General features: G+C 40.9%; 1 protein-coding gene across 14 annotated transcripts; it reads left to right on the top strand.

Moving 5' to 3' along the window:
- Positions 1-565: 565 nt before the first annotated feature.
- Positions 566-34,627, top strand: LOC115793915 (target of Nesh-SH3-like). Of its 14 annotated transcripts, none has more exons than XM_030749118.1 (24): positions 566-880; positions 10,617-10,796; positions 15,033-15,101; positions 15,184-15,316; positions 16,981-17,162; positions 17,286-17,341; positions 17,981-18,008; positions 18,421-18,498; positions 18,873-18,962; positions 20,515-20,712; positions 21,891-21,968; positions 22,432-22,614; positions 23,633-23,698; positions 25,659-25,736; positions 27,276-27,344; positions 27,478-27,594; positions 28,108-28,197; positions 28,374-28,583; positions 28,741-28,846; positions 29,824-29,903; positions 30,555-30,581; positions 30,666-30,824; positions 30,911-31,033; positions 31,482-34,627. In XM_030749118.1, exons 1-24 carry the CDS (start codon positions 793-795, stop codon positions 31,595-31,597), a joined length of 2,604 nt encoding a protein of 867 aa, XP_030604978.1. In that variant the 5' UTR covers positions 566-792; the 3' UTR covers positions 31,598-34,627. The 14 variants fall into 14 exon arrangements, with proteins under 14 accessions (XP_030604978.1, XP_030604968.1, XP_030605003.1 ...); XM_030749108.1 differs by having other exon boundaries at positions 569-880; positions 30,552-30,581; XM_030749143.1 differs by lacking the exon at positions 18,873-18,962 and having other exon boundaries at positions 569-880; positions 30,552-30,581.
- The last annotated feature ends 23,289 nt before the right edge of the window (positions 34,628-57,916 follow it).

Raw genomic sequence — 57,916 nt, 5'->3', positions numbered from 1 at the left:
AGAGATAAAAACACACAAAAAATGCAAAAAGGGCTAAAAATAAAAACAACAGCAACAACAACAAAAGGACTGCAAAGAGAAACAAAATAACAAAAAAGATCCACTGTAATTAAAAAGAGGCACAAAGACACAGAATCACAGGAATGTAGCACACTTTTTGTTGCCACTCATATGATTTTCTCTCTTTCACATTAACAGTTCTTGGAATGATGAACACTGAATTGAGAGTAAATGGATGATTTCACTTTGACGCTGATTCTGATAAATGTTTGTGGCTCTCTGTGATCACAGCCTGCTGGTAATCTCCTGTGTTGACGACAGTGTGAAGTGTGCAACAGCCAAACCCTGGAAAACAACACATTAAGGAGAGGGAGGAGTGAGGAAGGAGGAGGAGGAAGAGGTGTGCATGATGACAAAAGCAGAGAGGGGGCAAAAAAATCATGTTTGAGGTCCAGAGAAAAGGGAGGGGAGCAGGCTGCAGAGGGGAGGGTGAGTACAGTAAGAGAGGACTGTATGTGGGGCTTGGTGATGACTTCCAGACCACGCCCACCTGCAGAAGCTATAGATGTTGGTGTTTCAGTGGTCCCCCTCTTCACAGCGAGGACGTCCGACAGCTGAACAAGTCCTAAGTCCGACCGGCCAACTGCAGGGAGAGACGCTTAGTGAAGTTGTCCAGCTCCTGGTCGCTCCTCATTCTTTAAACCTGCACAACATCTTCATCGCCAGGCTAATCCCAGAGGCTCCATCCTCACCTTCATCCTCGTCTCCTGTAAGCTGAAGCTTTGAGAGGTCATGGCGGGCATCGCTCTCCTCCTCCGAGTCCTCCTGCTGCTGGGAGGCACGATTCTCCTCAGCGGCATCCCTGCACAGAGGATCAGAGGCAAGTGCACAAAACCACATGCAGATAAAAGCTGCAGAGCAATACGTTGAAGCTGATGGGATAATGCGGGAAAAGAAAGGGGCATGAACCAGCTGCAAGAAGGGAAAGAAAGAAAGATGCAAAATGCAAAAGTTAACAGGGTAAAAGGATAGAAGTAAATGGTTAATTTTACATAAAAATGCAATTAAAGAGATTGGCATAAAGTTGTGAGAGAAAACTTGGTGACATGCTTGAAAAAAGAGAGTACTAGGCAGAAGCTGGTCAATAAGGAAAGCGTGGAGAAATTAATGTTTAAAGGATGGAGGTAAATGGGTGAAATGCAAAATTCCTTTGGGGATAGGGACAGATCTGAAACAAAGCAGCAGCAGTAACAGTGCAAATGCAATTTAATCTTTGCAGAAACTAAATGTGTAACTATGTCAGACAGGATGGATGTAAATATGTGAACATGTGAGCAAAGACGGGGAAAGAAATGAGCCGAAAAACAAAAAAATCAGGTATGAGTCATGAAAATGAGGAAAAATGCAAAGATGAAAGTAAATGCATGCAACAAAACTATGATAGCAGTTTCACAGAAGTGGAGTAACAATGCAGGAATCTATAGGTGAACATATGACTGCACATATAAGGTTAAATGACAGCATGAGTCAGGAGAAAGGAAGGGCAACAAACCTGAGAGAAAAATGCAGAAACAGGCAAACATGAAGTTATGAAGGCAACATTAAAAGTGCAAAAGTGAACGGATGGAAATGAATGATTACAACTACCTGAAAGTTTGTTATTAAGTTAACAGGGTATAAAGTGCAGTTAAATATCTAAAACATGTGCAAATGAGTTCAGTATGTTGAGTTTATTAGTTCTGCTGTACGCTCCGGCACGTGACTCAAACCTGAGGAAATTGAGTATTTAAGAGCTGAAAGGCTTTTTTCCCTTCTTGGAGCGCCTGCTCGTTGTTCAGGTCTCCTGCAGGTAAAAGGACTCGTTTGTGCATATATTTTAGTTTTTGTCTCGATCTGCAGAGAGTGCCGGTAATGACCTGTGCAGCTCTTCGCCTGCAGGTGTTTGTCTGATTCTGTCATCAGTGCCTTCTCTGCTTTCTGCTGAGTCGGCATCTTTGGCTAAAATAATGGTTTGCAGCTGCACGCAAGTGACAGAATACTCTTTCAGAACGCTTTTTTTATTCATGCATTTTGGCCTTTTCTTGATTGCCTTTTGGCTGCATGCTGAAGTGGACTCGGTTTGGTGTCTTTGTCGGTTCCTGCAGCCAGGTTTTCTGCAGGCAGGTGTGCTGCTCTGGCTGGATGGGAGGAGGGACAACATCATGATATAACCTGTGATTTTTCTGCCTCATTGAGCGTTTTAAGTTATGTAAGATGATAAAATCCCCTCATTGAGACAGACACGGTGGTCTGATGCGACGGCTCGGAGAAGATTACCTCAGTGGGTGAGAGACGGCCAAGAACAACAGAGAGGGATAGAGAGAGTGATGTGTTTAGAGGAGCTCCATGTTTAGTTTATGCTGCTAGTCTTTTTTTTGCATGTGTTCTCAGGGTTTCTTCCTTTATAGGGAAGTTTATTGGTGACAAAACTACTGAGTGAGCAAAAATGTAATTAATGTGGTAAAGAATAAAAAGCACACAGGGACACATTTGAAAATACGGAACAAGTTTCGTGCTAAATCCTGGTCTGGTTTTGTTTGTTTCAGCTGTTTTTTTTTTTTATTTATCAGATTCAGGGGAACCTTAACAACAGTTTTATCAGGCCACGCCCACATGCAGCTGTTAGACTCATCACTGTTTTATACTGAAGGTCTTAAAGGAAAAGTTTACTAGCCAAACAGGGGATTAGGCGGCTCTCAGAGTTTGTAAAGGGCTTAAATCACTGAGGGATTCCAGCTCAGACCAGCTGCAGGGTTTTTGTCAGTTTTAAACTTCCATACGTGTCCTGTTTAGTGTCCTGAGAGGCGGCTGCAAAAACAGCTGTTTTCTATTAATTTCTTTGTATGCATGTAGGTACAAATGGGCTTTGAGAGTTATAATTTTGCACGTGTAACCATTTCATCATATTTTCCTCTGTGCTAAAGTACAGAATGAATGTAAAGCTTATCCTCTGCAGGAAACACAATATTACAAAAAAAGTAAGATTTCCCTTCTGATTTATTATGTGAAACAGCCAGCTGATAAATGGCCTGCAGGGGGCACTGATTCTTTTCTCTGCTTTCACTTTTATTAAAGACGTTTCAAAGTTTTCTTTCTCTCTTTTTCTTTATTCTTATAACATAATGTAGCATATGACCTGAAGGGGGCGCATTTATAACAGTGAGTGTGAACTGCCAGGAATAAAAAGGTCTGCCAAAACCTGCAGTTCCTCTAGTGGCCACTTGAGGCTCCTGCAGTGAGTCAGTTATAGCCATAGACTTTCATGATAAAAGGTTCAACTTTACTGCTGACATAAACGCACTATAGACATAAATTCAGTTACAGGTGACCTGCAGGGGGCACTACAAAACATTTTATGGCTTTGTTGATTAATTTCTGTGAATCTTGTCTTTTGTTTTATTTTTTCCCTTGTCAGTGACACAGGGATGTGAATGTGTTTTTGCTGCAGTTTTGGGGGTAACCTATAGGGGGCAGTGACACCCCCCCTGATAATTATTTTCTGTCGATTAAAATTCAGTTACTCTCGAGCCATTTGAAGGAAGCGCTGGATCGTGCTTCGTGATCGTTTTCTCATTCTGAAATAAGAACCTTTGAACAGTATTTCAGGATCAGTTTCAGGCTCACAGCTGAGCATCAACATGTTTTGGGTTTTGAGGTGTTTTCTTTCAGGGTGGATTTTCCCTCCAGATGATAACAAACCCCAGTGAAACCAGCAGCAGCAGAGATGGGGGGGGGGGGGGGGGGGGGGGGGGGGGGGGCTGTGCTATATCAGAGGACTGTTTGGCTTCCATCATGCTGTTTAACCACTGCAGCTAATGAGCTGGCTCTCTCTGCTGTCTGGTGACATTTCTTCCCTTAGAAGGAGGCGCTGCACACTGAGCACGTGCAGAAACAGGAAGCAGAGTGAGGCAGGTGATTCCTGCTGGTAACACCAGAGCTGGAAGACATTATGGAGCCCCCTTTGATGGCTGATAAGGCAGCAAAATCAGTAAGCCAAGCCAACTTTAAAAACAGCAAGTGCTGACCAAAGTGCTTAACATTAAAACACAATAAAGTACACAAACAATAAAAACTAACATAATTAAAATTTATAAATAAAACAAATGAGTAAGTCAATAAAAGTCCACTCTAAAACAGTTGCCAGTGAAAAAAGGTGGGTTTTAAGCAGTGACTTACAGACAGTGAAGAAGTCTGTCTAATATGCAGTGGGAGTGGATCCCTCAGCCTGGTCCTGCCACAGCTAAAGCTCTGTCCCCTCTGAGCTTTCGTTGTGTCCTCGGCACATCCAGGAGCAGCTGATCAGCGGAGCTGAGTGACCGGGAGGGCGAGTGCCTATGTAGGAGCTCAGAGAGGTAAGGGTGGGGGGGCAAGACCATTTAATGACTTTAAAGCAAATAAAATAATTTTAAAATGAACAGGGAGCCAGTGCAGTGAGGCCAAAACAGAAGTATGATCTCTCTTCAGTGTAGCAGTTAAAAGACGAGCAGCTGCATTTCGCACCAGCTGAAGACGGGACAGGAATGACTGGGAAACCCCATAATAGAGAGAGTTACAGTAATCCAGTTGTGATGTTGTAATGAGAGCATGGATTATGATTTCAGAGTCCTGTTTTGAGAGGATCTGTTTGACCTTAGCTAACTGTCTGAGTTTAAAAAAGCTGGACTTCACCACCGCACTGATCTGCTTATCTAGGTTAAAAACACCCAGGTTATTAACACAATACCACATATATTAGTACTTTGTTTCACCTTTTACTGCTCTTTGTGGTGCTCTAAATATGTTTGAAGATTATTGGAGAACCTTTTCTGTACATTTTGTGCTCTGGCTGAAGTTTTAGTACTTATCAGTACTATGGAGATTTGTAGTACCTTGGATTTTTTTGTACTACTTCAATGCAGCTGTTTTTTTTTTTAAATATTAGTCTTTTTTAGTACTTAGTTCTCCTTTTTGGTGCTTTATTTTTCCCATCCTTTGCAGTATTTGATTAAAGTTTACTGTTGCTTTATGTTTACTTCGATGTACTTGGCTACTTACTATGTTATATGTGGTACCCACAGTTACTGTACAGATTGCAGTTCTTTGTACTACATGGCAGCACTTTATTCTTTGGTTTTCATACTTTGGATACTTTGCTTTCTGTACTTTGAACTCTTTGTAATCCCATCTTCTTGTGGTTAGATGAAGTAAAAGGCTTGTTGTGGTGCTCTTGTTGGTACTTGTTGAGCCCTTATGGTTGGTTTTGGTGCTTCTGAGTGTTTGGCTGTTAGTGTTACAGTACATTGTAGTACATTGTATACTTTGTTGATTCTTTGTTGTAATTTGAGGCACTCTGTTGTGAACATTGTGGTGATTTTGTGGACGACACTGTTTGCAGGTTGACTTTGAGGTTCGTTGGTTGGTTTGGTTACCTGCTGGAGTACTTTTGCTTTTGTGTAAAACTCATGTTGCAGGTACTTGTAGTATTTTGCTGTATTTGATGTTTTTGCCTTAGAGTCCATTTGTTTCTGAGGACAAATGAGAGTAATTACGGTGATATTAGAGTTTGACACACAGAGAAAACTGCTGCAGCTGGGAGATGTTGTTGGGAGGGAGGACTCTCGTCTATATTAAGCACTGGTTTTTTTTTTTCTTTAGGGGGGGGGTGTCTTTCATGATGTCGAGGTTTATCCCTTTGCCTTCGACAGGGCGAGCAGCGCTGCCAGGAATGAGCTACATGATTCCACACGTCCAGCATGTTGGCCTCTCTGCAGGCTTTTCCCATACAGATCTGCACGAACAAACAGCCCAAAGAAAACCTCCACAAGATGATGAACTGGATGTACTCGAACACAATGACGTGCACGGAAAAATCCGAACCTTCCAAAAAAATAAAAAAAGAAAGGAGTTGTCTAATGATTGGGCACATGCTGTTCCTCGCAGGAGGCTTTAATACCTAATTAGACCTGATTGCTCCACTGAGCTGCAGCATAGAGAGTTAATCAGCTAAAACAACAGAGTTCAGGAGCAGAAAAATGTTCCTCTGCTGGAATTTATCACTTTAAACTGCTCGATTTGGCTCCACATTAACCTGCAATCACTTCTCTAATGGGACACATCTTCCAGCAGCAGCTAATTTATCCTTCCACTATTTAATGCTCAATAAATTCTCATGTGAACATCAGAGGCTCGGGTAACAGCTTCAGCTGCAGGAGACATTACATTTAGGAGCATAATTTGCAGATTTTATTGTCCCTTTGTGCAGAATAAATTTATGATTCAAAGTGTTTTTCATGAAAGGCTTTAGACAATAAATTCTGCTCAGAGACCTCCAAAGTCCTGAAACTTGATATTTTCCATCAATATAATATAATATCAATATTTCAATACCCTCTACATGATTATTGCAACACCTTTAGTACCTCAAGTCAAAACAGTCCCATTTAGCTGCAGGAATCTGAGTAAAAACTGGAAAAAAGTAAATGCAGCTTGATGAAAAATCAAAATCTTGTAAGATTAGATGAGCAAATGTTTTAAGAAATCAATCAAATGGACAAAAAAGTCCTTAAAATGCTCTGAGAGATTTAATCGCCAAAGCAGTGACAGCTGAACAAAGTCGACCTGATGAGGAAGATCATCAGTGACATGGCTGAAAGCAACCAAGGCAACTGTGTGGTGACTTCCTGTGGACACTGACAGCAGAAACCAGCCAAAGCCAGAGGAGCTTTGGAATTACATGTGGGAAACATCACACAACCATCCAGCTAACAGGTTGTTTCTGCTGGGACCAGTTTGCAGTTCTTCAGAAGCCCCTCTTCATGCCTTCATGCAGCTCAGGAAGCCACATGAAGGCACTGAGAGCAACACGAAGCGTCAGATGTGTGATTGCCCCGTCATTGAGTTTTCATGGTGTGGACTCGAGAAAACCAACTGCAGATGAGCTCTTAACAGCTTCATCATGTCTGAGCGAGGTGATGGTCTTTAAATGGTGGGAAAGTGTTGGAAAAACAAGCAACTCCTCGCTGATGCGGAAAACTTAAAGAGGCTGCGAGTTCTGCTGAATCAGATGTTTTAGTTTGAGGATTTTCCAGATCAAAGTTTGAATTTTTCTGGGGTGTAAACATGAAGCTGCCTTGATTTTGATGCATCTGGGGCTTTTTAGCCTCTCTCTGTTCATGGCTAGTCAAAGTGTCTGATCCTTCTGTTTAGGCAGCTTAGGTTATTATGATGCTGAAGGAAGCCTATAAACAGACAGATTCTCAGGCAGCTTCTCAATGCGTTTTCTCCAGTTTGTGAGCGGGTTATCAGAGATAAGGAGCCACAGGAAGTGGAAGCTTCGTTAAATCTTTTCATGTCTGCAAGTTCGAACTCTGAAGGACACAAAGTTTTGATGCTGGCATAGGTTAAAGCAGATTCATTGAGTAACATCCTGAATTGGGCCTCCTCATGCTCCTGTGTGAGTACATGGTCAGAGCTCTGGGGCCTGGAAAATCAAAGCTTTATAAAGAAAATGCTGCAGGACTGAAACATTTTGTCCTTGTTAAAGTTTTAAGTGTGGGTCATGATGCAACAATTGAACCCTGCAGACAGAGATCAGGTTGATCTGCCACCGGACACCAATCACGCTCATGAACTGCTCGAGCAGAGGCTCTCAGGGAAATCATAAATGATAAACAAGGATACACAGAGTGTGGATTCGAGATGAGATATCAATCTCAGCGTGAAATGTAATCAAACCGTGACTCGCCCTACAGAACAGACCGTACCTTCAGACTGAAACGCTCAGTCCTCCCATCAGAAACTAAAAACTGGACAGAGCTCAGAGCAGAGCCACCGCTCATCCAGCTGAGGTAGTTTGGGCATCTGATCCAGATGCCTTCTGGACACCAGCCCAGGTTTTCTGGGCATGCCAAGCTCTGAGGAGACCATAAGGTAGACCAGGATCATGAACTCAGTTATACATCTCATATGGATCTCCCTCAGGATCCCTCGGGCGGAATTGGAAAACCTTGCTGGGGAAAAGTTCATCTTGCTACCATTTCAGCATAACTTCGAATAAAAAAAAGAAAATTGACTATAAACACTGAGTTTTCACATAATTTTGGACATTTTCATTTTGTCTACCCTTTTTTAATGTCATCTGTGACAGATAAAATTTTTGTCTGTTTGAAGGATATTCTGGCCGCGTCCTTCTTGCAATAAAGGTGTCAGAAAACTCTACAAAGTCTTTCCATCATCGGGAATTTAATCCAGCATTTATTCCATAAATGATGTTCCCAAACAAATAAGCCATATTCTCAGTTACCTCTCAAAGAAAGTACATTTTCAGTCCAACAAACTATGGTGGGATTAAATAAAACAACATGTGAAGGTTGGTGAGCCAACACTATCTTATCCTGGAACATACCATGTCATATTTTTTTGTTTTTTGCCAGACGCCTCCTGTATGGCACCAATATGGTGCAGCTCTCCTTTATCATTGGTGCTTTGGTTACAGGAGACCATGGTTTGTATCCTTTTTGGATGGTTTTTTTGCTTAGGTTCTTGGTCAGGTTTATGCACAGAAAAACTCTTTGATTTGGCTTTTGTATATGAAGGTATACGCCATTAAGACTTTCACCATGGTGCAAAAGTTTGATTGTTTTTTCTGCCTTTGATTTCTAAAAAGCTGACCGTTACTTTTTTCCAGTTGCAGTTAGGCTTTCTTGGTTTGACTCAGTAAAAGATCCTGTTTTGTGTTAAAATAGAGCCCTTAAGAACATAAACCACATGTTAGAAAGAAAACTTCTGTCATCTGCAACATGTTTCTCCTCCGTTTTCATCCTGTGACATTTGCCGCAGCAGCAGAGAACATGTGGCCACAGTCCCATGGTTTCTATTTTAGACACCATGGAAAAAGACACTAAAGAGGTACCCGCTGCATTTAAACGTGACTCTGAGTGGGCTGGACAAAGCTTCAGTGATTAGTGTGAATACCCTGATTAACCGTGTTACTTTAACCTCAGGTAACTCCTGCAGTGAGTCAAAACCCATGTTTGAACTCTTGAAGAAATAAAAAAAAAACATATCATGTGCTGTCATTGTCTTCACATATCAGACTTTTACCCCAACTTTTTTCAAACTTAATCCCCCCCCCCCCAAAATAGTCTCATATTCAGACCCAAACTTCTTTCTGTCCAGTTTCAGGTGCATCTTACTAGAAAATCTTGACATGAAGCTGGCACAAGACAACGTGCAATCACTTTTTAAATTAAAAAATTGTCTTTGTTTCATAAAAGCAACTTAATTTCTACTTAACATGGACTGTGACTGAGAAACTGTTGATTTTTACTGAATATCTGAGATCCTTTTAAATTTTTCTTTAAAACCAAAATGAATGAGCCAAGCTGCCAAACCTGTGACACTTTGTCTCAAACAGGAAGCAAAACACAAACTAACCTCTCCTGTTTCAACATCTGGTTTCCTTCCAGCTGTTTGAAATCAAGTCTTAAAGTGTTTCTCCTGTAATTATCATCACTTTGTTCAAATGTTAGCTGTATGGGTTTGTACGGAAAACAAAAACACTGATATGATAACATGTCAGAAAAGGAAACATTATTCCAATTAATATCCTCGTTTTGTGGCCTCAATCAATATTTTGTATTCACTTTTGTTGGGAAATTAAAATTTAATGCAAGTTCAGCAAGCATAAATAAGAAACGCTACTTAAAAAAGAAACACCTTTAAAACAAATAAAATAGCCTCAAAAATGAGCTAAGATGTCTTTAGTTTTATATTAAAACATGTTCTATAGAAGACCATTCAAGCCAACATTTGCCAGAAGATGGCAGTAACTTTTTATTAGTTTATAAAGTTTGTAGAAAACCTAAAACTTGTGATGTAAAGTTTCTTATTAATTTATTTTATACCTTCCAAATTGTGATTAAGAGTATATTAACTTAACTTATAGTTTATATTCAAATACTTAAAATTATAAATGTAAGAATCTTAAATATTCATGATGTAAGTTTCTTCACATGTATATCCTAAAATATGTTCATTTTACTTTTATGATGCATTATTTTGACTGAAGTATATCCATTTTAAATTCAGAGAACTTCACTTTGGCCTCAGTCACACAGATCCAGACACTAGTTGGCGGCTATGAGCTGCTAGGGAATAATGTATATTCCCCAACCAGTTGGTGAATGGTTGCTGGGAGGTTGGTTGCTGGGTAGTTAGTTGCTGGGTGGTTGGTTGGTTGCTGGGAGGTTGGTTGCTGGGTGGTTGGTTGGTTGCTGGGTAGTTAGTTGCTCGGTGGTTGGTTGGTTGCTGGGAGGTTGGTTGCTGGGTGGTTGGTTGGTTGCTGGGTAGTTGGTTGCTGGGAGGTTGGTTGCTGCGGTTGCCAGCAGTTTTCTTGGATGACACTGACTTGTTTGTAAGCAATCATCAACTGTTTGCTAAGCGGTTGTGAAACTATGAAAAATGTGATGCAAACCATAAACTGTTCACCTTCAAAGTAAAAGCTGTGCCTTTTGGTTTCATTATTTATTTGAACTTGGATGATTTATTCTTGTTGTTCCTAATAGCGGACTAACAGTGTTCCTTGTTCTCCTCCTCAGTGCGTCGTCAGAACATGAAGGTTCGAATCAACGCCACTGGTGACACCATCGTGATGAAGTTTGTGCGTCCAAGTCCAGATGTGAAGTTGGAGGGTTATATTCTGGGTTATGGCAGCAGCATGTTCTCCAAACAGTTCATCCAGCTGCCTGAAAACGGGCAGCCCTACGAAACTGAGTTGGGTAAGATCCATAAATATATCTTTATATTTACAATATGTTTAAGATCGTTTTCATTTCCATTTTCCATTTGCTTTTAATCAGTACCAACATGTTGATCTTTATAAAATTCCTCAAAAGATTCCTGGAAATGGAAAGTTAAACCTACATCCTTTTCCAAATATTTAGCCTTTATAGAAGTCTCAGAGCCTGAACTTATTAGTGTCTGTCATTCAAATATTAAGAACAGCTTCATGAGGAGTTGGTTAAATGTGTGCCAAACCCAGACTTTGTGTTGTTTTGATTCTGGAGCTTTTGTTTCTGCATGTGTGTGACCACCAAACCTCCATGTCTAAACCTTTACACTCGTGGGAAACCGAGAGTTTCTGCAGGAATACTTTTGGGAAAAGCAGAACGTGAGAAGCTTTGAGAAGCAGAGGAGTCTCACAGCGACAGCAGCAGGTGGCTCTGATCCTTTTTCTGAAGCTCGGCCAAGAATTTTTATCCCATCACGCCAAGAAGCTCTAAAAGTTGTGATGATGCAGTGCATATAATCGTCCACAGTGAGAGGGTTAACCGAAAACCTGCTGAAAGTCATCCTTCAACACATGCAGGATGAGTTTGTTTGCAATCCTGTGGATTTTGGACTAAATGGTTGCAGCAGTTTTTGGCATTTAGACCATAATGATGAGGACTTTTCCCCTCAAGCAGGAAAGCCCATTCATCATCTGATGAGAAATATTGGCTTTGCAGTATGTTCACAAAAATGCACCAAATTTGGCTGAAGCTGGTGATGATCTTGGATGCTTTTGCTTTACTGAGAGATGTGGACTGAAGAAACATAAGTCCTGGACCCAAACTGTGATGCATATTGGCACTATCAAACATTAAAATACTACTGACTTTGGCTGAGGTTTGGTGGTGATGTTTTCTGTGAAATGTTGCTCAAGTGTCTCCCTGTATGTTGGTACCATTCAACGTGAAAATTCTCCAACACTTTGGTTGATGGACAACTGACAACATGCTCAAATCTTTGGCCTTTGCTGTTTTAAATTAAGGCTCTTTCAGCTTTGAGAGCTTCACGTTGTTGTGATGAGAGTGAAGAGATTTAGCTCTGAAATCAACCAGATTGAGCTGTTCATAAATGACCTTATTGTTTTTGGATGCAGTTCAAGTCTTATCAGCTTTGAGCTTCATTTCATGTTGCTGGAAGTGGATGGAAATTGTTTTGCGCTGTGTTTAACATTACAGAGAGCTTGGATGAAGTTTGGTGGCAGTGTTTTGAATGCTTTCTTCGTGCTGTAAGCCTTTAGAGCCTCACTACTTTTCTGATTAATGTACAGTACAGTGATATTCACTTTGCCCCAGCCTCTCTGTGTATATCATTAAGATAACACTTCAATACGCCTTCACATATGGATGAAGGGTGGTGGACAGCCCCCATTTGTCCACAGGATGATAAAGTTTTATCTTTTAATTTCTTAAAGTCTTGTATGGTAAAAACAGACAAATTTGGTTTTCTGGACAGTTCTGGTGAGAAATGTATTGGTTTAGCCTCAGATGATTGATGGAACTGCCTGAAAAGTTGGCAGCAGTTTTGGTGGAGAGATCAGCAACAAGAACCCAAACATTTAAAGAGCATTTTCTCATCATCTGTGAGAACCTGACTGGCTTTGATGAAAACTTTGGCGGAAGATTGGAGATATTACTTTACCTCATGTTAAGAATTAGTAGAATCAGAATCAGTAGTTTCCTGATAAATGCAGGTAAATGTAAACATTAGCTGTCCTCCAGCTTCTCTCATTAAGATGCTTAGTCCATAAATTACTTAAGTTTGGTCTTTTCTCGTCTTTTGGGTGCTTTGTTTTTTTATCTTACAGACTGTGAGAGCTTTGCTTCTATCTTAATTAGTGAGAAAATGTGTTACCTTTTAACTGTTTTAGAAGTGGCCAGAATCTGCATGGAGTCTGTCTTTGGTCTTCTTGGTGTATTTCTGAAAACTTGGCTTAGGTTTGGTGAACATCATCAACCGTGAGCATCATTTCTTTACTTATTGGCTTTGTTTTTTGTTCAAACTGTGCAGGATTTGTCAGGTTTGGTGGACAGCTCACCGCAGCTGCAAACATCTTCAGATTATTTAATTTTAATAATTCCGATCTTTCTTGGCATTATGAGACATGCTGAGTTCATGTGCTGCTGGGAAAATCAGACATCCCATTCTTCCATGTCATGTTTACTTTCCTCTCTGTGGGCAAATTAAACCCAGAAGACAGATGATAAACACTATAAACAGTTAGATTCAGGAGGGACTTGGAGCTGTTTTGGGACAATTTTAATTTAATCTCCTTCATTTTCACTACTCGTCCCTCACCACTGCCGCTTCTGCCTCAAGGTCATGTCAATTAGGTGGTGTGGGTGGGACTGTGGTATCAGAGCTGCTCTTTAACATTTCATGCGGTGTTTGCCTTCCTCTTTAAAAGGCCTCAGTGGAGGATCATCCATCAGCAGCTCCAGGAGGACTGCAACCGCAGTGTTGACGCTTTAAATCCAACACTGCCAGTGGTTTCTAGGTTTTGGTTTGTTTCACCACATGAGACACAAACGTGGCTTCAGGGCAACTCGGGGATACTGCCGTATTTCCTCTGCAGGGAAACTGTTGCCTTTTAATTTAACTTTGCTGGATGAGAGGGGAGAAATAGCAGTATGTATGGTGTTAAAAACACCTACATTTCTGTTGAGGTTTGGTGGACATTTTGGAATTCTGATGAAACCAATAAATCAAACCTTTCAAACTGCAGTAAAAACAAACAACAACAAAAAAAAACCAACAACAACAACAACAAAAAGAAAACACACCCCTGCTAAGACAAATACAGACAAACCTCAATGTGTTTGATGCTACAGGTGATTGATGGGGGTGGGGCATGTTTACACCTGCAGTGTTTTATAGACAGCAGCTCAAGGACATTTGGAAAATTGAACAGCACTCAGTCCAGAGAACTGTCAAAAAAATCCTATAATTTTAAATGAAGTGTGGTGGGGGAGGAGAATGTCATAAACAACCTTTTCATCAGCTGACAGCACCTTTGTTAGACGCTACAAAACATCATCACACAGGAACAAGTTATCAGATGGCTAAATTATGATGAGCCGAGTTCTTGATCAAAAGATCCGGTGATGTTTGCAGATAAAATGTGTTCAAGTTGACAATGAGGAGTTCCTCCTCTGCGTCCGCTCATAAATAACGAGCCCAGTGGTGTCCAGGCTGAAGGCGCGGAGAAACAGCAGCTGCTTTAACAGTCATTCATCATTCAGAAAGGCCTCCAGAGAGGTTTAATAAGTGAAAGTGGAACTTTTATTCACAGTGAGTGGAGCTCAGAGCTCACGCTGTCACCAGGAGGGGTTCAAAGGTCACTGAGAACGGAAACAAAGATTTTCAATGAGCTCACAAATGATTTTGACCTTACATATCACTTAACTGCTAACAGAGAGCACAGCAAACTTTTTTGTAAATCATGTGAAGACAGGTTGAAAGTACTAACAAGGAGCTTGCACATAAGACCTCAGTTATGGCTGCTGAACATAAAAAGATTTGTGTATTTATATTCGTGTCTGGGCCAATTTTCTCGTATTTAAGGTACAGTTTGTACTGTTAGCTAAAGGAAGTGAGACTTAGAGATGAGTTTGTGCTGGAAAAGGAAACTGTGCATGTGGGTGAGAACAGAGAGCATTACAGATAAATGCAAATACAGTTCAGTCTGGACTGTGGAGTTTAAACACAAAGAAGAGAAGCAGAAACAGTTTGACTTGGATAGAAATCAGATTATTATTAAAGAAGCTGTGAGTGTTTTCACATGTGGATGTTTAAACTGTCATCCTTGTGTTTCAGCAGAGAAACTCTCTCCTTATCTGTAATTGTTCACATCTGTGCGTCTACGCTCTGTCTGCTGGGGGAGGAAGGGGGCAACAATACCCGCCATGACATAATCACCATAACAGAGTCCAGAATTCCTCACATGTTTGAGCCTCTACGAACTCCCCCAGGAGATGTTCATGTTTCTGTAGGAGAGGTTGTAAAGTACTTGCAGTGGTAGTTACAGCAGTACAGGTCGTCACTGCACCACTCTTAGAAAACAGTACAGTCTACGGTTGTGTGTGTTGTGGTTTAACGTAACTTTACGGTTGTTTGGTTTTATTTCGTTTGTTCTGTTTTGTGTGCATGAAGGAACAAAACTGACCTGCTTTAACATTTTCTTTCAGATGCAGAACCAAAGTACCTGGTGGCTGTCCAACCAATCCCAGTTAATGATGTGAAGAAACACTGCACAGGTATGCTGGCAGCTACATGTGAGCTCCAAACTGCCAAACAGACCAACACGTAGCCTCACTCTGTTCACACCTGTCCCAACAGGTAAAGTGAACCTGGAGAAGCCGCTTCACCTGGTGATCGGTTCCGTCAGCCCAACAGCAGTGCTGCTGTCCTGGGGCAACTACCTGAAGACACCCTATGAAGGGAATATCATGAACGAGTGCCTGGAAAATGGGTGATTAACTTTGCATGTTGTCCTAATGCTGTTTTCCATGCTTTGTAATAGCTATAAACTTTTTTTTTAGTGTGGTAAAATATACAATAGAGCTGATTAAGTTTTGGGATCACCTTTATGATGAGTAACCTCAAATATGTCATCATAAAACCAGTCTTTGGATTAGTAAACATGAAGGTTTTCTGCCTCCTCCCATTACTCAGAGACAAATCACCTTTGACCAGTCAAAAGGATGAATTACAACCCTGAAAACTCGTCTGAGTTGAAATCGCCCTGTGCTGAGTGATATTACACTGCCTGAGAGTCACCAGTGCTCTTTTCCATCACCCCTTGATCTCTCCTGCCTCTAATAATCCATATTTTTCCTTCCCTGTCAAACAAGTTGGACGAGCCATCGGAAAGCCTGACCCAGGCGTCCTCTGCCACTCTCAGTGTCTTATTAAAAGCTAATGTCAGCTCCATCTGTGGAGGGTTTGGCTGCTGCCGCAGATTTTTGGATCCCTGCTCTGAAAAACACAACTTGAAGGAGTGAAAGTGGAGATTGGCTCTGTGGCCGCCAGAATTAACAACACCTAATGGACAAAGTTGTTTCCATGCTGAGGTCACGGCGGATCCAGGCAGCCAGAGAGAAACCGCACGGCCCGAAGACGCTGGTGCTGGGTTGTGTATGTCATCCGTGTGTCGCACCACTGGCCCACTTCAACGTTTTCTGAGACTTTCAGTCTTGTGATCAGGGAAACTTTGACAAGATGCAGGCGAACACGTTCTGCAGTCTATGACGCAGACCTGCAACCATAGTCTTCAGTAATTTAGTTTTTTGTGACTACCTTCGAAACTCCGACGTTATGGCTCCTTATATAGTTTGTAACCTCTCAAAAGGCAAGTAGACACATTTCTAGTGAATTTAAAGTGGGCAAACATCTATTTAATGTAAAAGCTGCCCTTTGAAGGCAAATTCTGTTGATCTCCTCAGCTCAGAGTTTCTTTAAGCCCCTTTCTGCTCTTAGCTTGTTTTTTTTCAATGCATTATTTCCCTCCACAGCAACATCTAATAATTGTTTGGTATTAGCACAAGTCCAAACTGCCTTTAAAACAGTGACCATAGTTCCGGATGACAATTATTTTATAGAGCCGCACAAGTTCTGATAATGCCGGCCTCTTTAACCAGGAGCAACATAAGCAGAGACTTAGAGGTGTGTTTGTTCCGATAAATCAAATAAATAAATAAAAGCTCATATTGTGGCTCTCTGATTTCAGTGTTAGTCAGCCAAAGATTTATTTAGTTAATCACAGTATACTTTCAATATACAAATATATATATTTTTATGTGGCTGTAGATGTAGGTGGTTTTTTTTTCCCTATTGACCAAACATTATTTTTTCCAATCTCATTGTACTTCCTGTATTATGACAATAAAGGCATTCTATTCTATTCTATTCTATTCTATTCTATTCTATTCTATTCTATTCTTACGGCTTTCTGGATTTGCTCGTAGGCAGCTGATTGATTTTTTTTTCAGAAGAAATACATTTAAATTTCATATAGGCATATGAACTTAAAATTCAAAGGACCAAAAACAGAACCCTGAGGAACCTCAAAAGCACATTTGAGGCAGTCTATGCACCATCCTGCTGGTAAAGACATTTCTCCCTTTTCTCCTTCAGGTTCTACACTATCCGCTACAGAGAGAGAAACAGGAAGTGGATCTACCAGACATGCCCGACAAGCGACACAGTCATTGATAACCTGAAACCCAACACGCCCTATGAATTTGGCGTCCGCTCTAATAAGGATGACCGCAGCGGCATGTGGAGCAAACCGGTTATCCACAACACCAGCATGGGCAGTAAGCCTTCTGATATTGCTTCTCTTGCAAAGATACGGGGGATTATTTTTTTTAATGTTCAGAAAATGATGATGATGTTAACAAATTGACTTTGCTGCTTTTTTCTCTGCACTTATTTTACAGATAAAAATGTACAGAAGCCGTACAAGACGCGTAACAATCCTCTGAGCAAGCCGGTGGTAAGTAACCTGCTGTATGTAACTGACAGCTGTTTTATCTGCAAATGCAAATGTGATAACATTTAAATTTCTAAATCCTTGGACACATACAGGGCACACCCTGACCTCATGCTAAAAATGTTATATTTACTTAAATACCTCAAAATGACTGTAACACTTTAAGCATGAAGAAAATATGCTGCATTTATAATATATAAAAACTGTTTTCATAATAACATTTTTTACTCATTGCTTTAAATTTTTCCCTTTAAATTTTCTTTATTTTCGTCTTTTCCCTGTTACGACAGGTTTTGGTTAAGATTACTTTATATGAAATTTAGTATATTATAGGAGTGAATACGAATATGCAACAAAGCATTTCTTAATTAAATAAAGGAATCTAGAACATACAAAACTGTTACTAAGCAAATTAAAGATGAAAATAATATGTCATAATGTTGTGAAACTATAACTATGCAAAATTTAAAACCTTCTGTTTTTATGGTAAATAAATTTAAAGCAATGCATCATGGATTTAGTAGTTCCTAGTTTTATGTATATTTCTTTTCAGCAAGATTCTTGTGTTTAAAGTGGATATTCTTTCTTTCTTTCTTTCTTTCTTTCTTTCTTTCTTTCTTTCTTTCTTTCTTTCTTTCTCAGAAACCCTCCCTCTTCGTGCCTCGTTTTGGTAAGATTTATGAGTTTGTCTTTTATTAACATACAGTCTGCCTAGTCATTATTGCTCCCTGACATGATTTGTGGAATCTGTTTGATTTCAGTTCAGGTATGTACAGTCAGTAATGTGTTCTCAGAGGCTACCACAACAAAACAGGTTCAGGCTGGTTAGAAACACTCACACTCTGCAGTAGGAAAAAAAATATGACAAAAAACAACTCACAATAGTCCTGAAGTTCCCACAAAATGCTTGAGGCCCTAAATATAATAATATTAATTAACCCCTCCCCCCCCCGGCACATATTAACTCCAAATTTCACACATCTGTAGCTGTAGTTGGATTCTGCACTTTGACACCGTCTGCTGAGCTGCTCATTCGAAACCATTACAGTGTTTTTCTTTAATCTCTGTTGACTTGTTTGCAGCTGTGCTCAACGGGACGAGGCCTCAATTCCCTAATGGCCTCAAAAACTCAGGTTTCCCTGGAGCTCCACGCACCTTTGGTGATTATGTCTCTTTCTTTCTTTTCTCCTTGCCTGCACACTTTCACTTTTCATTCCACTCAGGGCTACAGAGAAATTTTGTTGCTCGCTGAGCACTTCAAAAGCTTCCTGAAAGGGTTTTGCTGATGGGAAACAGGCTCCAAAGTGCAGTTCCAATCCTCACATTGCAGATGTGAGAAAGTGAGAGAGCAAATAAAAATAACACTCTTTAAGTGTTCTAAAGTAAGAAAATTACACGACAAAAGGAGTTTTAATATTTGTTTAAAAAGCCTCATCAGTCCAACCCAATGGTTGCTTTTCCCAAACTTGGAATTTATTGTTTTTCCAACCCTGTCCTCTTTAATTTTTACACGTTTCCTCTTATGAACCCACAGCGTTATACCCCACAGCACCTCCTAAAAGCCGGCAGGAAACTGTCCCTCTGCCCAGCTCTTCTGAGCTCCAATTTCCTCACGTGTCCCCCGGTAACGAGACAGCCTCTCTGTTATTCTTCAGTCATTAGCTTCATTCACAGTCCACCTTTACCTGCTTGGCCTGAGCCTGTGATGCACCCGGGAGGGGTGGCGTCTGTGCAGCTATTGTGATTGGCTGCATGTCAGCATGCCTTAAGCCCAGTTAGAAAGTCGAACCAAGGCGAGAGAATGATGTCACTGGAGGTCATGAGTAAGTTGCTCTGCCCACCTCAACAGCAGCTGTGGCTCGTTTTTCAAACCATGCTGCTGAAATTCACACGACAGCCATCATGCTTCAGCGTTCATCATCCGCTTTCTGTTCTCCTTTACCTGCTTTCTTTGGCCTATAAGATTTCTCTTTTTGGACTTTTCAATTTAAAGTTCAGACTTAACCATTAATACCTGATATTTGGACATTTGTACATTTGAGAACTGTTTGGTGCTGACACCCTGTAAAGATAATAGTCACTTTACTGTGACTGCAGATTATCTGTAATTCATCAGCTATGCTAAATTGTATTTAATTCCATTAAGATTAAAAAAGTAATTATTTCTGCCATAAGTGATTGCAGTTGGTGAAAACAGCAATGATCAGTTGGTAAATTATTGGGCCTCCTTTGTAGAATATTTTACATATACAGTGGTATGGCACTAAAATCTTTCATGTCTAGAATAAAGACAAATCTTCGTTCTGTAAATTCCCCAATTATCATTTCTCTAAAGTATCTTTTGAAAGTGTGTGTTCACCACGACTGTTTAATTCAGATTTAATGAACTTACCCTACTGAAAAAAAAGGTGCCACCGGTTGGTCCAAAAATTGGTAAAACTGAGGTTTTTGCACTTTAAGCCACCCAGATTTGGACGTCAGATATGAATTCTAGGCAAATAAAGCAGTTTTATTCAGGCCTCTTCCTTTCTTCCGTCCTCCATCTTTTCATTCATGTGTCTATCTGTCCAGCTGTCTCCATTCTATTGTTGCAAGTCACTGCTCTGTTCAGTCAGTCTGCATGACAGGACTGCATGTCAGCCAGTTCAGACGCAGACGTGGTTGGACTTTCTCACCCACAAGTCGTTCTGCAAAATCCTCCTGAAGTACAATGTCTTTCAGACTTTTCTGTAGTTCTCTGAGGTACGAGATTATAGGGACCAGGATCAATTCTTTAAGCATCTGTTTGCAAACTGGAGAATCTTGTTGAAATTGGGGCTGAGTATCTGGTATGATCAGAGTTTTGTTATTAGCTCTGACAGAAATGTTAGATCTTGGTCTGAAAATGGAAAATGCAGTCTAAATATGTGACAACCTAATAAGCCAATCAGATCACAGATCTCAGACCCTTCATTATGAACATGATTTATTTAGCATCTGTACCCAGAAAGAAAAGCTGAATGGCTTTCCAACTTTATAAGACATGCATCTGTTGACTTTCATTTCTCCATAGTTGTTGGATGAGATGAGTCAAAATGCACGTCTGTTTCTTTTTAAATCACAGTTTATACATCAACTGAAAACAAAAACTGATCAGATTCCTATGACCTCAGTACCTCTCTTCTATTTCGTCCCAGAGAAAGGAAACACGGCTAGAAACGACACCCGGCCAGCGGATACTCCCACTTCTGCCCTCCCCAAACTCTTGCTCACCAAAGCCCCTCACACCAGCACCGCATCCTCCCCTCTTACTAAATTACCCTCCAGTGGTGACTTCATTCATGTGCAAGCCACTAAGGCACCCACTAGACCTGAGAAGCCTCATAACCCCACTGGTAATTTCTCCCTACAACTTTCTTTTGATTTTATACTTTTTTGTCTGTGACACAATCATTGTGTTTTAGATAACGTGCATATTATCATAGTTTGTTGTTGAAAAACATCTATTTTGAATGCATCTGAGCACCTTGGTACTTAAAATGGTGTTCTAGACTCAGTGTACAATCTTTGTAAATATATGAACATTATCTGCAAAGAGTTTCACTGCATTTACCATATTCTGTCCCCAAAATACTAAATATTCCTTTTAAAAGTTAAAAGCAACTTTTTCTGAAAGTCTCTTTTTGCTCCTTGCTGAGTGATATGTAAAATCTCTACATATCTGAGGTTTCAAGGCTTTTTTTGGGTGTAAGTAAAACAATGTTCGTGTTTGAAAGTGCGTTCAAAAAAGAGAGTGTCATCTGTGAACAGCTGAACTTCACAAAGAAATGTAGCACACACTCCTGTCAGCTGAGAGTTTGCTGAGCATTTATGGATCTTAACAAAAAATCCTAACATTTTTACAGTAGACTATCATCTGCAAAGTATTTAATCCTGCTTACATTTGGTTAAAATGTATTTTGGTGGACAGCTGAGACATCACTGGCTAAGTGCTTATATTCAGAGTTAATTTCTGCCTACATAAATTGCTCCTGTAAGGTCAAAGAGCCCTGGGCACTGTAATTACATGACCCTGTCACACAAGTGTCAGATATATTTTGCACTATGTGAGTAAAAAAAATGCTCAAAGATCTGACGTACATGTGCAGCCTGCCACCCACGTGTCAGTGGACTCTTGGCAATGACCAGCACATCGTGCATTGATCACATAGTTTTTGGGGGATTATAAGGACACATTAGCTACAAACGATATGCACTCAAATTATTTCTAGCCCATCTTTGCAAAATCTTTGAGGGAAGAACTCATGATTAGTCTTCATGGTTCTTAACACTTGTAGCACTGTTCACGTTTAATCCCACTGCACAAAATGCACTTTGAATCCAAATGTAACCACGGTCTTAGAAATACTGCTTTTTGGTATGTGTCTTACCTTCTCAAGGATTACTTCTATTTGGCAAACTTTGAGAAGGGAATCATTTTTTTTTTAGGTTTTAATTCAACAGGATGCAGACCATCTCTCAAACTGAAAAATGTCTGCATGTTTTAGTGTTCAACCTTCTTTTTTTTATACAGCTGTCGGCAAATCACAGGGCGGCTCATCACTACTGAGATCAGCACTGGCCAATGAGAAGGCCAAAACTAACACCTGGGGTAATAACAACCTCATGAACAGCTTTCTGTGTCTTGCAATCAAAAGCAGCCTTGCTATTTCTGTCTGCTGTTAATCTGCAATCATCTCTTTCCCTTGAGCTTCCAGGCAGCTTCCAGTGAAATTCGCACTAAAGTTTTTTCCACAGGAATGGCTGCTCAATCCAGGAGTTTCACCTCTAAACACATTTCATCTGGTGTCTGCATGCAGCACACAATCTTCCAGTTATCAAAATTTATCAACAGCTTCGATGACTGGTTTCTTAAGATTGTGAGCGCTTAAAGAATCATCTTGGTCCCATCATGCTCACTTGTTGATTTATTCCATAAATTAAATGACATCAAATTTAATGGTCCATCACTAACGATGCTGCTCAGGGCTGCTGCAAGCTCACTTGTCTGCCAACACAGATAAAGGCCAGATCAGACTGTAACACAGGCCTCGCAATTGTTTTTGATCTTTTAGGTCAAGGCAACAAAAGAAATATCTCCCCGGCACTGCCTTTGCAGCCCTACAACCCAACAGCTACCGGATCCCTGAGGCCTGCATCAAGAAACCCCCTCTTTCCCCTCTCTAATGGCTTCAGACAGCCCCACTCTCCTTCTTCTAGATCCAGTAACTCGTCCCCAACCTCAGGGAAACTTGGGGGTAATCCTCCTTGTACCTGTTTCTCTTGTTTTCACTTTGTTCCTTTGTTCTCTTTTACTGTCCAAGGGGAAATGTTTTGATAGGTTAATTAGGTTAACAGTGAAATATATTTGAGTACAAGTACTCAAGTTTAAATCTGGATTTTCTTTTTAAGTCAGACTCTAGTTCCAATCCAATTCATATTAGATGGAAATGTGCCTAAAAGCTTTTTGAAAATATTGCTTTTTTGTGGATTAACTACCCAAAAAGTCTATTCAATCTACTGGTCAACTGATAAGTTGATTATTTACATTCTAATATAAAAGTGAGTTTCCTGTTCAAGCTTCTAAAATCTAGAAAATGACAAACAAATGATAACAGTAATCACTGATTTATAAAATATCCACTCTATTTTGTAGTAGTACTTTGAGCATGTGAGAGATGAACACTGATTGGTTTTGCTTCTAGTGGACTCATTATTTGGTTACCGTGTGAGACATTCTAGGTTTTCTGCTCCATTAATCCTTTAATTTTAAAGCCATCCAATGAAATATCTTATGTGTCTCAACACTGGTTCACATCTAATCAACCCACAACACAATTTTACTTTTGCCTTTTTTCCATTTTTTTTTCATGCTGTCAAGCTTCCTTTAGTTTAACTGTTGGCTGCTAAATGAACCTTTCAGGTAAACAACCAAACAAGTCCATTAAAAGCTTTGTCTAAAAAGTTAATACATCCACTGGTGTGATTTCATAGTGTGTCCAGAATAAATAATCCAGCTTAGGTTTAAAGTTTCCACAAGGAAAAATGTTTTTGTCTTTGGTTCACACCTAATCCATGCCCAGAATTATGGAATTCTGGAGAGTTATGGAAATAGACAAATGGACAAAAACAAACAGGAAGAGTTGGTGTTGTTTTCAAATACTCAACACAAGTAAAGCTAAATAATTTTTTGGACTTGGTTGATTGTCCTTGTTTCAGGTTCAGTTTTCAGAGACAGTTTCTTTCCCTTCATAACACTCAGCTTTCTTCCAACAGTAAATGGACAACCACACCGGGGCATTTCCCCACCTAAACCGGCCATATGGTCCCGACCTCGACTGGGTAAAAAAAAGACCTTGTTTGTCTCTGTGTGTTTCATCATTAACCCTTCAGTCGCTTTTGCAGCATCTTCACCTTCACTGCAGCTCTTGTTGGTGTTTTTGTTTCCATCCATTTTTTAAATTAATACTTTTATGTCCATCCACTCATCCATCCATCTATTCATCCACCCATTAGTCTGTCCATCTATGTTGTCTTTTTGTCCCACGTTTGCTGCCTCAAGCCAGCTTTGAGCAAAGCTTCTGGCAGAGACTCTCAAATAATCATGTCGGTGCAGAAACTTGATTATTTGAGTTGGTTACATAAGTCCAGCAGCAGATTGTGTCCCTCTGTGTTTCACATGTTGGTGGTGGGGAGTGTTTAACCATCTGGTTTAAGGTTGGAGTTGGGGGAAACTGGAGATTTTCACTGAGACCTGTTGGACTCTTTGGGTACTGAGCTAAAGGACATTTTCTATTTCACTGCTTTGCTCTAATAATCATGTAGAATATTTCAGAAAATTTTTGTTTTCCCAAAGTACTGAAAGTACAGAATGAAATGAAAGTAATAAAATGATCTGTTGTCCACAGTGCTTACAATTGATTTTTTAAAAATATATATATTTTTAAATTTTGACCCCTTACTTTGGTTACGCAATCACATGCAATTTCCACAAAATTGTCTTCAGAAACAATAGGAATATGAAGCTTTAAAAGAAAACTTTGGTTAGTTTCAAAACTGTTTCTCTTAAGAAAAGATTGTATATCTTCATGAAATTGTAAACATCTGACAAAACATAGATTGTTTATTAGTTTAGATGTTAGATTCAACTCATTGTGCGCACAAGGCACACAACGAAATTATTGTTCCAGATCACTCACCCAGAGACGAGCATCTCCGGTCACGCAGCCAGAGACCGGCGCTACCCTTAGACAATGTGGTTTAAGTGTCTTGCCCAAAGACACAACCCAGCGCAGGGTTTAGCTAAAGCTAATTAGCATAGTTGGACTTTAACGTTTATAGAGAAATAGCCAAAAATATACATATAAAATAACAATCCATAAATTGGAATTAAATTACTTTTTAGCCACACTAATGCTGTTGATACACAAGTAAGTTAATCAGAACTGGTGGAGAGGAATATTATTGCTGGCTGAAGGTCGACTACCTTTGTTGATCTTGTTTTTGGATATTGTGGTTTGTACTCACTTTTCCATATTAATACTGCTGTTTAAGCTCTCTCAAACTTAATAATAGTAGTATATTTGTAGTGTTTTCTTTACCTTCTGATGATCTGAAATACTTTCCAAGACCAACTAGAAAAGAAAATATTCCTTACTGCAACAAGTGCTTTAATAGGTTTAACAAGTTGGCCCAAGCTGGCTGCAATATTTATTTGGAATAGGGACCAAAATACCATCTGTCCAACACTTATCAACATGTTTATAAGTGTTTAGAAGTTTGAGAGTTCTGTTAAACTCTGCAGTGACCTTCAAACATCAGAACACTGAATAGCTTCTGAGGGTAAAATGCAAGAATAACAAACTAGAGCTTTCACAAGCCGCTACAGACAGAATGCAACCTAGAGTTAAGAGATCGTTCAACTTGTTGTTGAAACTTCAGATTCAATTGTATTTCAATGCAGACCAGCTTCAGATCCCATCTGGACGATGCAAACCTGATCAGGTCACAATTTAGGCAAGTTTATAGTGATCCAGAATTATTCAGTTAATGATTTACATTGTGCATGGTGTCATGGTGGGCATGGTCTTCCTGTGCAGTATGCATGAGCTTATTTGATGTCATTAGTTTTCTAGTTTTAATGTGTTGTCTTTTGTGTGGAAACATCCAGAAATCAGTGATCTAGGACTTTTTGATAGAAACTTAAAAATACAAAACTGAGAAAGGGTCAAGGCATTTCAGAGCTTTAACTGAGTGTTAAAGACAGACTCCAGTTTTAATCGCGGTGCCTCTCCTGCTGCAGTGAACAACTCATTGGTGGAAGAAAAGCACCCTGAAGTGTTCAGTCATTCGGGTCCAACCACAGAAGAGCGGGTTTATGGTTGGTAACGGCATGAATTTCATTTGTCTGCACCCACAACTTGCCCATGCAGTATGCTGACTGCCACTCCAGTTGCTCTGCACTGCCAAGACTGCATGGTGTGGTGGTGTTACATGTCCAGAGACAAATCTTTAGAAGGACCACAAAGGAAAATACTGGCCGTCAGTTTGAAAGCTTTGGCCAAAGGCTTTGGAAAGAATGTGCTTCCATGATCGTTAGCTTACTTTTACAGAACCTCACTTTGCAGAGCTTTGCGCTTTTCCTCGCCTCAAAAATTAAAGGAAGAGACTGTTTCTAATTAGCTTGTGATGAACCTGGCGTCTGGACTGGACCTTTGGTGTTATTTTCAGATTTTTTGTCCAGGGTCCAAATGCTTCAGCTTGTGCTTCTTGCCTGATTGCAAGTGCAATGAGCTTCAGACATCTTACTGCAGAGATGGCGTGTTTAGAAAAGCCTCACGCAAACCAGGACAGCATGGCGTGCATCGGGCAGTTTTCATCGAATGTGGAAAACTCTGTTTGCTTTTTAATGCAGGATTATTTGTGTGTGAAAAGCAAAAAAAAAAAAAAAACACCAATATTTATTTCATTTAGTCCTCTACTATAATCATGAGGCATTTCTGAACATAGGCTATAATTACAGCACAGTTTCCACTCTGACCTTCCAATATAAAGATCCTTTGAGAACTTTGTACATCTAGTGGTTCCATGTTTTGTTGACAGGACTCCTAATTTATGTCCAAGAATAATACAAGTCTTACCCAAGTAAACAAAAGATCTCTGTGAAGCCTAAATAATTTCAACCAAACTTCATGTCAAACAGCAGCAAATATTCATGGCAATATTCAAGACAGCCCATCATACATATTTACATGCAACTGATTGAAAGGAATGCATCTGTATTGTTTCATGTTACGAGCTAAAATGTTTCAGGACTCCATCATCTTTCATGGTCCTGGCTTTGCATTTATTCCATTTAGTTTTGGAATCGGGTCAATTCCTTGATTGTGAAGAATTTTGGCTTCTGCTTAAATAAGGGGAAAGGGGGCGAAGGGGGTTGGGGTGTAATTGGCTGCAGGTTCTGGACTTCAGTCAGAAAAACACAAAAGATCTTGTGGGATTACATGGAATTGTTCATGTTTTAAGGTTCATTTGGCATTTGGAAATGGGTAGGGAGTTCTACCTTTGCTGAAAAAATAGATTTTCCAGCAGATTAGACAGCACCTGGCTAGAAAATCGATCCAAAGAGGCTGTTAAAGCTTTATTTTTGCCTTATTTAGACTGATGCTGTCCCCAGACTAAACAATAAGCCTGAATGTGATTTAAAACAGAGACATTCCTGTTGTGTAACACTTCAAAAAGTTATTGTGGCATATTATATTAATAGTGGTAAAGAACTGCTGCAACAAGAAGTGCTCGTTACATTAAAGAGGCCTTTCAATGCATAATTTAAAAAAGTCACAAAAGCAGGGAAGGTCCTTAAAGATAGAAAAATATAAGCTGATGAGAGGTTACAAAAAGATGCTTTTGTTTGTTTCAGGATCTCCTGCTCGTCCATCCATACAGATCAACAAGAAGCCAAACATGGTTGGAAAACCTGATAAAATGGGTAGGAACTGAATAAGACAAAGAATGAACTTTATCTGCTCCCTTGCTAGGGTACCTCTTTCCAAAACATGTTTAACTACCACAGTTATATTTTTTGAAGGCTGAATTGTTTTTGTTTACATGTTTTCCATCAGACAAAGTTGACAACTATAAACAGAGTGAAAACCTTAGACCCAAAGTACCAGCAGTGACCGCCAAGCCGATCAAACAGGAACGGAAACAGACCACAACTGCTACACCAACAACTACTGGTACAAAGATTTCCACTTGGCAACCAAGCAGCAATCATCAGCCCAGTTTTGTCCAGTTTACCGCATGCATGCTGTGATTTGAGACCATTTTCTCTTGCTTATTTTGAAATGTTTTGCTAATTTAACCAAATGGCATGTGTGTGACCAGTGATTGAACATGAAGTGTATTTACAATCTGCTGCCAAATGGGGCCCTGCTGGGCAGTTTAAGACTTTTTGCTCTGGATAAGAAAGTTTTCATGCCAATCACTGCCTCCTTTGAATAAATCTTTGGGAAACTGCAGTATTTATAACTCCCCCCCCCCCCAAAAAAAAAAAAATAAATAAATAAAAATGCTATGAACATCAGGGAAAATATCTCAAACCATTTCACAAGAATTATACTTACCCTCTTGTATTTTTTTTTTTTTTTGTTGTTGTCTAAAAACAATTTTTCCCATGGGAGGACAATGATTTGTTGTCCAAAATGTTTACTCTTCAAATTCAGCATTTTGTGTTGTGTTTCTTCTTTTAGTACCTCGACAGGAATCATGGGAGGAGTCTGAACTTTTTAAATCACAGCCATCCTCTGACATTGATGCCATGGGAAAGAAACGTTATGTTGGTAAGCTAGAATTGTCACTTTGGCAGTAAATTAAGCATCAAACTAAGCATTTGCTAAAGTACCAATTCTTCTCCAATTACGGACACAAAGTGAACCCCAAACCTTGTTGATGATGGCGTCCAGCTGTATCCCGTCAAATGATTTACGGACTAATCATTCGCTTGCTCATTTTACAGCGCCTCATGTCATCTACAAAACTGGCAAGAAGCCGGATGAGCCTTGCTCCATTACCTCTTCCCTCAACTACTTCCCTGAAGATGAACCCGGTGAGACAAATGTGACATCTCCACCAAAGACTCCACCCTCCAACCTCACTGTGGTGACAGTGGAGGGATGCCCGTCTTTCATCATCCTGGACTGGGAGAAGACTGACAATGAAACCACTGGTACTTGCTGGCTGAATTTTTATTGCGGCAGCCCAACAACAAACTGAATGAAATTGAAGCTCTTTGGGGACTAACTAATAACACTCATACTGTGGTTTTAGCTGTGTTATCTCATGATTCTGTTGGTTGTGGCCTCATTCTGTCATCCTCTCCTCAGAGTATGAAGTCATCTCCACTACTAAAGGACCGGATGGTGAACAGGTTTCCATCCTGACTACAAACCAGACTCACACTGCTGTAGAGAACCTCAAACCTGAGAGCAGGTAAGCTTTACCTGGATTGGGTTTATACCTTCTCTTGCCTCGACTTCATTCTTCATCAAGTTGAAGTCAAAGTCATTTTCTAAACTGTAGAATTTTAGATTGGAAAGTGACCAGCTTTTACTTTGTGCATCATGCACAAAATTTCACTGCCTGGCATCAGGGGTTATCTACAGATTAATTTACAGTTACTTCATATCATGAGGTGATTTGTTGTAAAGCCAAGAGAAGCAGTTTATTTTTAGTCTACACAAAGGGAAGATAAGGCATGAAAAATGCGAAAACAGTCCAAATAAAACCAGTTCATTACACTGAAGCAGGTTTTTACAAATGAATCTTGGGATGTTAAGTGTTTCTACACCTCAGATCTGACTGAGCATCTGCTGGTTGGCGCTACAGTCATTGCATTCAGCTGTAAAAACAGCCAGAGTCAGTCGAGCCCAGTAAAATAAGCAGAGCGTCCGTTACGCTTGCTGACGCTTTAACGAGCCGCTATGTCGGAAAGCTATTTGGTGTGAAGGAAGGTGGCTAGAAATGAAGTCTGGCCCATGGTAAGGCTAGACTCCAGTATCACCATATGAAAGTAAGGAGCTGTGAGCAGAGGTGAAAAGTTTCATTGTCATGCACGGGTTGCGTGATGTTCGTGATTGTTCAAGTTTATGAAACCTGTTTAAACACTAAGTTCCGTAATTTGACACAGTATAAAAGAACAGAAAACAGTATCTGTTGTATTTTTTACTGACCTGAAGAAGAAATCTTTTCTTACAGTACAAGTATTATTATGAAAGAATAGCTTAAAAGTTTGTATAATCAAGAAAAATAAATGTTTAAGAGCCACAACAAAGTGCTAACATTTCTTGGTGCTTTGTGGCCACAGAATTCATTGTGGCGCCTTTGAAAAAGGGATGATCATATTCCTGAGGTTTTTTTTTTTATCATTTCTTATTGTAATTCTATCCTTTTCCTCCATTTTTTTTTAGTTATGAGTTCAAGGTGAAGCCAAAGAATGAGCTCGGTGCAGGTCCTCCCAGTGAGCCAGTGTCCTTCAGCACAGAATCAGGTACATTATTGCTCAACCCCAACTATTCTTGTCCTCAGAGCATGCACAAGCCAAAACAGCTGCAGTCAGACTGAAACTCCAAGATCTCACCATGATTTCAAGTGTTTTAACCAGCAAGTTACAAACTTTCCATTCATCAGTTTAGACTGATGTTCATTCTTGTTGGCAGTTACTGTTTCTGCCCATTTCAAATCCACTTAGCAGGAAATGAATCTTCTCGCAGATGTATAATTAATTACCACTGTTGTGTAGAAGCAGTTTGCTGCCAGAAATTCATCATAAATCTGAGACTCAAGAATTCCATCCAGAACGCCAATAAAATATAATTCATCAAGCCTGAAATCATCCTTAAGTGGATTTCACTGATAGACTTACTAACAATTCACTGTAACATTTGTAACAATTCATTGATGTAATGGGCTTTCAAATACTGACTTCCAGCTTATTTGTCAAATACTGCATGACTGATTTGATATCCTAAATTTCAAACACAGAGAAATGGATGTTCTGGATAATAAGGTGTTCTACTCTGATGATCAAGATGATGATGAAGGTTGCTGCTCACAGTATGAGCAGACATGAATGTGCTGTATCACTTATGCTCTCTGTATACAAGCTGTTAAGACCCTGTTGCTATTCTTTCTTTAGCAGACCCCAGAGTGAGCGAGAACGTTTCAGGTAAATTAACATCCACTTGCCGTCCACATGGATATCCCAAAGGATTTGTTAAAAGGCAGAAAGTTAATTGCTTTTTCTCTACAGGAAAAGATGCTATCTGGACTCAGTTCCCCTTCAAGACGGACTCATACTCCGACTGCCATGGCAAACAGTACGTGAAGAGGACCTGGTACCGCAAGTTTGTTGGTGTACAGCTGTGCAACTCGCTCAGGTACAAGATCTACCTGAGTGATACGCTCAATGGTAAGTACAGATGCTGGATTTCTCACCCAATTACATATTGAAACTGATCCCAGATCTGAGTAGTTTCTTTTCATTTCTGTCTGTAGGTAAATTCCACAATATTGGAGATCAGACGGGCTTTGGTGAGGATCACTGCCAGTTTGTTGACTCGTTCCTGGATGGGCGAACGGGTAGACAGCTCAGAGCTGACCAGCTTCCGTCCAGACATGGTAAAATCTTTATTTGAATTTTCCTGAACTTTCCTGAGCTCCTCAGTGTGCATGCAGCTCTTTTGCATTAAGACACTTTAAATACTCCATGATTTGGCTTATGATATAAATCAGTTACATCTGAGCTTACACACATAAAACAGATATTTTTGTATGCAGTGTGATGTCGACTGCCATGTTATAGTATGTGATTGCCTTTGATGTCCACCTAGAATAAGAGCTCAGAAATGAACTTAGAAATCAGGGAAGACATTTCAGAATCTGTCAGTTTTTAAATGTCCTTCAGAATCACAGTCACCCAGTGACAGCTGCCTGTACATCTTTAATTCCGATTAACAGGAATTTTTGCCACTCTTAATGGGACAGTTTGATAAAGTTAGAATGAATGGGGTTCACCAAATCAGACATAAAACATTTTCCTCATCACATCTTGTTCTTTCTGGTCCAGGTTTCTACAGAGCATTGCGTCAAGAACCTGTCCACTTTGGGGAAATAGGAGGACATTCCCATGTCAACTATGTCTCATGGTATGAGTGTGGAACACCCATCCCCGGCAAATGGTAGACAGACTCTGGCCCACAGTAGAGAAGCCCATGAGGGGATTTGTTACCCAGGCTGGGACGGCTAAGCCATCCATGACCCTGAATTCTCTCAACCATGTTACCCAGTGCTGTAAAAACATGTACAGGACATACTTGTCAGGGACTTTGTAAGGAGAGAGCATTTTTAAAAATATATATATATAGCAAACATGCCTCACTTTTTTAATCTAGCAACAAGGCTAAAGTGATGTTAGAACAGGAAGATACATGGAGGTATCATTCCTCAGACTCATGCTAGATATATTTTATTTTGTGTTAAAATAATGGGAAGCTGGCTCCCTGGAGTACTATTTTCATAACTTGTGAGATGTTATTTATCAAAAGGTCTTTGAATACATTTCTTCACGAGGGCCACAGATAGGAATTTACAGGATATTTCAGTGTCATCGTGTGATTGTCTTCAGTTTAGTTCCTTTTTAATAATTGAACTTAAAAAGTCAAATGAAAAGTTTTAAAAGATACCATCCTGCTTCACATTCATCCACATCAGCAACTGGCAGTCACCCATATAACCTGTCTTTAACTAGTGCTTCACTGGTAATTGTGTGAAATCTGGATATTGACAGAGATAAACCTGGTCTAAACATTAAAGATAAATACTGTACTTACAAAATAAATACCAAATAATATAGTTTATCCTTTGAAATGTGTCCAGAAGGTACAGTAATATAGTTTTTTTTTCTTCAGGAATTAAGTTAGCACTGTAGGCTAACTAATCCAGCTTTATGATTCTCTGCTGTTCTGTAACAAATTTTCATTATTGATTAATCTGCCAGTTATTTTTTGATTAGCCTAATTAAATAAATTTTTAAAGTAAAAAATTTAAAAAGTTAAAAAAAAAAATGGCCCAGCCAACTTTCTGAAACATATATTAAGCTTACTGTTGTGTAATTCTTAGATTTAAGAAGCAGCAAATATTTTACTTGAAAATAGACAATTAATTGACCATCCATTGACCGATCTATTAATGGAGAAATGGTTACAGCTTTAGTCATTGTCCTTGAAAATAAATGTCAAACAGGCCTGAGTTCTGGTGCTTTAAACTATGTTTTTGGGTGAAATGCCTGAAAGTCATCCATTACATGTCAATACATTGGATGTGTTGACCAAACGCTGAGCTTCGGTGAGAGGCTTCTATACTTGCATTTTGCACAGCAGAAATGTATTTATATGTATATGGAGAGAATGTATTTTTTCAGTACATTTTTGCAGATGCATTTCTCTCACCATGGCCTTTTTTAAAAAACAAAGAAACTAAACTGTACTATAGTACGTTCTTCTTCTTTTCCTCCCTCATGCTAGAGCAGGGTGGAAACCTAATGATACCACCTGACTGCAAGTCAGGAACAGCCTCCTCTATTTTAATAAAATAGTATTTGGTGAAGCACATAGAGCTTCCAAATTTTACCTCTAGCTAGCCCAAAGTTATTGCAATCAGAAATTATTTTGTTAACTGGCCCCAAAAAGGAAACTGCCATCTGATGGCCGGTTAATCAAAAAAAAAAAAAATCCCTAAATGCAGTCTCTTTATGTATTCTATCAAGTTAATTAATGTGAGTAATAGTTGCCCTGGTGGCTTTTCAAGCTCAATTAATGCTCCATTCATGCAGGCCCAGAGGCCTGTCAGTGACCACCTGCCAACCACCAGTTGCTAGGGAGAAATATGTGTACTCCAACCAGTTAGCGAGTAGCTACCAGTTAAAATCAAAGTGGGTGGTGCACCAAAAAACGAGCCATCTGGCTCAGAATTTATATATATACATCCTGTTGTATGGTTTGTGAAATGTTTAGCAACATTTAAGAAAGCCATTAATAACTCAACAGAAAGGTAGTCTGCCATTTTTAACAATTTCCTCACAACAAATTTAATGACCCACTGAATGGCTAAAATGTCTGAGCCAAGTCTGATTTCTGTATGAGGAAATATCACAACAGCTACGTTAGTAAGATTGATAGTAATGTCAAACTGTTATGTGACTGAAATATCTGACAGTGATGGCTAGGAAATCCAGGAATAGCTGCATATAACCGAAATGCTGTTTACTTAACCAGCAACTAGAGATGGCAGCTGATTTAGCAACAGTAATGGAGCGCCATGATCTGCCTTTCTGCCATTATCTGACGTCACTTGGGCACTTGTCAAAGGGAACCTAGTCTGCTTTTTCTCGTGGACAAGTTTCAAATGGTGAGGTTAAATAATCCATCTGAGCCAAAAGCTCAGCTTTCAAACTGCTCTGATTATTCAGTACAACCGTCCGCTTCAGGCACAGCATCCTCAACAGGCTTCCATCAGAAGAAAGAATGGAGGGCGGGGTTTTTAAGAAAGCCCAACAACTCGCTTAATGAACTGAGAGGCCACATAAAGGGCTAGTATAAGATAAATAAGGATTTCTATTTGAACTGTGAATCACGCAAAGCTACTCCAGTGGAGTCCCAGAAAAGAATTAGAGAGATGGAAATAAGCAGACTAGGTCTCCTTTCAGTTTGCTGCAGGATCTGTTGAAATACCTATTTTCTCACAGGCAGCATGACTGACTGTAGATGACTGTAGTATCTAAGAAGTACAGTAATGAAAGTCCCAGATTAGGGCTACATGCTAGCTTGCTAATCTAGCTTCATGATACTCATGGGTGGTGTTAACTTCCTGTCCTGCCACCAGCCTTCAGCTTACCTACTATCACACTAGTATATATATGGAGGCAGGGACAGTAGAGAGCAGTGAAATAATACAGCATTAGCGTTCTACACCACGTAGCATAGTCCTGCTTAGATGCTGTTGACTGATAATAAAGCAGTGCACTGTGCCTTTACCTTCCAGCTGCAGCCCCGACCGTCTTAATGAGGTCCATTATTAAAGCCCATTCCTATAAGGCAGGGATCATTTAAAACAGAGGAGTGCTTTGTAAGGAAAATGAGAATGTATTGCTGTTGATTTTTTTTCTACATATGTTTGTTTCTATATTGATTTTCAACAATAAAGAAGTTTTGATTCCTTTTTTTAAAAAATGTGTCTTTATTACCCCCAGCACACATGATGCCTCAGAGACTTTATCAGCTATAACAGCATCTTATTATATCCCTCCATTTTCTCAACCACTTATTCAGGGTTGTGGGGGTATGGAGCTTATCCCAGCTGTCACAGGGCAATAGGCAGAATACACCCTGGACAGATCACTATTTTGTTACATTAAAATAATAATTTTAACCCATATTTCCTAACTCAGGAAACAGGAAATATGTTTTGTTGAAGATCAAATTATATCAAGAACAGTCGCATCTATTGTGTTAAATTGGGATACGCTAATCAAAGAGCTGAACATAAAGTATAAGAAGTCTTCATCTTCAGCTGTGTTCGATTTCTCAGCTCCAGCCTCTTCACAGCTGGAAATCAGAAGTTGGGGAGTATCAAAGTGAACAGCAGTGATTGTAAAGGTGGAGTATAAGCAGAAACATCCTATTTCCTGTAGTGGGAGTGAACTCCACTTACCGATAACTCAACTAAAAATCAGCTCATAAAACGTTAAAGTCACGCATGCACTGAAATCCACCATTAGTCACGGATGAGACTGAATCTAATTTTGGCCTTTTGAAGATGATCAAAGAACTTTAGAGAATCTTACACATTAATTTTCTGCTCAAGCAAGTTGTTGAAATGAGCCAATGAGCCTGTAGAGCTTCGGTCTGCTGATGAAGTTAATTCAATTGACCAACAGGATGCTGATTTTATGACCGCAATTTATTATTTATTCTGCGCACATCTGTGTTTTTATTTTACTTAAGTCCAGATATTTGGTTTTCAGACTTACACAATGAATAAGAGCAGCAAATATTTGGTTTTCCTTATTTTCTGTCACTATAGAGCTACAGAGGGCGATGTCCATGTGAAACATGAACAAAATTTGAAATAAGGAGATAAATAAATAAATAAAAAACTCGCAGGCTTTTCTGAATGCTCATTTTTATCTCCTTACTTTCCGAAGTCAGCTTGTCATAGGTGTCTGATCCAGGTACGTGTCCCTCGGAGCTAAGTAGCAGGTATCTGTGTCTGTGAGTCTGTGGATGCAACTTGATGATCAAGCTTGCTGGCATTAGCTGATAACAATCTCATCCAAATATGGTCAGTTATGTTCTGAACAAACAAACAAACAAACAAACAAGTGGTCAATATTCTAATGTTGAGTCTACAGACCAATGGAAGATGGGTCACAGTGGCTACATTATCTTTTACAGTCATTTGAAGTTTGTATGCAGTCCTTTTACAAACTAACTGCTCTCTTACTGTTTCCACAGTAATTCAGAGGGTATGTAGGAGCCAGCGGATGCTATTCAAATGCTCTTGATGAAAAGCAGAGGTTTTGTCAGTTTGCAGGTCTAGAACACTCAGGTGTTGTAACGAGGGCTAACTGCGGGTGGAGAGTCTAGCGAGATTAGCTAGGGTTAGCACTAGCCATGCCTGGGTAACTCATAAACATAACCGACAAGATTCCGAATACAGTGCCTTTATTTGGCAGAACTTACGACCATCAAACGCCAGGTCTCCACGGTTCTACATAGCCAGATCATACATGACAATAGGCACAGAGAGTCCCGCGATCAGCTTGTCACAATGTAGAGCTCGCGCTCCAAGATGTCGGCTGGGTGGGCATCAGCGGCGTTCTGCAGTGGTTCTCAGTCCAACACACACAACAAGGAAGAAACACCACCTTGTGGCATCATTCAACCTTGCAACATATCCCATCCCTGTTGCTCTGGCTGTTACATATTCCCCCCTGGTTACAATAAGGCTGTCCTCAGCCGTACACAGCAGAAAAAAATCAGCCACCCTGCACTTAATATGTGGTCATACATAACTCACATAGAAAAGTGTGGTTACATTCAGGGAAACACATCACAGTCAGCATATGACACACATATCAGTAAACAGAGCAAAAAAATTTCAAAATCGTCTTGAGTTAGTTGTACTACCGGACAGCCACATAACAAGCACATAACAGAATGAGATGAATGAGTGTACTTCTCAATACAAATCCAAACTACATTATAAAAAAGAGAACAGGAAATCAAAACAAATGTGGGAGGCAAAATCAAGCAGTGGAGAAACTATGACCACTGGATCAGGAAACAAAATAAAATACAAAAACTATCAAACAAAATCTTCCCTTAAATTACTAGTTTTTGTGGGCTGGCACACAACAAACGAGGCACTTACGCCAATCAGAATACTCAAAACACAACAAAACTGTTTTCTATTCCAGGTCGAGTCTTTTGGTGTGGTGAGGGTTTGTCCACCTCCTATCCGACCAACCAGACGTAATTCTGGGGCAACGTCTCGGCCTTAGTTTATACCGGTTCGCATAATCCGGGCTGGTGTCAGACACATCCACAGTAGGGTCGTGCCTAGTGTTGTCATCCGTACCACAGTCAGCATCATCAGGCACAGTGTAGCGCACATCCACTGCAGGGAAACCAGCTTGGGTGTCAGCCTGGGAAGTGCGTAAAACAGAGTCTGAAGGTCCTGCGGTCCCATATTCTGTCATGGTAGGGACAGAGACCCTGGCAGAAGAAGCTGAGTCCCAAGTGTGAAAAGGCTGCATATTAACCACGTGAAAAACACCGGCGTCCTCACCAGTTTCCAGCCTGGTCAGTCTGTAGTTGACATCTCCAAGCTTCTGAGTGACACGCAGTGGGCCTGAGTACAGAGGTGCTAGTTTTGCAGCAAAGTTAGCCTGCGCATCAGACTTGGGGTGGGACTTTATTTTAACCAGGTCACCAACAGCATATGTAGCCTGACGGCGTCTCAAGTCATAATAATGCTTCTGTCTCTTGTGACTGTGGGCCAGTGCTACTCTGGCATGATCATGTGCCTCTTGCAGGGAGGCTCTAAGAGTCTCTGGGTATGGCACAGTGGATTCATCCACCTCAGAGGAGGAAGGTTGTGTAATGAGGTCAAGTGGGGTTTCCAGTTCTCGACCATACAGCATCATGGCAGGGCTTAGTCCGGTGCTGTCATGGGGAGCAGTACGCAATGCAAAGCAGATCTGGGAAAGAAACTTATCCCATGATGTGTGTTTGTCTCCAACATAAGCACGTATAGCAGTTTTGAGTGTCCTGTTCACCCTCTCCGTCGCATTAGTCTGAGGATGGTAGGCTGTGGTAAGGCGATGCATGGACCCAAGCGCAGAGAGGACATGCTCAAACAACTCGCTCACAAACGGTGAGCCCCTATCTGAGATAAGATATGTGGGGGTACCGTGTCTGGCAAAAACTTCACTGACAAACTTACTGGCCGCCACCTGCGCTGTAGCCTCTCTAACAGCACACACCTCGACCCACTTGGAAAAATAGTCAACAAAGACCAGCAAATGGGCATTCCCTGAGGCAGTGCGAGGCAGTGGCCCGACAAAATCCACCCCTGTGTACTCCCAGGGTTTTTGGGGCATGATAGGAACCATGAAACCAGCTGGTTTCCTTTGGCTTGGTTTAGTGAGCTGACAGACCGAACAGGAAGCAACATAACGCTTGACATCCGCAGCCATTTGAGGCCAGAAAAACCTGGACTGCAGTCTCACCAGTGATTTAGAAATACCAAGGTGACCCGCGGTGGGGTGATCGTGGTAGTAGCTGAGCAAGGTACCACGGAGTGACGTAGGAGCATACAATTTAAGCTCCTTCAATGGATGCAATCCACACTTGCGTTTTGGGTCTTTATAATAGAGTAGACCATCATACACAGTGTATAATGAGGAGTCACTCTCATTCATGTTATTGAGGTCCATTTCATTACCTCTGAGCAGTTGGCCAGTGACTGGGTCATCCAACTGCAATCGCTTAACATGTTCGCGATCCGCCAGTAGTACTGGAGGCAGAGTACGGAGATCCAAACTGCCAATGACAGTGTACTCAGGCAAAAGATCTGTAGGAGTGCTGCAGGAATTAGGCAGAGGGTTGTGAGATAGTGCATCCGGCACTCTGTTGTTCACACCGGCCTTGTGCACTATGCTGAAGTCAAAGTCCTGGAGTCGTAAGGACCATCGGGCTAGTCGGCCAGAAGGGTTAGGCCGGGACATTAGCCACTTGAGGCTGCTGTGATCAGTAAAAACAGTCACATGAAGGCCCTCAACATAAGGTCTGAAATGTTCGAGAGCCCAAATAACAGCCAAACACTCCTTCTCGGGGGTAGAGTATGGCTTTTCCGCTTTGTGCAGAGAGCGACTTGCGTAACTGATTACGACCTCTCGACCCTCTTTATCCTTCTGCATCAAGACTGCCCCAAGGCCAATATCACAAGCATCAGTGTGAATGAAGAAAGGGCATCCAAAGTCAGGAAATCTGAGGACAGGTGCCGAAGTGACACTCTTTTTCAAGAGATCCATGGATTTCTGACACCTATCATCCCAGTGAAAAGCTGTGTCTTTCCGGGTGAGCGCGTGAAGTGGCTCAGCATGGCGTGCATAGTTCTCTACGAACCTGCGATAGTACCCTGTCAGGCCAAGAAACTGCCTGACATGTTTGACGCTGGATGGGACACCAAACTCCAACACAGCTTTGACTTTGTCTTCATCAGGCTTTATGCCATAAGGAGTGACGCGATAGCCGAGGAAGGTGAGCTCACTCAAACAGAACTGACATTTCTTAAGTTTCAAAGAAAGACCTGCAGATTTGAGCCTTTCGAGCACTTCCCCTAGATCAGCCAGGTGTTGTTCAAAAGTGGGGGAAACAACCACAATGTCATCCAGGTACACAGCACATGTCTTGTATACAAGACCTGCAAGGACAGTATTCATTAGCCTCTGAAAGGTGGCAGGTGCATTGCAGAGACCAAAGGGGAGTACACGGAACTGGAAAAGACCACAGTGGGATATAAAAGCAGTTTTCGGTCGGGACTCCTCCACAACCGACACTTGCCAGTATCCACGGGCCAAATCCAGTGTTGTGATAAACCGCCCTCTCGCAAGGAAGTCAAGTGACTCTTCAACACGTGGCAAGGGGTACGCGTCTTTCTGTGTGACTTGGTTTATGCCCCTAAAATCCACACAGAATCTCGGATCGGCCCAAGGCTTGTTCACAATTACAACTGGGGCAGCCCATGGGCTGGTGGAGGGCTCAATGATGCCATCCTGCAACATCTTATCCACCTGCACTTCAACAAGCTGTTTCTTTGCTGGGGAGGTGCGATAAGGGGGGAGATTTATAGGTTTTGCATCCCCAGTGTTGATCATGTGTTCAGTGAGGGAGGTGTGGCCTAAATGACCATCAAACATCTCCTCAAAGTGGGTGAGGAGGCTGACCAAAGCTGACTTTTGGCCCTCCCCAAGGTTTGCCTCCGCAACTTTAGAGACAAGCGCTGTTTCCAGTGAGTCAAGGGACATGATCATCCCTCCTTCGACAAATAAGTCAGCCGCTTCATCCTCCTCTTCGCTCACCACAGGACACGGGGTGTTGTCCATGTATACAGTTCTGGAGGGGATATGGATGGTTAATGAAGCTCTGATCATGAAATCCATCCCCAAAATGAAAGGGGTTGTCAAGTTATGAATTATGACAAAACGGTGGTAAAAACGTTTGTTCATGAAGCCGATGGTTAGCCAAGCAACACCATCAGGGGAACAGCAAGCATTGTCTGCAAGGATCACAGGGGGGCCTGTCCACTGCTGAGTTTTGCAAGGGTAGGAATTGTTCACTTTGACAAGGTCAGCTCGTACAGCAGAAAGAGACGCCCCTGTGTCAAGAGTGGCGTCTGTGGATACAGATTTAAAGTTTACTTTGGTTCTTAGTGGTGTGTTCCAGGGTGCCTGAGAAGCTGTATCCTCCATGTGACCCAGAACAATTTGCTCTTGTGGGGTCATGGCATCTGGGTGAGGCTCAATCAATGCCTGGGGGGAGGGTTGCCTCGGTAAAATGTCCTCCCCCCCTTTCGGTTTCCCGCCTGCCTGGTGGATATTTGGTCAACAGCTGTGAGCCTGTGTGTTTCAGCTTCAGGCTCGACCACATTTTCAGGCGGAGCTACTGAGGAGGCTCCGACAAGTCTAGGTCGGGAGTGGGACATGTCAGATTCAGTGTGGGTCACGATGGTGCAGCTTGGGCACGTGCGGGACGTGAACCCAGGCCGAGAGCACTTAAAGCAGTGAAGCTCGTTGTCCCGCTTGCCTCTGAAGCGTGCAGGAGAGGACTGACGACCACTAGGCCCAAGGACTGCATGGAGCTCATGAGCCCGCAGCAGCAAGTCCATAGCTGAAGGGACAGGTGTGCCATATAGTGCAACCCTGTACTTTTCCAGAGAATGTTTACAAATCAATTCAATCTGCTCTTGTTCTGGAGGGGGACACCTTAATTTGTTAAACTCACCGAGCATGTGGGCCACAAATGTAGGGAGGGGCTCCTCTGGTGACTGGATACGGTCAAGTATGCCTCTTAGCACCCGTTCCTGGTTGTCAGATGGTAGAAACACTGTCCTGAAAAGCTGGCAGAATTGTGTCCAAGACACAACATGTGAGCTAAGTGCCTTAAACCATTCGCCTGGTTCTTTTGCAAGAAAATGAGGCAGTTCATTCAAAATCTGTGCATCAGTTAAGTTCAAGGAGGATCTGTAGGTGTCGACAGCTTGCAACCAGTCCTCTGGGCGCACCCCAGTATCACCTGCAAATACTGGAGGCTCCAGCTTAGCATGGTGCAAAGCAGCAGCAATCATCCTGGACGTGTTGTTCAGTTCCAGGGAATGTTGTTGCAGGAAAGAACAGGATTTTGTGTCCTGGGATGGGGGCACTGTCTTAGTCACAGCTGGTGAATATGGAGTTGACGAGGCTACCGGGTTAGAGGTTGGCTGTTGTGCTGCGCGTGTGTCACAGTCTTTCTTGTCACACTGATCCCAGCATTTCAATATACTCTTCTGCAGGCTGAGGGAGTCTTGTAGACATTCTCGTAATCTTTCAACCTCTGTTTGTAACTCTTGAACCTGTTGGTTAAGCTCAGAAGTTATGGGTTGGGGAGCCAAGTACTCTGTTAGGCTAACAATGTCCATGTCAGAGTGACAGTCAACCTCGTCATCCATTATATCCGGATGGCATGCCATTCTGCATTGATTTTTTCTTTCTGAATTTGCACCTTAAATCAGCAACACAGTGTTATTTGAGTGTGTTATTAGCAGCCAGAAGCCTGTAGCCTATAAGACCACTGAAATCTCAAATCTCAGTGATTTAAAGTCAAAACATCAAATTCACATAGCAAAAACACCCCAAAATACACTGCCCTGCAAAGAACAATAGTTAACAATGAATGAAAGAAGCAAGGTTCACCAAAACATCGATTAATCACAGCAAAATAACAATAAAAAAATAACGCTGTAGGTAATAGAAAAATGTTTTTTTTTTTTTTGTTTTGTTTTTTTCAGCTATAAGCGGAGTCTGTACACTTCGCAGTCAGTTAGCGATGAAGAGTAAAGTTCCAAAATAGTCCTTAAATCCAACACGGCAAAAGAAAACTTCTGGCGTACTTCTTGTAATATACCTCAGTTCTCTCCAGCATAAAAAAGTTACTTTGTGAATGTCCGGCGTGCCGCGGTCATATAATCCATCACACCCAGTCACGGTCACGCCAGGGGAGGTTAGCTTTGCTTTAATGGACGAGCCGGACAAAAAGCAAATTATCCACTTACACAGACATCCGTGGTTGGTGATCGGGAAATCGACTGAATCCAATCCAAACCTCGGCCGGTGTGCTCGAGAAGAGGTCCAAGGAACAATGTTCGGGCGCCAATTTGTAACGAGGGCTAACTGCGGGTGGAGAGTCTAGCGAGATTAGCTAGGGTTAGCACTAGCCATGCCTGGGTAACTCATAAACATAACCGACAAGATTCCGAATACAGTGCCTTTATTTGGCAGAACTTACGACCATCAAACGCCAGGTCTCCACGGTTCTACATAGCCAGATCATACATGACAATAGGCACAGAGAGTCCCGCGATCAGCTTGTCACAATGTAGAGCTCGCGCTCCAAGATGTCGGCTGGGTGGGCATCAGCGGCGTTCTGCAGTGGTTCTCAGTCCAACACACACAACAAGGAAGAAACACCACCTTGTGGCATCATTCAACCTTGCAACATATCCCATCCCTGTTGCTCTGGCTGTTACAGTGTGTGTTAGCACAGTGCCAAGAAGGAAAGACATCATCAGTGATCTTAGAGGAGCAACGGTTGTTGCCCATCAGTCTGGGAATGGTTATAAGGCCATTTCCAAACAATCTGAAGTCCATCGCTCTACAGTGTGAAAGATTATTTACCAATGAAAAACACTCAAAACAGCTGCCAAACTTCACAAGAAGGAGTGGATGTCCCAGTAAATTCACCTCAAGGTATGAGTCTCTAAAATGCCCAAGAGCTACACCTCAAACTCTGCAGGCCTCAGTTTACACGTTAAATGTTAAAGTTCATGACAGTGTAATTAGAACTTGGAAGGGTTTCCCATAGAAAGCCTCTTTTCTCTAAAAAGAACATGGCAGCAAAGGTGGAGGTTTGCAAAGTTGGATCTGAACAGTTGACAAAACGTCCTGAACAATGTGCTTTGGACAGATAAGACCAAAGTGGCCATTACCTCAGCTGGGACAACTTTATTATTGAACAGTGCAACGTTTGCTGAGTTCCAACCAAGAGAAAAACAAATTGAATGCTCATTAAAACTCTTTGTAGTAACTGCACACTAGTAAATCAAATTTTATAAGGTTTCAAACATAAATGTCAGCTTTTCAGTCACTGCTGATGGAAGACAACCTGCTTGCATTGCAACGTGTTGTTTTCTGTACTGGGCATTGCTGTTATTTGCAGGTTTCTGGGTTGTGTCAGAGAAAGAGAAGCTGAGAGAAGAAGTCTTTAAATTTAAAAAGCCGTGACTGAGGTCTGGCTGGATGCAGTTGCAGACTCCACACTGAAGTCATTACAGTGAGGGCCGAGAACATTTTTAGGGGATCATATTGTGTTTGTAGCCCCTTCTCAGATCATCCATCCTCATATTACCCACAAACCACCTCACCCCCCAGTGCCACAGATCCAACCGCAGCTCCAGTTAGAAACACCAGCAGTGATGTGACGGATTACATCAGTTTTCCAGTTCTCAAACCACAGGGAAAGGAGGGAAAAAGGTGACGACTTCTCAACTCTGCGAGCAGAAAAGTGGAGGTTGGTTCACCGTGGACGAGGAGGAGAGAGAAAATCAGAGCAGGAAGTCTCGTCAGAATAAGAGCACCGTGCCAGCTCTGCTGTAATTTCACCTTGTTATGTAACACATGAACGCTCTCACTGGAACACTAATGACAAATGGGACAACTGGTGGGTGAGGTAATGCCCTGGTTTCAGAGAAGGCAGGAAAACTGTGGGAGGGTTTGTCATTTATGTTGCTGTGGTTGGTCAACTTGTCAACAGCTGTATAGTTTCTCTGAACTGAATCAGTCTGATGCTAAAAAAAAAAGAGAGACTTTCCTTGTGTTGTTGCTGCTTTTCATCATTTGTTGCGTTTGATGGTTTCGGTGTTCTTTGTTGTCGATGATGATCACATGGTTGAATTATTTCATCTTATTGTTGTCTTGTGTCATTGCTTATTGTCATGTGTCTTTCCATGTGTTGTTTGTTGCATTGTTTTTCAGCATTGTTGCTTGCTCCATTTGTCACTTGTGTAGTTTTTTTTTTGTTGTTGCTTTTTCTTGTTGTTGGCGTTTATTCTGTTGTTGCTTCTCACACTTATTGCTTGTATTTATGTTGTTGCTATTATTCATTGTTGATGTTTGTTGTGATTTTTTTCATCACTTGTTGTTTGTTGCGTTTTGTTGTCTTATTCCTCTTTGTGCTTTTGCTTTTCTTTATGTCACTGCTGTTTGTTCTGTTGTTACATTTCAGTTATTTATTTGTTTTTATTATGTTGACATTTGTTGCATCTTGACATTTCCACAGTTGTTCCTTTTATTGTGTTGCTGCTTTACTGTATTGTATTGCATTGTTGCATTTAGTTATTCACATTGTTGTGGTTTTGTTGCTGTTCACTCACTGTTGCATAATGCTTTTATGTTTTTGTTTTTTTCACTGGCTGGACAAACAATGCAAGTTGCATTTTTTGTCCAGCCAATGCTGGGTTTTTACATGTGAGACCATTTTTTGTCTTTTTATTGTGTCATTTTGTCATGCTGTGATGTGATATTTGTTGCTTTTTTTAATGTATGTATTTACCTTTGTTTCTTCATGGCATTGCAACACTTGTTTTTATTTCTGTTTTAGCTTTTTGTTGTATTGTTATAGTTTGCTTTTCTATTAAGTTGCTCCTCATTGTGCCTGTTGTTCATTTGCTGTGACGTTGCTTTTCTTTGTGTTTGTTGCATTGTTGCTATTCATTATCTCTTGCTTCTATAATTGTGTATTTTTTTTCTCTTTTCTTATTTTCGTTTGAATGTTTTGTTTGCCATGTTGTTGTCATTGTTGTTATTGAGTGTCTTGATGTTTGTTGCTTTGTTATGATGTTGAAATTGGTTGCATCATGGCTTGTTGACAGTTTCTTTGTGTTGTTGCTTTTTGGTGTTGTTATATTTTGTTGCTGTTAGGTGGCTTTTCTTCATTTGTTGCTTTTATTGCTTTTTTGTTGCATTTAAGTTGGTGATGTTGGTCTTGTTTGTGCTGCTGTTGAGCCGCAGTATCCAACCAATTCATGGTTGGATGGTTTTGAGGCCAGTTTGTTGTGTTTTTGTTGTTATTTACTATGTTGATATTTGTTGCTTGTTATGGTTTTGACAGTGGTTGCATCATGGCTTTTCAACACGTTTTGCATTTTGTTGCATTGTCAAATTTTGTTGCTTTTTTGAAATTAAGTTTTCATGCTATCTTACGTTCGTGTTGTTGCTTTTTGTTGTGTAGAGCTCTTATGTGTAGTTAGTTGCTTTTTTGGTGCTGCTGTGCGTTGCAGTTTTGTTATGTTTCAGTGACCTTGTGGTTGAAATAGGAATGTAGTTCCTTTGGATTTTACTTCTGCGAGTGTTCAGAATTGTGAGGATGAAAAACCATCTTCATCACAAACTCTGCTCCTCTGCTGTGAGCTTTGTTGATTCGCATGGCATCATTTCAGGCTCCAACCTTGAGCTGAGAAAAGCAGCGTTGCGTTCGGCTTGATCTCCAGGAAATTCTGATTTTCTGGTTTTAAGCGGGAAAGGCGAGAAGCGTGAGAGGAGGCAGCTGCATGAGCTGTGAGGGATTGCAAACATTAATGTAGCTGCGCACAAACATGTGTTGTGCATTCGTAAAACAAGAATTTGTGCAGGGAAATGTGAGAGACCGTAAAATCATTTTGAGCTTGCTGAAGTTTGTAATTGCAGAGCCAAAAAGCAACATGGGGACTCTCCAACGATTGTAACTTTCATTTGACGTCCTGCAGATTTTCAGCATGTCTTCAGTAAACAACAGCAGGTGTTTCAAGTTTACATTTGGTTAAAAAGAAAAAAAGATTTCCAGCAGGAATGCCAAGAAAGAAACACTCATACATCTGCAGACGGTTTGTAGAGCTCAGTATCGTTTTGGCTACTAATGAGGGCGCTTATCGGGCTCACATTTAATGGAAAACAAGTAGAACTGAATAATAATTTAATTAATCAACCATTCAGTCTTCAGGAAAACAATCTCTTAATCATTTTCCAGGAGACTACCAGAAAGTGTTTTCTGTTACAGTGAAACTAATGGCTTTTGATTGTGGTCCAAATAAATTATTTATAGATGTCAGTTTTCCCTTTTAATTTTTAACTAATATTTTACAGACTAAACAATTAATCCAGAAGATAAATTTAGTCCAGCATTAGTTCACACAGGCCATAGACTCAGGCTCAGCCACCGTCCAGCAGATCAGCTGATCTAACGGCTGCAGTGATTCCCTGCTACACAACCATTTGGCAAAGCTCATACAGAACATCCTATTTAAACTGCTGTAGCTCACCTACATTTGCTGCAAGCTACTTTGCGACCCAGCTGCACTGCGGCTCTTCTGCCTGTGCTGTTTCTGATTCAGTCACTGTCGTGCTTCCTGTGACTCGAGCTGCTTCTCTCCCAACTTATGTGTAGAAAAACCAGTCTCGTGATTGTTCATGAAGTACTCTCATCTACTGATTCCCGGAAATTTGGAAGCACATGTTGGACTCTTGGAGTCCCACGCAGAACTGAGTGTTACACTTTATTTGGAATTACTTACTTTAAACTTAAGTTGTATTTGCATCTGTTTTCTGGTCAGGTTTTGGGCAGCAAATCATGTCAGGTTTAGAAAAAGATCATGCTTTTAGCTAAAATACAACAAATGCTTCTTCTGGTTTTCAAAGTGTTTGAATTGTGCCCGTGTACACAAACAAACAGATTTCTTTTTGTGACTGCTTCAAATTTTGCCACGAGGCTGAAAACAGAGACCTATAAATATAAATTACTGATAGCAGAAAACCACTGTCTGCTGTGAACTGTAGATAAACTGACTGAAGCCTAAAGGGGAATCACAAGACAACAGCAGCAAACAGGGATTATTTTATTTATCTATTAATGAGAAAACAGTGAAAACTTTCATCATGACGTCTCATTCTTCTGGTTTTGCTGAACAAAACCTCAAACCTTTATTACATATTAGATAAGGAAGAAGAGTGGGGAGCAAACAGAAAAAAAAAAAAAAGGACAAAATAGTTGTTAATTAAAATGGTTGGCGTGCTCAAACATGTGCAGTATTTTAGTTCAGTCATCAGGTAGCCACATGACTCACAGTGAAGCTTTTGTCCACATTTTTCTGCTGAAAAATGTTTGGTTATAAACAGTTCAACAAAAAATCCTAATAATGTTCTTTCCAAGAGACTCAATCAGACACAGCCACCCAAAAGTGCCCGTATGCATAAAATGGAGCAAAGGAAAAAATGGGCAACAAGACCACAAAGTGTTCATGAAACTAAGACCTTAAAAAATCCCAGATGAGGTGAAACGTCTTGTTTTCTGAAACCAGTAGAACCTGCTGAAGTCAGGAAATGAGGTCACTCGTGGACTGTTGAGGCTGTGCAGCACTTTGATCTGTGAAACTCATGAAGGACAGAAGTTACATAACGTGCATAAAGCAGCCGAGGACTGCGGGTCACAGCTCGACCATTTCACCAGGGAAAAAAAAGCTGCAGGAACTCTTTTACTTTCTAAAGTTTTCCAGGAGCTCCTGATAGAAACATGTTAATGAACACTGCAGGAAGTGAGAGTAAGTGTTTTTCAAGATATGAGATATTTAAAATCCAAGTTGATGTGTGGCAAAGGGACTGAAAAACTCAGAAGCTCCACTAGAAAAAAATACCTGGTGCCTCCAGAGCTCACTGCAGCAGAGATTTAACAGATTTGTTCATGCACTGTAGAGTGAGCAGAGAAGTTAGCTCATATTAATGGAGCAGCAACTTAAAAAGATAAAAAAAAGAGGATATTTGAGTACCTACAGTATGTAAATGTATTTTTGTATATAAAAAATCTTCCTTTTCAACTAAACTGCATCCTAAATTGCTTTTTGTGGGTAATGTCTGTTCTCCTAGTAGGTGACAGTCTTACTGGATATGAAGTTCACATTGATGGAAGGTGGGATGAGAGGTCACATGAGTTAAATGCTGGACTCTCAGCCTGGAGACGGAGGTTACTGTTAAGAGTCTCCCGTTTTACTTTGTTAGTAGATTCTCTATTTTACTCCTTTTTTTTGGAGCAATCCTGAAGTTGAGGAACACCAACGTGTTTGCAAACACTTGTTAAATGAGGCTGAACCTGAAAATTGCAATGCAAACTCTCAGTGATGACTACGCAGTGAGGTGCAACTTTTGCTTTTCTCAGATTCTGGTTTGTGTCAAACTTTTTCAAGTTTCTGTACCTTTCTGAGAGTAGATGGTGAGTGTTTGCACACAAATTAGCATCTACCATACAAACTATGGGCAACCACAGCAATTTGCTAGAGAACAATGAAGATAATTGGTGACATAGAGGGTGCAGTACCCTCTATGTCACTACTTTCACATCCATCCACCACATTCATTTACCAGTTGGGGAATACACATTTTTCTCTTGCAGTCAGAGGTTTCCAGGGTGTTGCCTACCAGTCTATAGTCTGTGTGAGGGAGGCCTAAAAGATAAAACACTAGAATTTCACTCACCAAAACCTCTACCCAGTAAGCCATAATATTAGTCCGCGCTAATAAAAATGCTTCAAAAGGACACACAGAACACCTGTCAATCAAAACTGCCATACACGCTCATTTACACTCAGTAGTTAAGCAGGAGGAAGTAATCTTCCAAAGGAGAAAACTTCATCAGCCTCAAGTACATGTTGGAGGAACTGCAGTTTTTGCCACTATTGTTGGTTTCATTCTGCTGTTCTGGAAGTTGCTTCTTGGTGAAAATTAAGTACAATGGATTAGTTAGGATTATACACACAAACAGCTCCAGATCAATAATTTTGATAGATCAGTATAATGGTGTTCAGCCAGGCTCCGTGTCATTCGAATCAAGTGGCATGTTAAAAGTTGGATACAGGTTTAGTTCACTTTAGAGTAAGAATCCAATCAGACTCTGTATCAGGTCTCTACCAGCAAACCCTAAAACTAGGACTAAAAATGGTCTTTGTACCAAACCTGTTACTGCTTCAGACTGAGTACTTTTTAATGTTCCTCAGTCCAGCTGTGATTCTGGTATTTCATCCAAAATCAAAGGCAGATTTAGTAATTTAGATGAATTTTGTTGCCACGAAGCTCATCAGGTAATCAAACAGCTCATCAATATGCAGTGAAATATCCTGAATATGTGAAACCACAGCTGCTTTTTATTTGTCTTCTGGCCTCAAAGGCAGCAGATGTGAAAAGGATGGAGGTGTTTTACAGAGCAGGTAGACTACCTGTCACAAGTCTTTAACCACTTGGAGACCAACAGCAGCTTTAATTTAAAGCTTTTTTTTGCAGTGAAAGCTGAGCTGTGAGGGAGGACAAAGTCTGCAGGACCTCACAGTGATGATGAGCCTCATAAAAACGTAGCAACTCTGAGAAACGAGAGTCATTACCAGCGATGAGTCTCTGAGTGGAAAGAAAACATCCTGCTGAGGAAGAGATTAACCTCAGAGGAAGGCTAGAAAGTTTCAGCATGTTCTGAATATGTGTGGAAGGTTACAGAGGTCTTGAAAATGCTAAAATATTAAAATATTCTCTTCCAGAGGTTCCTGTGCAGGCTTTAGATAGTTTTTGCAGTTCTTGCAGAGCTAAATAAGGAGGCTTAAAAAGAAGCACAGGGCGGTATTTGTCAGTCCACCTCCTTAAATGCCTCCTTGAACACCAACAATGGGATCTAAAACATTCTTAATTCCCCTAAAAGCCAAGAAAACGAATCTGAATTCCTCCAAAGATCCTTTCATTTCCTTTTGAACATAATGATGTTATTTTTCTGTTCAAAATGGAGTTTTCGCCACAATTCACCATGTAGTACAGAAGACTTTTTGTCTTAAAATTGGGAACAACAGCAACTCAGCCATGAAGGGGTAGGCTACCTAAAATCACAGAGTGGGGTCAGCAGATGCTGAGGGTCATAGTGCACAGAGGTCACCAACTTTCTGCAGAGTCAATCAGTGCAGACCTCCAACCTTCATGTGGTCTTCAGATTAGCTCAGTGGTTTCCATGGCAGCTGCATCCAAGCCTTACATCACCAAGCTCAATGCAAAGTGTTGATGCAGTGGTGTAAAGCACGCCGCCACTGGACTCTAGAGCAGTGGAGACGTGTTCTCTGGGGGGATGAATCACACATCTCCATCTGCCAATCTGAGGGAGGAGTCTGGGTTTGGTGGTTGCCATTGGAACAGTACCTGTCTGACTGCATTGTGTGAAGTTTGGTGGAGGGGGGGGGTTATGGTGTGGGGGGGTTTCAGGAGTTGGGCTCGGCCCCTTAGTTCCAGTGAAAGGAACTCTTAGTGCTTCAGCATACCAAGACATTTGGGACAATTTGATGCTCCAACTCTGTGGAACAGTTTGGGGATGGCCCCTTCCTGTTCCAACATGACTGCACACCAGTGCACAAAGCAGCTCCATAAAGACATGGATGAGCCAGTTTGGTGTGGAAGAACTTGACTGGCCTGCACAGAGTCCTGACCTCAGCCTGATAGAACACCTTTGGGATGGATTAGAGTGGAGACTGTGAGCCAGGCCTTCTCTCCAACATCAGTGTCTGACCTCACAGATGTGCTTCTGGAAGAATGGTCAGAAATTCCCATAAACACTCCTAAACCTGTGGAAAGCCTTCCCAGAAGAGCTGAAGCTGTTATAGCTGCAGAGGGTGGGCCCACATCATATTAAACCCTCTGGATTAAGAATGAGAAGCCACTCAAGTTCATATGTGTGTGAAGGCAGACGAGTGAATACTTTTGGCAGTGTAGTGTATGTCCATCTTTTAATTGCAGAATATGTAGAAAACCTGCAGATACTCCCTTCTAACACAACCTTGTGTTAGGCCTCAGTAAGAAGATGGACTGCAGTGGACACACAAAGCAGCTCGTGAGACTAACCCTGAAACCCGGTGCTGGTCTCTGAGAGCAGATTAATTCCACATGAGGCCAGGGACTGAAACCTGATTCTAACTTTCTCAGACCTAAACTGAGAAAACATGTTGCTGCCAGTGAAAACAATCAGGGAGTCACCTGGAAACACTCACCTGCCCCATTGCCCTCTGTCCTTCAAGGAACAGCTTGTTCTGAGGAATTCTGGGTAATCCCCTGAAGTAATTTCTTGTGAAATGTCTCACTAACTCCCAGCCTCAAAGCTGCAACGCTAAAACTTGAACTGATCACTCTCAGGGCCCTTTAAAAACTGATAATGTGATCACATAAAAAAGTCTGATTAAGCATGTTTTCACTGTCAAGAGATTTCTGGAGTGTTTCATTTTTTCCACTGAGAGCTGAGTTTTAGGGATCCAGGAGACAAAACATTGCACATCTGTTATTATTCAGTTAGGAGCATTAATGGGTGAAGAGTCTCTGCTGTTGATTTGAAACTCAGTCCCTCCACTTGATTTGACTTCTTGACCCTGAAACACAGCAAAGCGTGTGTGCACAGGTTTGCTTCAGGTAACACTGATTACATTATACTGTTCCAGCATGAAACACACAGTAAAAAAACATGTGTATATAGTTTGCAGTCTTGCTTTTGTTACTATTAATAATGATGAATCTCCAACCCGGCCACTGCTGCCTCACAGATAGCATGACACCTAGAAGGCCTGGGTTCGATTCCACCTCGGCCCGGGCCTCTCTGTGTGGAGTTTGCATGTTCTCCCCGTGTCTGCGTGGGTTTCCTCCCACAGTCCAAACACATGCACTTACTGCAGTTTTTACTGGGGTTAGGTTAGTTAGTCACTCTTAATTGTCCATAGATGTGAATGGTTGTCTGTCTCTCTGTGTTAGCCCTGCGACAGGCTGGTGACCTGTAAAGGTGTACCCTGCCTCTCGTCCTATGACAGCTGGGATAGGCTCCAGCGATCCTGATCAGGATCAGTGGAAGAGAATGGATGGAATCTCCAACCCCACATTTCACTGTCTTGTCCACCAAAAAAACAAGTGAGAAGTGAAAACTCAGTTATGGCTGCACCAACAATTATCACCATTATTATTAACATTATTACTTATTAACAAAAAGTGCCAACAATTTAACTAATGCCTTAAAATGTCTTGTTTGGGGTAAACCTCAGTCCTAGCTCAGTGTCCTGAAAGAAGCTGAAGCAGAGTAGGTTGGGATGTGATCGTGATCATTAGCTTCCTGCATGTATACATTCCCCCTTAATCAGAGATCCTCAAACCCTCTTCTTGCCAGATTGGAATTGGACCTTCATTTTGCACACATTTGACTTAGTTTTCAAACCTCTAACTCAGTTTCTCATCACATCAATGCAGTTGCCAATAGTTGTCACAATCGCACACAGTCTCACATATTTATAGCCAGATTTAGTAAGACTCTGTGCAAACGCCTCTTCTAAAAGCTACTGTCAATGCTACTATACTAAAGAGGTCCAGTGTGAACGTTTTCAGGGCATTTCTTGTAGCTGGCCTTGTTGCTTATGTATTTATTGGAGGTTCCCTTTGAGAGTGCAATATTTTGGGATGAGAGTATTTTCATGAATCATAGAAATGTGATTTACTAAATCGTGCTTAATTTAAGGCAAATAAAGAAACAATTTCATAGTTAGTAGAGGTGATGCACGGATCCACTGCAGTCCTGGATGTTTCCCTCCTGCACCTGCCTGCAGATCAACCTGCTGTCCTGTCTGGCAGTCTTCTAACTCTGTCCTCTGTGAGTCATTTATCTTTTCAACATTGTTTGTCCTCAGGAACATCCACCCTGTACCACAACTGTTTCTCATGTTGCTCCCCATGTAGGAAGGTATTAGATTGGCAGGGATTTAGTTGTTAATTGTTTTCTCAGTGATTTAGTTTGGTCCTAAGGGTGCTCCATGTTTGGATACTGTGATTAATGTTCCTCAGGACATTTGTCCTTTTTGCAGAATCAAGACCAAAGTCAGAGTTTCCAAATTAATATTCCTGCTTTATACATGTTACCAGTCCATGTCCTGAATGCTCTTCACATGACGAGCTCCACATCAGTCTTCCACCACCAGAGTGCCGTCCTCTTTTCCCCTCTGCATGTTGAATCATGTGTTTCAGTACTTACTCTCTGAGCTAAAGGTGATTTCCCCAGAAACACACTCAGTCCTGCTGGGATTAGTGTTGCCAAACTGGGTGGTTTCAGAACCAGTCCACACACACACACACACACACACACACATATATATATATATATATATATATATATATATATATATATATATATATATATATATATATATATATATATATATATATATATATATATATATATATATCTGGTACTGTATATATGTCGTGAGTATGATATCATGAATATCGATTCATGAATCGTGAGTTTAGGCTCATGAGTTTAGACCTTTACGTGTCTTTGGACTTGGTGTTTTTGAGCTGGGACTTGTTGAGGATAACCTGGTGGAAAACAGGTTTGACTAGACTCTTGTTGGCTGTGAGCTGGAAAGTTTGATTTTCATTTTCATCAGTCTTGACTTAAGAAGGCTAGTTTTGACTTACTAGACTTGCAATTAGGGATGGGAATCGAGGGAATCGTTCCCAGTAATTCAATTCCTCGGAATTGTTAGTCTGCTTGCTTAATGATTCCGCTTATCAGTTACATTGACGTGAGGACGCATTTCGGGATTACATCACACACGCCTTATTTAGTTCGGAATATATCCAGTAGAGTGAAGACAGAATCATCAAGATAAAAAGCATTACAAAATTATGTTCACAGTGTTTCAGCAACAGCAGCAGCTGTTTTACGTGCAGTCTGTGCACACGCAGCAACCGATGGTGAGCTCAGGTGGAGCGAATGGAAATGTTTTTCTGGTGCCCAAAGCAGCAGCACTTTTTCCTGTAACCACCGTTAAAACCTTTACTTTGAAACAGCTGGAGGTCCTTCATCAACCACCTGATCAGTAAGTGAAGAACAGAGAACTTTGTAGCTGCTCCATCCACCCTGTTTGTTCACGCAGGGAAAAACTGCAGTACGGAAGTTAAAATATGCAGATGAACTGTTAATATGAAAAAAATATTTCTAATCAGATCACTCTATCAATCAATGGAATATTTGATAGTGTTATTTTGCTGTACTGCTCTCACTATACTGTATGAATAATCTCCATCTCCTGTAACATTGAGTTGATGAGGACTGCCAGAGTCTGGCTGGCTCAGAGGTTCTTGCACACCTTGCAGTTGTAGTTTATGGTAAAATATTAAAATATTAATAGTACTAAGAGGAATTCTTATTTTTCTATACGAGTTTTAATTTGGATTTATTTTACATTAAAAAGAGTTAATGCAAACCAACCCATTTGTAGTACATTTTATTCACTAACCCAATGAGAATTGATAAGAGAATCGAGAAGGAATAGAATCGATAGGTGAAATCGATAATGGAATCAGAAATGCTAAATTCTTATCATTCCCATCCCTACTTGCAACAGAACTTTGGACATGATGGCGTTTGATTCAACTAATCTTGGGACTTGAAATTAAATAAAGTGAAGAGTGAAAAGCAGAATTGTAAAACTGAGTTATGACTTTGGCTTTGAGTAGGCCATGAAGCATGAATCTAAGAACTTTAGGTCTAACTTGAGACTTTCTTGTCTTGAATTAGTACTTGACTTGATACTTTATAGATTTATTTTATTTAATCAATAAACTGCTGAACTGACTCAGTGTTTCATCTCTAATGCTTGTGTTGAAAGCTGTAGCAGAGGTTGGATCATCTTTGAATTTGTTGTCCTCTGGAACTCTCCCAGACTTTCTGATCTGGACTCCAAATGTTTCCTTCTTTGTTCCCTCGTTTTCCTCTTCAACATCTTCCTCCCTCGAGTTTTTCTGACAGATGAGTTACGATACAGAGGAATTCCTTCCCTCTCTTCCCTCTTTTCATGTGGCCTGGGATTCCCTTGTTTTAGGAACATAAGACTTGGCTGAGCATAGAGGACGACGGGAGGTTGATGGAAGGATGGCGGGAGACACGATGAAGGACAAGGCCTGTTTAAGTCAGGGGAACCCTGGACACTGCTGAGGCAAGAAGCTTGGGGATGGATGACCTCAGCTGCAGATGAGGAGTTCCACTTCTTAATATTTTATGTAGGAGTTTTTGGGAAATTGACAAGAGGCCCAAATGTTCAGCTTTTGCATCTTTGGGTTTTGGTTTGTTGGTTAGGAACAACAGAATTTTCCTCAGTGTTTTTCCTCAAAGGCTTTAAAACTGACCTCTGTTTACCTCTTCAACTTACATCACAGCTGAAAAGGAGCCACAAGGAAATAGAAAAACCCTGAAATCTGACAGACACTTGAAGTAACCTGAATCCAAACCCCTAAACCTATGCTGTCGATGTACTGGACATTTCTATCCATCCATCCATCCATCCATCCTTCATATCTGACACAGAAACCTGAACTACATTGGAAAAGCTGCTAATTAAATTTGATAATTAACTTCTCAAAAGTCCAAAGAGAAGCAAAAATAATCACCCCCCCCAATGTTTTTTTTAACTTTTAAACTTCAACTCCTTATATTTTTGTGTATTTTTTATTTTAATCTTGTAAATATTACAGCGTTCATTTGATGCATTTTACTGGTAGAGTTTTAGGAGACTTCAAAGAAGGTTTTGAACATCTTTGACACTTTTTTCCTTCTGAGCCAGAAAAGGTTCAGACGATTATCTGTGTGATTCTTGCTTGAATGAAGCATGAAATGTACCTTGAGTCCTGCTGTCTGCAGGCAGGCTGTTTTCACATGCTTGCAGCTGGGGAGTCAGAGGTCAAACTGTTTGGCAGGACTTTCTATTTTATAGGGGCCTCTAGGAAATCATGTTAGAAAGTAACACCTTTTCATCTACAACATGAAGTTTAGACTCTTTGCTTCACCTGAACTTCAATCTTTACCTGTAAATTGATGTTTTGATGGTATTTGTATGCTTTTAGGGACTTCAAGAGCCATAAAAAACCAATAGCATAATATTAAAATAAAAGTATGCAGACCCCTGCAAGAAAAGTCATTTTTCACTCTATAAAGTCGTCAGTCTTGAGGTTCAGGCCTGACAGACAGCACTGTGGATGTGAATATTCATTCAGATAATGCTCAGTGCTCTAACAGATGAATTTGGTTTAAATCGATCAGGAGCACAAAGCTGACAGACGCTAACAGGCTGAAAATGTAAACCAGAGGAAGACGGCGGGAAAACGGAGACTTATCAGCTCATCAATGCGCACATGGAGCCGTTCAAAAGGAAAAAGAAGAAGAAGAAGAAGCTGTTATGTCACACATGGCTGGAGGTGAAGCCAGAATACCGCAGAGAGATGAAAGGATTTATGTCACTTTGGCTCAGTTTGTTTTATTCTGCAGAAATAAAGTCAGACTTCAGCAGGCTGGAAAATAAAACCTTTTTTAAATATGCGCTCGCATACTGCCTGGATTTATCGCCATGAGAAGCCAGATCAATGGGAGAAATCAGACCGAAGATGTCTGATAATATCCCGACCCCAAATCCTCTGACCCATTTTTCCACACAGTCTACTCCAATTTCTGAACATTCGGAAATCGCTTTCACCTCTAAGACAGACACTCTGACCACAAGATTACCTGAAATTAGTCATAATCTGAGAAAGCACCTCTAATTTTGGGTTAAAAAGGATGTTGTTGTTATTTTTGCCTGAATCCCTGAAGATTTGTATGGATTGTTACCTCATTCTGGTGCTGATGTTACTGTGGAAGTTTTGAAGGGAAACTAGAGGACACGTAGATTGGGAGGAATTCCATGTGTTGAAAGAACCTGTGGAGATGTTGGTCCTTGAACTGCAGAGCTGGTATCCATCAAACTCAGCCGCACCATCCAGGAAAGACCAGGTCCAGGAATAGTCGTCCTTGAATCCAGAGGGATGTCGGAGTCCTCGTTGTGCCTGGACCGATTTCTTCCTCTGTGGTGTTTTTGTTTTTCTCAGAATTCTATTGAAATTCTTTGAGTAATGTCTCAGGCAGCCTTGATACTCAGTGAGCATAACCCCAGTCATTAAAGACAACCTCAGTGCATTTAAAACATCTGTTCAGCACAAACACACAGAAACGATTCAAAGCTTTGGATCCTGACCTCCTACAAACAACTCCCCCTGGGGAATAAAAGCTACTGATCCTCCTAAACATTGCAGAAAGTGTCAGCGTTACAAATCTCAATCACTGGTGCATCTTAAGCCATGTTACAGGACGAATGAGACAACATGCTGATGGGAAAATGATAAAGAGTTTAAAAAGTCCAGTTCAGTTTAGACACTAAAAAGAGCAATAAAATTGGTGCAGAGTGTTGGAAAATTAAACTGAGGTTTCTGAGCTGGGGATTTTAGATGTGCCTGGCCCACTGGGGAACAGTGGGATGATGACAGAAGGAGGTAAGTAAGATGAGTCTGAAACTAAAATGACCGATGAATCGATCGAGGAACTAAAACGAGCCCCTGGAAGACAAAAGTGGGTGCAGGTGGTGTTCAGAGAATAAAGTAAGTGAAGAAGGAGCTTTGAATTTTGTGTGTTAGATTGTGTGGTGACTTATTGATGGTTTGTTAGTTTTGTAAGAAAAATCGGAAGTTTGTTTCTGCCAGTGGAACAAAAGAAAAACCAAAAACAAGTTAAAATGTCAGGTTATTAT

This window comes from Archocentrus centrarchus, chromosome 2, assembly GCF_007364275.1.
Source record: "Archocentrus centrarchus isolate MPI-CPG fArcCen1 chromosome 2, fArcCen1, whole genome shotgun sequence".
Taxonomy (NCBI): Eukaryota; Metazoa; Chordata; class Actinopteri; order Cichliformes; family Cichlidae; genus Archocentrus; species Archocentrus centrarchus.
The sequence above is the reverse complement of the archived record's forward strand: the minus strand, read 5'-3'. Positions and strand labels throughout refer to the sequence as shown.

Excerpts from the sequence above, each read along its gene's own strand:
- LOC115793915 (XM_030749108.1), top strand. The coding sequence starts at position 793 with ATGGCGGGCATCGCTCTCCTCCTCCGAGTCCTCCTGCTGCTGGGAGGC. Across the intron at positions 15,317-16,980 it reads AACGAGTGCCTGGAAAATGG|GTTCTACACTATCCGCTACA; the intron begins GTGATTAACTTT and ends TTTCTCCTTCAG. Across the intron at positions 30,582-30,665 it reads AGTGAGCGAGAACGTTTCAG|GAAAAGATGCTATCTGGACT; the intron begins GTAAATTAACAT and ends TTTTCTCTACAG.